The sequence below is a fragment of the Abrus precatorius genome, unplaced genomic scaffold, assembly GCF_003935025.1.
Source record: "Abrus precatorius isolate BTA unplaced genomic scaffold, Abrus_2018 Scaffold7, whole genome shotgun sequence".
NCBI lineage: Eukaryota > Viridiplantae > Streptophyta > Magnoliopsida > Fabales > Fabaceae > Abrus > Abrus precatorius.
The window spans coordinates 12,485,447-12,557,535 of record NW_020874417.1 but is presented as its reverse complement, the minus strand read 5'-3'; the positions used below and the strand labels follow the sequence as shown (position 1 = coordinate 12,557,535).

The 72,089-nt window shown below is 31.7% G+C and overlaps 4 protein-coding genes and 1 pseudogene across 4 annotated transcripts; 2 read left to right on the top strand and 3 right to left on the bottom strand.

Annotated features, from left to right (window-relative positions):
• Positions 1-22,468: 22,468 nt before the first annotated feature.
• On the bottom strand, positions 22,469-23,946 carry LOC113873389. Its single transcript, XM_027511488.1, has 3 exons — positions 23,899-23,946; positions 23,650-23,796; positions 22,469-22,737 (listed from the first exon to the last, which is right to left on the bottom strand). The coding sequence occupies exons 2-3, from the start codon at positions 23,776-23,778 to the stop codon at positions 22,636-22,638; spliced, it is 231 nt and encodes a 76-aa protein (XP_027367289.1). The 5' UTR covers positions 23,779-23,796; positions 23,899-23,946; the 3' UTR covers positions 22,469-22,635.
• Positions 23,947-36,884: 12,938 nt separating this feature from the next.
• Positions 36,885-38,518, top strand: LOC113872098 (CBL-interacting serine/threonine-protein kinase 4-like). Its single transcript, XM_027509364.1, has one exon. The coding sequence runs from the start codon at positions 36,910-36,912 to the stop codon at positions 38,194-38,196; it is 1,287 nt and encodes a 428-aa protein (XP_027365165.1). The 5' UTR covers positions 36,885-36,909; the 3' UTR covers positions 38,197-38,518.
• A 1,165-nt stretch (positions 38,519-39,683) lies between these two features.
• Positions 39,684-42,193, top strand: LOC113871486 (annotated as a pseudogene).
• Positions 42,194-44,028: 1,835 nt separating this feature from the next.
• Positions 44,029-62,084, bottom strand: LOC113871331 (neurochondrin). The gene is made up of 19 exons (XM_027508385.1): positions 61,915-62,084; positions 61,649-61,826; positions 61,428-61,575; positions 61,188-61,324; positions 60,537-60,640; positions 60,311-60,406; positions 59,377-59,470; positions 55,451-55,571; positions 55,167-55,366; positions 54,390-54,481; positions 54,066-54,121; positions 53,319-53,408; positions 53,122-53,221; positions 50,753-50,857; positions 50,594-50,666; positions 45,943-46,106; positions 44,905-44,947; positions 44,716-44,824; positions 44,029-44,594 (listed from the first exon to the last, which is right to left on the bottom strand). Exons 1-18 carry the CDS (start codon positions 61,969-61,971, stop codon positions 44,769-44,771), a joined length of 1,914 nt encoding a protein of 637 aa, XP_027364186.1. The 5' UTR covers positions 61,972-62,084; the 3' UTR covers positions 44,029-44,594; positions 44,716-44,768.
• A 2,095-nt stretch (positions 62,085-64,179) lies between these two features.
• LOC113871485 lies at positions 64,180-65,950 on the bottom strand. Its single transcript, XM_027508580.1, has 3 exons — positions 65,870-65,950; positions 64,464-64,612; positions 64,180-64,375 (listed from the first exon to the last, which is right to left on the bottom strand). Exons 1-3 carry the CDS (start codon positions 65,948-65,950, stop codon positions 64,180-64,182), a joined length of 426 nt encoding a protein of 141 aa, XP_027364381.1.
• Between the last annotated feature and the right edge of the window lie 6,139 nt (positions 65,951-72,089).

The window sequence follows — 72,089 nt, the reverse complement described above, 5'->3', positions numbered from 1 at the left end:
ATAATTTTTTTATGATTTTGTCAACCTTAAACCTTAAGATTGACTTTAAATATGTACCATAATAAGATTTTATTGAGATGTAAATTACTTATTCTACTTTTTATCCCTAATAAAATAAATATTTCTTACAAATATTACTACTTTTGAATGCTTAAATTGAAGCTCAAGGATTGAGATAAACAGATTGGTAATTTTTATACCTAAGATTAGTAAAGAAAAAAAAAACACTCATAATAGCACAAGAAAATTGACTTGATATATCTCCAATGAGTTTTGGCAATATGCCAATATAGGTAATAGAATATTATTACAAAGCTTGTATGAGAAGCTGGTAATGAAAAAAGGAGTTGTACCTGTAAAAGGGACACTCAAACATTCAAATTAATGTTTATACTAGAAGAATAATAGTAAGAAATATACCACATGCCTCAAAATGAAAATGTTACTAGTTTTATATGATTGAATGTGTATTTGTGACGTGTGAACATGGCATAACTGTCAAGATTTTTAATGTCTATATATTTTGAGTGTGATTCATGAATATTTTCATGTAATCATTGAAAATTTGATTGTCTTTATTATTATAGGCACTATGTGTAGCTATGATACTCTATGAGGAGCATATATAGAATACTATATATAGAAGAATTTTAAGAATTAACTCTTTAATACACTTCAAACTATTAGTTAAAATATATTAAAAATTATACTCTTTTTTACTTTTAAATTAATATTTTTCTCTCAAATTTTTATAATTTTTATCCAACAATTAAGAGTGGGTTGAGAACGTAGCATTTCTACTAATATAATACTTATTTATTATGCCATGAATTAAGAATAACTCAACATAATAGTGGGATAGCAAAACAATCTTAAGAAATAAGTACAAATAAATTGCCCTAACTCCAAATAGTTAATCAAGTCTTCACAAATTTAATACACAAAATAAGTAAAACTATAGAACGAATGTAACATATAGAGATATTTTTAGAAAATGAAATAAAATAATATTTTATTATTTAAAATAAAGATTTACGTTAAAGATATATATATAAAAAAAAAAATCAAGAATGAGATTGAGAACATCATCTTAACCAAAATATTAAAGGTGTATTATCCTGTAATAAAAGAGTATTGACAAGTGGGACTAATGAAGCTTGCCACATCCATTTGTTGACCTGTGGATTCATGAAGCACCCTATGTGCTGTATTGCAAATTAAACATATGTTTAATATGCTTGATTTAGTATTAAATAGAAAGGCATGATTGTAATGTGTGTGTATAAATATATATAATTTTAGTCTTTTAATATATTTTTTTTGCAACGATTAAGTCCGCCAATTTTTCTATTAAAAAGATCAAGTCCCATTTCCGATTAATTGTTCAATTACTAACAAATTATTGATAAAATCAACAATATGGGATGTCACTTTACCGAGTAAAGCATCTTAATGAATCTACTGATTATTTTATTATATTTAAATATATTGTTTTGTGTTTACCTTTTTTTTTGTTTTTGTAATGAGAGATTTAAACAGATTAGTCGCCAATACACACAAAATTAAAGGTTAATTAAATTTAGTTGATCAATTTTTAAAAATGTAACTTCTTAAATTATCATATAATTTTTATGTTTTATCTTGACCATTTATAATAAGACTTAATGATTGAGATTTATTTCTCTTCATTAACTTAATTTTTTTAATAAAAATTAAGAATTTAATTACTACAAAAAAAAGAGAGTAAAATGTGCAACCTTAAAATGGGTATACAATCCTAAATGTCAACATAAAAAAATATTTACTAATAATTTGACATTGGATCAACCTTCGTTAGTATAATTTTTAATGACAGTTAAATTATCAGTATAGAAGTTATGAATTTATGACAAATAATTCTCTTAGTGTTAAATATTTATAGTGTAATACATTATTTGTTAGTATAAACTTTGAAATTCTATATTAATATTTTAATTTTTATCAGATAAAAATTATGCTGATGAAAATTATTTTAATACTTGATAAGTTTTGTATAATCTGTGGAGGGGCTGCTAAGCATCACACCATGATAATTTGACACATCAAATGGACCCATCACATTACAAAGGCAGCTACATTACAAAACACTAACAGGCAACAGGAACGAGAGGGTCCAAAAGTCCACATATATAACACTACACGTTTGTATAACTCATTAACCCCACACCCATAATAATTTGAAAGATACAGGATCTTGCTGAATGCTCGTTACTGTTATTGACAATGGGGACACATAGCTTGCATGTCTACAACATGCTAGCTGTCTTGCTTCAAATCACGAGTTTTGGAGCTGTAATATGTTGTATCATTGACTGTCATACACAATTGTGGAACGTGAAATGTTGATCACATAGTGGGAGAGACCCTAATCAAGTTTAGGGCAGAAAACGTGATTCTGTAAAATATTGTTTTAACTTAAAATTGATTTTGCTCCCAAATCTACGGTTGATTACTCAATAATTGCTCCATCCAAGTATATATATTCAAATTTGCTTCTATTAACTGATATCAATAAATTTTATAATCAAATTTATAGAATAAACTTTTATATAAAATTTAGTATATAAGTGTTTGATTAAAAGGTTTGTCTAAACACACCCTAAATTTAGTTAGAAGTTTGTTTTCTAAAAGTTTTTTCAAGGATAAATCACTTTACCTTTAAAGTCAATGTTAGCCAAAATCACCTCTCCAAAATTGAAGTCATAAAAAGTCGAATTTGTAAATCTTCACCCAAAACCCATTAATATGTCACTCATCTCCTTACTGTTCCATCAAACTTTTATGCTACCATACATAAATGCTTCTAGTTGGTATCCTCTATGTAAATACCCTATTTCAGCTCCTCACTTGCCTCACAGGAGGGCCTTACTAAAGGGTCTTGTTGACTTTGTTATTGCCGGCTATTTTTACTATTATGTCTTTTCAAGTTCATGTGAACTGATATATTACATCACTTGTTTTCATTAGGCAAAGTCGCGCAGACCTTATCTATATTAAACATTAAATTTGGCTTTGGTGGTAAGCCTATAGTTTCTTCAATCCACCTTGCGGTAGAGACTCATGTTTTCATAAAAGTCACTCAAAAATCAATACCAAATCTAAGATTGAAAATTCTAATTACAAATTGTAAAACATTTTCTTTCAACCAAGTTCAGTTTATCCACTCCTGAATGAACATTATGGAAGTACCACGGAGTTTTAAACAACAAAAATAATGCCTATGAAGTGAGTGAACAAATAGAAGAAATATAGAAAATGATTTTGAACTTTAATAGGACTTGATATTGAAGACTTGGCCATTTGTTCAACATCCAAAGCATAGAAACTAAGTGAAATGTGGATAACTCGGTTAATTGGTTACTCAATAAATAAATAAAAAATGTTAACATAAGTTATTAAGGCTTATTTTAAGCGTAAAAAAGTATAACATTTTTATTGAGAAATAAAATATTTATTATAAATTTTTATTTTTGATATAATAAATACTTCCTTTCTCAATAATAAAGTTGTCATTTTTAGGTGCTTAAAATCAATCATAAGCTAATTTTAATGATAAATCATAAAGTATGAAAGTTATAAAAGATTTTTGAACAAATTTTGTTTTAACTCTTGACTAAGAACCTTATTTTAGAACTCTAGAAACTGTGAAGGGTGGTGATTTTGAATTGTGTTCAAGCAATGAAACTACCTGACATATAAATCTGTGCATGGATTATATTCAAATAAAACTAATCTAAATTCATTTTAAAGTTAATTATATGGAATGGATTTCAAATAAATCTATTTTTTAATTGGTTTAAAATTGATTTTAAAATTTGAATTCAGTTTAAAATGAGTTTTAAATCCATTTTTAATTTTTTATTATTTTAATTTTATAACATTTACATTAGTTTACATAAAATTTATTAATTAAAAAATGAGCATTTATAATACATTTAAATATCTCGATAAAAGGATGGCAAAATTGAAAGTATAACCATTATACATAGAACACTTTATTTATCAAAATATATAGTTTCATACTTTATTTCTTTCAGATTTAGATTCATTTATCTAACACGAGGTTTGTAACAATTGGTTAGAAAGATGAAAGTATAGATGGTTCATGGTTGTTACCGATACACAAACATTGAAGTATCCAATTAGAACAAGAAAAATGGGCTTCAAGTTCCCCGTATATGGACCTGGTCACATGAGGCTTCTTGTTTCATCCGATTTTGACAAATAAAATCTGATTTAGTTAAATAAGATCCAATATAAATCTAGATAAAATAAATAAATAAACCTAATTATCTAATTTTATTAAAAATCTAAATTTTAAAACAAGTTTGACTTTGTTTTGGACTGGGTCTTGCATTAAATTTTTTATCCAACTTTAACTTGACAACCTTTCTCTTTAGGTAGCTATCCCTATCTAATTAAACATAACTTTGAAGTTGTTCTGTAGTATTCAACCATTTATTGTTAGGAAAACACTTCCTCTGACAATCTTTAGAAGTCTCATTTCAATTGACTCATGGAAGATACAAATTTCATTTGAAAAAACTTCCAAAATTAGTTATGAGTAAGTATATCCATTAAAAAGTAATAAAAGATATTATCAAATTAAATACTCAAAATATCGATCTATATATATTGTTTTAAATTATCAAAAATATTGTAATTTAATTGTTTGATCTAAATAGTGCGTAAGAGAAATTTACAAAAGACTTAACTAAGAAGAGTAATTAAATGAAAAGAAAGTAATGCAACTTTTAACATAAAAATATTTGAGATAAACCTAAAGCTTGTGGTTTTACCTTTAAACTTTTTATGTTCACTTTTAGTTTAACCATATAATCGTGAATCACTTATACTAAAACTACTAACGCCTAATAGTCATGCAATATTAATATTATTTTTTCTAAACTATTACCCTCAATGGTCATATAAGGCAAAAAGAGAAAAAAAAACCTTAAAGAAATTACAAATTTATTAATTTAATAACTGATTAAAAGAGAAAAACTAAGTTTTTTTTATTTAATTCTTTGTTCTGTTTTACCTTATAGTTCCATTAACTACATATGGTACGGTCGCTTACAATACAATCAATTATGATATGTTAAAAGTGATTAATTCTAAATATATAAATATAAATACACTAAAGTAAAACCAATCTAAAAAAGAAAAAACTACAAGTTCACATAAAAAATTATGTAAATGATCCACCATAGTCCTAACTATGAATTTAGTTTCTCATAATGAAATAAGAAGGAAAAACAATTGTTAAGAAATTCATATTCATTTGAAAAAGAATGCAAACTAAAGGAATTCCAAGGAAAAAGAGATGAGAAGAGTTCTTGTATCCTAAAAGCTCTCTTAATCATTTGCTTAGATTCCAGAAAGGTATCATACGTCTTCACCAATTACCTTCACTCTAAAAAGTCATCAAAAGTCAGTTAAGAAAAGTGTGTTCAAGTCACAGAACCTAATTGTCTTTAAACAGGAATCTCCAACCCTTAAAAATCTCTCAATCAATTACACTAGGTAAGAACCATGATTGTGCATACCCTCCAGCACAATTGTGCATGGTCACAAAATACTCTTAGACTGACTGTTAAACAAGGGTGTGCTTCCTGCTATGTGTCGTCCTGTTTTCTATCAAAATTTTTCTAATTGTGACCAAAATGTTTCATCAATTCATTGATGGTTTTCTCATACTAAACTGCAACACATAATAGTAAAATCAATCCAAATCCCTCACCAAATACAGGCCAAGTATATGAAAATAAGCTATAACAACACTTCAAAAAATATGAACTTATCAAAAACTAATGTGGAAAGTGGTTGAATAGCTTCATAAGCAATTACATGAACCTCCGTGTGCAACAACTTTATAAAGCAAAGGAATTCATTTGCTTTCAACAAAATAAATATGACTATATACATTCTCATGTATTGAGCATAAAGGAGCATGTGATGATCTAAAACACCAACAACTAGTTGATTTGGTAATAATTGTAAGCTTTGGAGTACTCATGAAAAGATCACCAATGAATCTTGTTGCTTTTGCCTTTGTTGTCACTCAACCATTGTTTAATTTAATCACTTTGTGACTCAATTTTTTTAGGATCTATGACCACTGAAAGCATTTAATTTGTCCATTGTATCATTTTTTAAAATGCTTATGATTACATCAAGGCCACCCAAGTCAATTAACTTCATGGTGAGTTCTCATTCTGATTTTGAAAAGTTAGCTAGTAAATCATTAGCGACCATTTGCACATCCTTGTTGTCTTCATTTTCAAGAAATCCAACTAAAGCTTCCAGCCTTCTTGACTAGGAGGGGTACTAAACTACTACTTCTGATTCATGCTGAGAGTAAAGAAAGAGAAGATTCATGGTTGTTTTTCTAAGGAACAAGATCAGAGACACCCTATTTGCTAAAATTTCCCTCTTACTTAAACTTGTAAATGCCAAGAACTCTTATACAAATAAATTGCTTCCTTCAAAATTTTGAGAATCACTTCTTTAAGCAAGAAATAATGTGATGCCAACCTTGATATTCAACCACTTTATTGCAAAATATTCTAATTTCTCTTTCTTTTTTGTATTTAATTTGTTCCTTGTTTTTATAATTTGCATAATCAGGTATGATTATAGAATTAATTACCATAGTTGTATAAATAGGCACCATTATACATTGTAAAAATTATAAAAAAAAATATCCATTCAAATATATTGTTCATTACTTCTTATTTTTTACAAGTTGGTATTAGAGCTCCCAATCTTAGGGACTCTGCGTCCTAAATTTTTTAGCCGCCTTTATTGTAGCATCATTATTTGTACTAACTATCTTCATTATAGTCATTGCACCTTCATTATACTTGATCAAACTCTGTCAATATTTGTTGCCAAAGATACTATTCATTACAAGAGAGTGTTTCGATTATGCCGACAACCACATTAGGTTGCTACATTGTGATGACTAAAACAAAATCTCTGAAGGTCATCCAACAATCCAAACTTGCTAATTTTGTGTTGTTGACCTTTAATGATCTCCCAACATTACTTTTGGTTAACGAACTCAACGGTCAGAACTATCACATGTGGGCATATTTTATTTAGAGGACATTAAAAGTTTGAAAGAGGTTGAACCATATTAAAATAGATGCTTTTACTGCAAAGGTCCCATAATTTGAGACATGAGATGATGAGGACTCTCTCCTCATGACATGATTATGGTGTACTATGGTGTCAGAGATCAACTAGAATTAAGTGTTCTTTTCCATTACTCGGGAGATATGGGACAATCTTTGTCAGGCATACTCAATGAAGCAAGACTTCTCCACTAGACTTTTCAAGGGGAGATATGAGACTATTTTCATTATGAGTTGGAAAGTAGAATCTTTAGTCGTCGTGTCTATAATTCTATGGATGTCACTTTTCAAGGGGAGAATATATTGGAAGCTGAATCTAAATCTAAGTTTGAATCTGAGTGTCTTGAGTTTTTAAATGGTCATTCTATTATCTCTTTACCTTTGCAGGATTTGGCTCCTACACCAGACAACACTATTGAGACATTAGCATCTACTCCTATTGAGAAACCAACAGTAGCTCCAATATTGGTCTACTAGAGACGAAGGAAACCCAACCTAGTCTTATAGTAAGTCCAACCATCCAAACTTGAGGAAAGTATAGGTAATTCAATGATTTATACCTATTGCATTAAGAAAAAGAAAAAAAGGTCGTGTGCAAGTACCCTACTTCCCACTCTGTCCTAAACACCTTCCCATGCAGTACTTGAGTTTTCTTTTAGCTATTAACTCTATTCAAATCCCTAAATTAGTATAGGAAGTATTAAAAGACAAGAATTAGGTTTAAGCCATGAAATAAAGAATTGCATGCTTTGGAGAAAAATGGGACTTGACAAATTGTTGAAAGACCCAAAAATAAAAAAGCAATGAGGTGTAGATGGGTCTATACTATGAAATATAGATATGATAATTGTATTGAACGATACAAGGCAATACTTGTTGCAAAAGAATATACTCAAATGTATGGGGTTGCATACAAGGAGACTTGCTCTAGTAGCAAAGAAGAACACAGTCAAAGTCATCCTTTCATTGGTAGCTCACTTTGGGTGGGAGTTGCATTAATTTGATGTAAAGAACACCTTTTTACATGGAGATAGTGATCCTGAGTGTCGCTCTCGGATAAATTAATAAAAATCAAATTGCATAAAAATTATGTAGTAAGAGGTGCAATCTGAGTCGTTTCTCAACGATGATAACGTTATACGATTATAAAATTTTTTGAGGGGGTTTGATTTATAGAATAACTAATTAGAATCAAAAGTTAAAAATAATTAAAAACTCTAATCCAAGAATTTAGAACTACGACCACTCTATCACCGGATTCCAAGAAGATGCATCAAACAACAAATTAGTGATTAACATTAAATTCGAATGAAACCTCAATTCAAGTTAAGCATTCACACGAGAACCCTCATGTATTCAATTAACATACAATTTGCTCAAAGTTCAAAAACCTCTAGAATCTAATCGATTTGTGTTAATTTAATTCACCAATGTCATTAATCTTATATCTCAAACCTGAAAATCTAATTCACGTTCCTTAAAACTGAATTACATACATCAATCAAATAATACGTAATCAACCAGATGCATAATTATCAATCCAAATGAATAACTTCAATTCAAAAATATAATTAGCAAAAGGAGAAAATAAGGAAGAGATGAAACTGAATTTGTTATTGAATTTATGCCAATGTGAGACCAATCCTCAAGAGTGTCACGTCCTTTTTAATCCTTGAATTAGATGAAAATCTAAGCCTCCATTAATAGAGGAAAACAACAAGTCGTAAAGGTGAGAGGGGCTGAGAGAGAGAAGATAAGAGAAGAGAAGAGCCAAAAAATTAAATTCCAAATTCCAAATTCTGTTTGTCACTTTGTTCCATTTTTTCAGCTATGAAAACGGGCTGTTTTTGGTTCGTGGCCTGAAGAACAATTGTAGCCTTGGATGTCAGCTTCAAAACACCACTGGAATGGGCTTAATCGGATATCTGTGGACTGAGATATGACCCAAATTCTGCACCTTGCTCAGGATCCATGACTACAACGTTCTGACTTTTTCCAGGCCCAGTTTCAGCTTCTTATCATCATAATTGGTTTGACCTCTTCATAGGAATTGTGCACCTTTCTCTTAACTTTCCTACAAATCAAGAATCACAATGAAAGGAGTTCTACAACTCAAGATATGGTCCAGAAACCAAAACAGTATCAAAATTTGCTGAAAAAATTAAATAAAGCCCAAATAAAATTCAAACATCATAAAATGATCCAATTCAACCAATTAGGCACAAAAAAGGATTAATGAGCTAGGAGGAAATAATGTTATAAAAATCTAATTGATCAGATACCACCTAAATATGATTCCAAAGGAGACAATGTGTACATATTAAATAAGGTGTTATATGACTCAAACAATCTCCTCGTGCTTAGTTTGGAAAGTTCTCTTAAGCCATGATTTCCATGGGGTATATGCAAAGCCAAGGTGATCCTACCCTCTTCATAAAGCATTCACAAGGTGATAAACTAACACTATTTTTCGTCTGTGTAGATAATATGATTATTAAAGGTAATAATGATGCTGAAAAATAGATCTTAAAAGAAAGATTGGCAGCTCAATTTGAATTTAGAATATCTCAAAAGACTGAAATACTTATGAGGGATTGAAGTTATCTATTCAAAATTAGGCATTTTTATATCTCAAAGGAAATATGCTCTTGTGCTCCTAAAAAAAACAAGCAAGTTGGGATGCCAAGTCATTAGAACTCCTATTGAACCAAACTAAACAACAAATAATTTTTTTGAAAATGTTATGCTTATGAAGATATTTACCAAACACATTTCTTAAGCCCAAAGGTCCAAGGATTTATTTTCATACTTTAAATCATAATTGCAATCTTTAGCAAGAACAAAGATGTGAACAAAAAATGTTGTCTATACCTTGGTCCAACATGAGTAAAATTGTTATCCTCAATTTACAAGAAAAATGAAGATAGCTTACCTTGTTCAACCTTTGAAGTGATAAAGATCTTCATCTTAACATCTCTAGAATGAGTGTCCAAGGATAGAGACAATAATATTATTAAGGTCTCCTATAAAAATCCAATCCTTGTTAATGAATTCTTTCTTATGAAGCACAGGTACAACAATTTTCATAGAGTACCCATGCCAAGTACAGGTATGTCGCAAGTACGCCTGGGTACATGTCAAGTATGTAGCAGGTACGTATCCAAAAAATTAGGTATGGAAAGTGGATATACAGATACGACTTAGGTATGGGAAGTGATATTTTTAGACCAAAATTTTAAGATTTAGTTTTTTTTTTTTTTGCCAAAAAATCTAATATGATTATCTCTTTCTTCCCTCTAACTTTTACATCCTCGTAACCCCTCCAGGCACCACATACCCATAGGCTGCTACTTTTTTTCTCCCATCTTGAACCTCAATCATTAACCCTCACTAATGAGCAGCAACAACAGGCGATAGCAATGGCGAGTTTGGAAATTATCTCTGACAACGGTAAGCAACAAATATACTAAAATTTATGTGCTTTTATTTTATTTCATTTTATGTCTCTCTCTCTCTCTCTATATATATATATATATATTATTTTTAATTAACATATTCATTTTTATTTTTTTATTATTATAAAATTTCGTGTATCCCATACCATTATCATACTTGTATCCATGCAAGATTGATTCTTTCCTATGAGAGTATGCATTTGGCTCCGAGATTCTTGCACTGGTAAGTCATAATCGAATAATAGGTTTTCCTTAATATACCTTATTTTCAAAGTCGTAATTAACTTATCTCTACTCTTCTATAGATTATCTTAACCAAACATCTATTCAAGAACTTTTTTTGTTCTTGGGTAAATCCTGTTGCCATAAGCAAACCAAGCTTCAACAACAAATTGATTACATGCAGTACCCTTGCAAAGGCAATCTACCACAATAGCTCTAGTAATGCAACAAAGGAAAGAATTAAGTGGTGGGATATATTTTTCCTTTTAATCATATTGCTATATTACATGAACCCTTTAAAAGTATTGCTTCTTAACATCTTCATAATCCCTTTAGCATCAACTGATAGTAGCTCAATGATTTGCTCCAAAAAAAACAAATTTAGCTCTTTCTTTTCTGTTGACTGCTTCTTTCATTTCCAGCTTGCTAGATTTTCTAACATTAATTTTAATATTTATATTAATTTTTGAATTAGAATTATTAAATTATTATAATTATATTGTTATTAATTATGACATAAAATAAATGTGTATAATTATTATTAATTAGATAGATTTTGTGATTGAGCTCTTGTTGTGAATGGCTCGTGATGGCTTGGGTCATTCTATGTGCCCAATGAGAGGTTCCTGCTTTTATCTGATTAGGCTCATATGTAACTGTTACCCCATTAGACAATTACTAGTGTGGGATAATAGCAATCAGAAGAGATTAGTACACGCTCACTTTAAAATAAGGATTGCTATTACTTGTGTGTTCTCATCAGGTACGCGTTTAATACAATTATTCAATTATATATCTTTGGAATTATATTGAGATATTATGATGCGAGTTATATATGATCATTGGTATCTTTAATTTTATACGTATAATTTTATGTATGGATTTGGAAAATAATTTAGGACATTTTTGAAACTATGAATCCTAAAATTGTTTTCTTTCAAATTCTCTCAAATGGACAAAGTTTTTTTTTTTTTTTTAAATTGATTAAAGGCTTTTGTTAATAAATTGAACATGAACATTACCTAATAATTAATTCATTATTTCGTTCAATTTAGATTAAGAATTTGTTCTTTCTTTCCTTTTATGTTTGTCATTGCCCTATTTTTGTTTTGATTCAATTTCTTCACACGAAAACATTTTTCAACAAATAGCCATAAGGCCTTTGTTGTACACATCACAAAGAATGTAGTTGACCCTTACTCTTTGAAAGAAACTGGCTGAGTTGCTCGAATTCTCACTTCGAATCCTCTGTGACTGTGCGGGTTTTAGCCTTCAAAACTCTTTTTTTGTTCAAAATACACCCGTATGGCTGAACAATTGGAACAATTACTATGGCGCTTCTTCATAGCATTCATGAATGATCAAATCGTCTTCGAAACGGCATGAATTGGTGCTCTAGAATGCATAATTGAATCAGGTCGAGTTTCTGGATTTGTTGGACCTGTTCTGCAGTTGATGGGTTTTTTTGGGTGCATGAAGCCCACTCGCGAGACTGGGAGAGAGTGGCGCGTAAAGGATGCTCTAGGGACCCGTTTGGGCCCAAGTTTTTTTAATCCTTTTGAAATTAAATTTCTGATATTTTGGACAATTTTTATAATTTTTTTAGCACTGTAGATATTTTAATTAATTAATCTATGTCTAAATTAATTAAATAATTACTATATTGATGGAATTATGAACCCAAAATTTTTATACATAATTATACTATTATTTATACTTTTTTATACTATTCACTTTCTCTTTGAATGTTATATATGTTAAATTTTATTTTCTGGGTTTGATATCAATTATTTGTTATAATTATGATTTCATGCATAACATACATATTTAAATTTTATTTGCTCATGTCAATTTTGTACTAATAGCCTATCGATGTTAGAATTCTTGTGACATGAAGTTTTGTGCATCATATTTGTTTTTCTTATTTATTGGGATCTGGGACCCTTAGACGGGATCATAATAAGTAAGAAATTTTGTGATGGACATATTATTGTTGCACTTGAACTAATTGTGTATATTAAATTTTGTCGTTTCCATTATCCGTGTCTATGCTCACTTCAGTGAAAACTTTGAACAGGACTAATTATGAGGACTGAGTTGACTCTGCTAAATTGTTTCTTGCCATTTTTTAGTGTTAATGTTACTCTTACTGAGAATGAGCCTAAAGTTCTAACACATGAGTCCTCTGCTACCGTTATAGTAAAATATGATAAATGGGCTCATTCTAATAAAATATGTCTAGTAGTTATGAAGTTTATTATAGACAATGTTCTTGAGATGAATAGTATTAAGAAGTAAATTTAGTCACAAAATACATTGCAAATAGGTTAGTAATGAATTCTTTGACAAAAAATCTGTCACAAAATTGTGAAATTTTAATAGTGTCTCTAGGCAAAAAACTTAAAAATTTTGATAAGACAGAGAAGGTTTACTATCTTTCATTATTCATAAAATAATTAGCAGTTTCTTTGGAGGATATTGTGTAAGCTCCAAAGGTTCTAAATTTATTGTCCTACTTATATCTTTCATTGTTCACAAAATAATTAGTAGTTTCTTTGGAGGATATTGTGTAAGCTCCAAAGGTTCTAGATTTTATTGTTCTATTTATACCACTAGAATTGTTGAGTCACATGATATAGGTATCTTGTAATGTATGATATCACTACTCCTTCGAATATGATTTTATGTATTGTTAAGATGCTTATAGTTCGTGTTGGCTTATTTTGTCATCTTGTTATGGCCACATATTGTTGGTTAATCTAAAATAATATAATGGTTTGATTTATGTTATCCAAGTGGAAGAAAAATTGTTGGATATTTTATGCGTGGACTGACATAAATTAGCTTTTGTTATAACTTGAATTTAATTCTAGATTAATTAGATGCCAAAATATTAAATCATGTTGTTTAATCGTGTTGTCCATTTTGAAAATAATTTAGAAAATATTTTTTTTAATTTAATAATAATAATAATAAAATCCATTTATGGTTTAAAGTAAGCTTATTTGAAGTTTGACCAAGTGGTCACTTCTTTTGACTTTAAGAAAAATGCTTCAGATTAATGCATTTACTTGAAGATAAATGGGAGCAGTTTTATCATCCTTATCTTATATGTTAATGATATCCTTCTTGCTAGCAGCTGCATTAATATTTTGAATGAAACAAAGAATATGTTGAGTAACTATTTTGATATGAAAGACCTTGATAATGTTTCTATTGTTCTAGGCATCCAGATATGTCGTGATAGGTCTCATGGTACATTTAGATTGTCTCAAAAAGGTTGTATTGATAGGATCCTCAAGAGGTTTAATATGTATTCTTGCTCCCTATGTGTCGTGCCTGTTCAAAGGGATGAGAAACTATCTAATTCTCAGTGTCCTCATAATGGTAGAGAGTTGTTTAAAATGGAGAAAGTTTCATATGCTTCCACTGTTGGGAGATTGATGTATGCTCAAGTTTGCACTCGTCCCAATATTGCTTATGTTGTTAATACTTTGTGCAAATACTTGAGCAACCCAGGTTTAGGTCATTGGAAAGTTGTGAAGAAGGTCTTGAGATATTTGCAGGTAACCAAAGATTATATGTTGACCTATGCGAAGTATGATTAACTTCAAGTCATTGGATACTCTAATTTTACAAGTTGCCCTAACAATAGTAAGTCTACTTCAAGCTTTATTTTTATGATGGCGAGAGGAGTTGTATCTTGGAAGAGTGTCAAACAAACAGTTACAACTACTTATACTATAGAGGAAAAATATGTTGCTTGTTATGAGGCAACCCGCTAGGCTATGTGGTTGAAGAAGTTGATTTATGGCTTCCGCATTGTTGAGAGTATATTTAGGTCCCTAGTGATTAGTTGCAATAATATTATTGTTGTACTTCTCTCTCAGAATAATAAGAATTCTACCTGTTCAAGTACTTTGATATAAAGTATTTGTTTGTTAGAAAGAAAGTACTTGGGTTTCAGACTTAAATTGAGTACAGTGCTATAGAGAGCATGTTAGTAGATCCACTAACTAAAGGCTCGACCGTTGGAACCTTTTAGAATCATATAGATCATATGGTCTAGTCAAGTCTTTTGATGTTTTGAATTAGTAGGAGTTTAATTTTGTATCTGCTTATTGACATTATTGTCTAGTTTTTTTATGAGATATATGTTTTGTTGACATCACTTTTATTCACATGTCTTTTATGACTTTTTTTTATGCTTGGACTTGTTAGTGGTTCCACGTTTTCATATTTCTGTTGCATTAGTTTCAAGTCCACCTCAGTTTTAGGAAGTAGTGCGTTTTATGCGCATAAGTAGTTTATTTGGCAGTTTTCATTTCTCTTATGTACGGCTATAAAATAGCCAAACTTATTCTTCAATAAACATAGTGCAGTTTGCTTATTCTGCATTTTCATATCTCTACGTACGGTTACAACATTCTGGTATCAGAGCTCCATTTCGGGGCCTGATCACCACAGTAGGAGTTGCAGTCTTCTAACTATCACACGCAATGGCATCAGAAAACTCATTTGTGCAGCCCGCAATACCAAAATTTGATGGGCATTACGACCACTGGGCTATGCTAATAGAGAACTTCCTGAGATCTAAGGAGTACTGAGGGCTGGTGCAAGATGGCATCCCAGTATCTACAGCAGACACACCTCTTACCGAAGTACAGAGGAAACATGTTGAAGATCAGAAATTAAAGGATTTGAAGGCAAAGAATTACCTATTTCAGGCGCTGGATCGTTCAGTTCTGGAAACAATCCTCAATAAGGATACTGCAAAGGATATATGGGACTCATTGAAGCAGAAGTACCATGGAACATCAAGGGTCAAGAGAGCACAATTACAAGCTCTCCGAAGAGAATTTGAAATTCTCCACATGAAGCAGGGAGAATCTGTTAATGATTACTTTGCCCGAACACTCACCATTGCAAACAAGATGAAGGCTAATGGTGAAAACAAAGGTGATGTTGCAGTTGTTGAGAAAATTCCAAGATCCATGACTCCCAAATTCGATTATGTTGTGTGTTCCATTGAGGAATCTAAGAATACCGAGACGATGACTGTTGACGAACTACAAAGCAGTCTCCTTTTACATGAGCTTCGGATGTCATCTCATGTGGAAGAAGAACAGGCCCTACAAGTTTCCCATACAGGTCACCATGCAGCCCAAGGCCGCGGACAAGGAGGGCGTGGAGGAAGTTTTGGCAGACGCGGAAGACGACGAGGCCGTGGGCGAGGTTGACAAAGTTTTGACAAATCCTCGGTGGAATGCTACACATGCCATCAACTTGGACATTTTAGTTGGGAATGTCCAACCCAACGAAGAGAAGCCAACTATGTCGAGAATGATGAAGAAATGTTGCTGATAGCTCACACAGAGACAACCAAGACAAACAAAAATACCGTGTGGTTCCTTGATTCTGGATGTAGTAATCACATGTGTGGGAGGAAGGAATACTTCTTTGATTTTGATGAACATTACAAAGACACAGTCAAACTAGGCAATAACTCTAGTATGGCTGTCACGGGCAAAGGCAATGTTCGACTCCAAATGCATGGCAACACCTATACGGTTACTGGTGTCTTCTTCGTGCCAGACTTAAGAAACAACTTACTCAGTCTTGGGCAATTACAAGAAAAGGGCCTTAGCATTCTCTTCCAACACGACAAGTGCAAAGTGTATCATCCAGAAAATGGTTTACTCATGGAAACCCACATGTCTTCCAATCGAATGTTCCTACTGCATGCTATACCTTCCCCTACCAAAACCACTTGCTTCCACACAGCTGCAGAGGACAACATGCATCTTTGGCATTGTCGATATGGTCATTTAAATTTTCGGGGCCTAAACACACTTTATCAGCAGAACATGGTACATGGGTTACCACCAATCAAGGCATCCACCAAACCGTGCAAGAACTATTTAATTGGGAAGCAGTCACGTGACTCATTTCCAGGAAAAAGTACTTGGCGGGCTACATAGATTCTGCAATTAATTCATGCAAATATTTATGGACCAATTACTCCTATCTCTAATAGCAAAAGGAGGTATTTGCTCACCTTCATTGACGACTTTAGCAAGAAAACTTGGATCTACTTCTTGACTGAAAAGTCAGAAGCCTTTTTTGTCTTCAAGAACTTTAAAGTTCATGTTGAAAAAGAAGCTGACTCCTCCATCAAAGGACTGCGCACTGATCGTGGGGGAGAATTCACCTCTCAAGACTTCACCAAATTCTGTTCTGACAATGGTATTCGTAGACAACTGACAACTGCATACACTCCACAACAAAATGGGATCGCAGAACGCAAGAATCGGACCATTATGAACATGGTTCGAAGCATGCTCTCAGAGAAGAAGATGCCCAAATCTTTTTGGGCTGAAGCTGCCGCTTGGTCTGTACACATCTTAAATCGAAGTCCCACATTAGCAGTGAAGAATCAAACGCCTGAAGAAGCTTGGAGTGGAGTCAAACCTTCAGTCAAGTATTTTCGCATCTTTGGCTGCCTTTCACATGTTCATGTACCAGATGCTACGCGTACCAAGTTAGATGATAAAAGTCAAAGTTGTGTTTTGTTGGGAGTCAGTGAAGTCTCAAAGGCTTACAAATTGTATAATCCGATTTCAAAGAAAATCATTATCAGCCGAGACGTTGTCTTTTATGAAGATAAAAGTTGGGATTGGGATACACAATATGTTGCAGCCATCTCATGTGATTTAGAATGGGGAGATAAAGAAGATGTTGTCGAAAATGAAGAACACGAGGATGAGGTTGAAGACACAACGCCAGATGCAGCACAACAGGTACATCATGATTTGGTTAATGAATATAATAATTCCTCTGATTCTATGACAGCAGAAGATACTCCCATGTTGCAACGATCTCGGAGACCACCTTTCTGGATGGCAGACTACGAAACTGGTGCAGAATTCTTTGAAGACAGTCTAGAAGCGAATATGGCTCTATCTGCAGCCGGTGACAATGATCCCACACACTTTGATGCTGCCGTACAGATTTCAAAATGGAGGAAAGCCATGGATGAAGGGATGGAAGCAATAAACAGAAATGACACATGGGAATTAGTGGACTTACCTGACAGTGCCAAAAAGGTTGGTGTGAAGTGGATTTATAAAACCAAATTCAAAGAGAATGGTGAGGTGGATAAATATAAAGCCAGACTTGTAGTAAAGAGGTATGCACAAGAGTATGGGGTAGACTACACTGAAGTATTTGCACCAGTAGCCCGCATGGAGACCATTCGCTTAGTAGTAGCAATTGCACCTCAAAAGGGATGGACACTCTATCAGCTAGATGTGAAGTCTGCATTCTTACATGGAGAACTAGATGAAACCATGTATGTAGACCAACCTTGTGGTTATGAACAAAAAGGGGCTGAGCATAAAGTGTACAAGCTGAAGAAAGCTCTTTACGGACTTAAGCAAGCACCTCGTGCTTGGTATAGCCGCATAGAAGCATATTTTTTGAATGAAGGATTTGAGAAGTGCGACTATGAGTATACTCTCTTTGTGAAGAAAGCAAAAGAAGGTACAATATTAGTTGTTAGTCTTGTTGATGACCTTATCTTTACTGGTAATGATGAGTTGATGTTTGCAAATTTCAAAAGCTCCATGGAACATGAATTTGCCATGACAGATCTTGGTAAAATGAGATATTTTTTGGGTCTTGAAGTTATGCAACGAACAAATGGCATTTTCTTATGTCAAAAGAAATATGCATTAGCAATACTACAGCGGTTTGGAATGGATAAAAGCAATCCAGTTCAAAACCCAATTGTTCCTGGTGCTAAACTCTCAAAGGACAATATTGGTGTTAAGGTGGATAAGACTTACTACAAACAAATTGTGGGAAGTCTTATGTATCTAACCTCCACTCGGCCTGATATGATGTTTGTGATAAGCTTAATTAGCAGGTTCATGGAGAATCCTACTGAGCTACATTTACTGGCAGCTAAAAGAGTCCTGAGATATTTAAGAGGAACAACTGAATTTGGCATTTTCTACAAAAAGGGAGGAAACAGTGAACTTCTTGCTTATACGGACAGTGATTATGCAGGGGATTTGGATGACAGGAAAAGCACTTTGGGTTATGTGTTCTTATTATGTTCAGCTGCCATTTCGTGGTCATCAAAGAAACAACCAATTGTGAGTCTATCAACTACTGAGGCAGAATTTATAGGTGCAGCATCATGTGCTTGTCAAGCTATTTGGCTGAAAAGGGTGTTGGAAAATTGTGTAGAGTGCAAAGCCAAACTACTGTAATTCATTGTGATAGTAGTTCTGCTATTAAGCTATCAAGGAATCCAGTAATGCATGGGCGTTGTAAACATATTGACGTCCGATTTCATTTCCTTCGAAACCTTGTAAAAACTGGAACTATTAAAATGATACATTGTGGGACACAAGAACAAGTGGCTGATATGATGACCAAACCTCTCAAATTGGATACCTTTTTAACACTAAGAAGGTCACTAGGAGTATGTGCTGAATCTGATATAAACTGATTGCTAACATTCAGTTTAAGGGAGGATTTGTTAGTGGTTCCACGTTTTCATATTTCTGTTGCATTAGTTTCAAGTCCACCTCAGTTTTAGGAAGTAGTGCGTTTTATGCGCATAAGTAGTTTATTTGGCAGTTTTCATTTCTCTTATGTACGGCTATAAAATAGCCAAACTTATTCTTCAATAAACATAATGCAGTTTGTTTATTCTGCATTTTCATATCTCTACGTACGGTTACAACAGGACCTTTGTGGAAATGATATTTATGTTTCCTTTATCTATATTGTGATTGAAATATAAGTTATTTGTAGTGTGTGATGTATATTCTTATCGGATATAATTGTATACTATTGAGAGCTTATTATTTCTTTGATGATAATTAATAACTTGTTACGATGACATAGTTTGCAGATTTAGTAATTTAATGATGTTATTCAAGTGGGAGAATGTTAGATTTTCTAACATTAATATTAATATTTATATTAATTTGTAGATTAGCATTATTAAATTATTATAGTTATATTGTTATTAATTATGACATAAAATAAATATGTATAATTATTATTAATTATATAGATTTTGCAATTTGGCTCTTAGTGTGAGTGGCCCGTAATGAGTTGAGTCATTCTATATATTCAGCTCTCATCTGATTAGGTTTATATATAACAGTTGTTCCATTAGATAGCAACTAGTGTAGGATAATAGTAACCAGAGAAGAAAGTAATATATGTTCACTTTAAAACAAGGATTGTTTGTGACTCGTGATTCTCAATAGGTACACATTTAAAGCAATTATTCAATTATATATCGTTGGAATTATATTGAGATATCATGATGGTGTGTTATGTATAATCATTGGTATTTATAATTTTATTTGGAAAATTCTGCATAATGTTGGTGAGTTCTTTCTTGTGCAAAAGCCTGATCTAGTTTTTACTCCCTAATTGTTTGGTTCATCTTGTATACTATTTGGAGCTGAGATTGCAAAGCCTCAAACCCTACCTTTTGCATCTCACTCTTCAGTCTATTGACCTGATCAGAAATTCTTGATAGGACTTCTTTGTTTACAATGGACAGTGCAGCCAGAGACCTTCCAATATCCCTTGTGACTTGTTCAACCTGTTTGACTATGTATCTGCACTTCACCAGTTTGTTAAAACGGCCACGGTTCCTGTATTTTTCAACCAAATTATTTGCCGTTTTGTCATCTGATTGAAGAGACTCCTGAGCAACCCTTGCAGTGGGAGACTTGTTCAATTCCTGAAGTTGTAATTCCTTGAGGAATGATGCAATATCATGCAGGTGTTTTGAAAAGACCTTGAAACTAGTTTATCAATAACAGCATAAATTTCTGTATTAGTTGTTTTCACTACCTAGCTGGTTAGAACAGCCAAAATTATACCTATGGGTATGAGTTCAATCCAACCATGGTACAACGTCTGTACTGAATTTGTACTCAAACCAAGTGACTATTGCCCATATGTTTTGAAGCTAGAACACCAGAGAATTGCTTTTGCTGTTCCTTGCAATCAAACTCCTCTCAATCAATCTTCTTATAGAGCATAAAAGACTGTATATCAGCCCATTAATTAAGACCAGTTAAACTAACAGATACCACATGGGGAATATTTTTGATACCCGTAATATTGAGGTTTTAATAGTAATACTTATTGTAGCAAGCAGCTTGAAAAATCCAGAATCAACTGTATCATTCAATTTAAACTATTGAAAATAGCAATTCCCACGTACAATAACATTAGCAGGAATTCTTGTCTCATCTGATGAAAAATGCAAAATGTAAATCGCAAGTGTAGCTTAAGGACCATGAAATTCATAACAGTGGGCATCAATTTTCTATAAAGGTTTCTACCTTTTCAAACACTATATATTTCTATTTCACTTTCCGGGTGCTTGACACGGTAAGCAGTATAACAGAAATAAGCTGAAGCTGAGAATCAATCCCCAACAGAAACAAACAAAAAATTATAGCTACGATCCAACCATTACAATTCTAACATGCAGAGGACAATGGTGTTCAAATGCCAAGGTAGTACATAGTAAATTGCAAAGAGATAAAGAGAGAGAGCGAAAATAACTTGGAACCTATCAATAAAGATCCAAATTTTCGAGACATAAACAACGCGCTACAACAAATTTTGTCTTTTCCGAGTAATCCAAATCTCAAGACTTTCCTCGCTCCCTTCAAGAGTGAACGAAACACAAAACTCTTACCACTGATTCCTGGGCATTCCTTACTATTATTTATATTAGGAGAGTTAAAAAACAAAAGCGTAGCAACGTACGATCATTTTCAACATAGTATCATTCTCATTCAATTCAATTCAAAATCTACAACCATTTTCCAGTAGAACGATGGGGACAAGGAAGAACCAAAACAAGTGGAGTGTGATGAAGGTACTTAGAGTGTAGTGACGACTTTAAGCAAATCAATGTTTCCAAAGAAAGTTTCGTTTTTATTTCAAGAATTCTATCTTTCAAAAGACAACGCAGTTTCAAAAAATTTCGTTGGGAAAAACAAATAGTGAAGTTCCAGGGAAGTTAATTGCAGTTGAACATGTTAACCTGCTACACTGAACACATTTTCTTATGCAGTGCGTTTTACTAAAGTATCTGTCGTTCATGACTCCCTGCAAACAGACAATTGATTTGTCGTGTGATGACGAAATTATTAATGTTGACTCGTTTGCTTTACACCATACTCGTTTCTCAAGAGGAAGTTTCATCAGAAAAAGACCAAAAACACTAAAAGATACCAACACATGTCCGCTGCACCTTATCAATCACAGGCTCGAATAATTTTCAGATTAGTACCGAATATGGACATTATATTTTACATCACTTTTTCGGCTAGTCCTATTTTATTTTTTCGCACCGCTTTCAAATTTGAATACTTAGAAGAATGTTTAGTACGTTCCTAAATTCAAATTCTAAAAATGATGTAAAAAGAATGACTAGAACAACAAGGGAACCATAACTAGAACATCACATTCTTGTTTTAAGTGTAGTCGAGCTGGTTTCATACCCTTGATTGTGTACAAAAATAACATCAACCACTCAACAAGAAAATATGAATAAAAGCTATAAGATCGCCACAAGCATTTCTTTTTCTTCTTTAGAGTAGTTTGAAAAAACATATTTATTTTGATTTAGAGTAGTTTAGAATTCATTATTTTATTACACATAACAATAAACATATTTACTGTATAACCAGTGATACTAGTACACAACCACACCACAGGGAGCATCAGGCATTGTTCCTTTTCCGAGCCAGCTCCCGTGCCCTCTCCCTTAGTTCCTCCGGTGATGGCGGCCTCGGTGCCTCCGGCGGATATTCAACGTACGACCTCTGTAAAACGATAAGAAGAAAATGTAATTTAGAAGACAGTAACAGATCATAGATAATAACAATTTCAAAATGACTGCATTCACGATCAGAAAGACAAGGAATTCGAAGCCATTAAGTAAACAAAATTTAGCTATATATCAGAAAATTAGGACTTCATTCATAAAAATTTAGCAATCAAAATTTAACTCCAACAACTAATCAACTGTATGTAACTTACTGAATTCTAGCAGTACAATTCAATAACATCTCTAGTTATTATACTTTACTCGCTTAGGAGTACTGAGGAAAAAACTAAAACATTCTTCCTAATACACATTCACTTGTTGGTTAAAATTTATTAAAAATTACAATAATATAAGTAAGAATCATTAAATTAAGGGCAGAACCCACACAGTTTTTTTAATTTTTAAATAAATTTTAAGAAACAATAAGAAATTTGTTTGAGAGAATGTGGTAAAAATGTACTACTAACATTGGATAACTGTCTCTAGACTCAAGCAAAGAGATAAACTTATCAATATATACTTAAAAGTATAAAAATTATGTAATAAAATGAATTAAAGTTCTTCCATGAGTTGATTTTAATTTACCTCAAGAAATTCTATTCCCTTTTCCATGGTGACAAAATTTTATTCATTTTTCATATTAATTTATTTTTGGGCAAAATTGATGGGAAAATGGTTCCATTTGACTTTCTTAGCATAGCATCCAAAGGGATCTATTAGATGAGCAATGATTTTGAAGGTTGTAAAAAAATATCAAAGTGAAAAGATAGGAAGTCCTGAATGAACAGAAATTGTGAAGATTGGAAGCAAAAGAGAGGAAGGCAAGCAATTAAAAAAGGGAATGGATTTAGAAATGAAATGAAATAAATTGAATATCTGAATCTGAATGAAATAAGGGGAGAAATACGTTTCCCATGAACTTGCGGAGGTTGTGGGTGTTGTTGGCGAAAGCGTACATAAGAACGATGGGAACGGTGACGTAAACCCCAAACTTGGCGATCTCTAGAATCCCTTTCGAAGTTCCCAGAGATGACATCTTTCCTTTCCTATTATCCTATCAGCATTCACAAGAGTTAGTTTACTTCAGCAAGCACCGTATTCATATGAGTAAAGAGAGTTTATCTAAATTCTTCACCTTTGCTATCACAAATTCTACCTGAATCAAAAGATCACACAACAGGAGCAGCAGTGGCGGTGCATGGAATGAAAGTTACAGCTAAATGGATTGGGCTTATGCATTTCCATTTGTTGGGTTGGATCCTCTTATTTCAATAATATCCAATAAGTATAATATGCTTTTTATGATTTATTTTAATTTATTAATATTTGTATATTACACAGAGAATTCAATAATTTTATTTAAAATCAATGTACATTTTGAGGTTCACAACATATTGTATTGATTTTGTTCCTTTTTAGAAGAAATATAGTGCACTCAGCTCAACAAATAATTGAATAAGCTATATAAGACCTTGGGAAGAAACTATCCACATTCAAATAGGTAATCCATGAAAGAAAACCAAGATTTTCTTTTCTTCTCAGTTAAAGGTTATTTAACAATAAACTGAATTTTTCATTAATGTTGAGTAGCCATTTGCATGTGTTCCTTGTTTTGTTGGCAAATGTAAAAGCATCGGTTTAATTATTCTGCTAAAAGAACACCTTATTCTAACCAATGAGTTAAATAAGTATGCATTGTTTTAAAGGATGATAACTTCAATCTACAAGGTAGGTTTAAAAAGTCACTTTTAACGTGATATGGTCAAGCAAGTTATTGAAATTAATAAAACTATTAGCGAGTTTCTTACTTACAGTTTTGTCAAGTCTAATAGTAGATGTTTCTAAACATCCCATGGCATAATATGAAATGAGTTTGAGTAGAATTTATATGATTAATGATGTTGGTCGTCATTTAAATTATGTTATCATAGTGATAAATAATTAAACCATGAAGTGGAAAAATAAAACCATGATATTTGCTTTCTACAGAGAAATAATATGTATATGCGCATGAGAAAAAATAGAATCCAAGGATTTTCTACTAATTAAAAAGACAAAATAAGAAAAAAGTAACAAAACAAAGAGGCATCTATTGGTGGGAGGATCAAAATTAAATAACACAATAATATGAATTGCTTTAAAAAGTTTATTGTTAGCAAGTGACTATACATTTTAGACTTGAGTTATGCAAGAGTCTTTGAATCTGAATACTAAATATTTTGTATTGTATTATACATATTTATATATACAAACATATATATATACACAAATACAAAGATAATATACTTACTTCCTAAAGTTTGAGAATTAGAATCAACCAACTAAAAAGAAAAAAAATGCTAAGGAAGAAAAATAATAATTTTCTTAAATTCAAATTTAATTGATTAGATCCAACTCATATCCAATTTTTTTTGGTTTTGTAGATTAAATATCTGGTCTTTCAAAAATCTGGATTTGTAAAATCAATTGGGCTTCAGTTACAGTTTGGGCTTTCAAAATTGAATTTTTTGAACTGAAACTTATTAAAACTTATAAAATTTTAGGAGTCTCATTTTTAATTTAATAAGTTTCACTTTTAATTTTGTAATTTTTAATAAATTTTAACAAATAAAAGAAAGTGCATTACTCACAAAAAAAAAAAAAAAGAATTAAAGTAAAGGCAACTTGTTGTTATACATATCCAACCATCCCAACCATGGCAAGATATGATGAAATGCCAAACCCATCTCAGGCTTAATGTAGGCAACCTTGCATTTTTAATAGGTTGATTTCTTTTGACTTGCTAATCACATAATACAAACTCTAACTATTGTCAAGGCTTTAATTCTAAGGAAATAATAAAGGAATACAACAAAATTGAATTTAAACAACATCTCAGTAGCAAGTAGTTCAGGCTAATTATGCAATTAGTTGAATAATTAATTTTCATATTTTTACCTTTTTAAATCTAATATAAGATGGAGTTGATAGACTTTAAAATTATCTATAAGTAACGAAACTCACATGTTAAAGGTGAGTTTGTGTTTGTTTTTTCAATATTTACAAGTAAAACTTGGATCAAGATTTTTTATGTCAAAGCCCCCCGCCTACATCTTATTGAACGATCAAAATAACATAAAACTGAAATATGATAAAAAAAATTAAAATATTAAGAAAAACAAAGTTCAGTAAATAATATAAGAAATAAATTAAATGAATCCCAACAAATTAAGACATATTTCATTTTTTTTAGAGCGGTTAGGATTTGCATAAGCCATGAGAACTAACATAGCATCAGATTTTACAGTCTCAACAACATGCATCCATGAAATATTGAAAACACATATTTCTTTTAATCCTTTTTATAAGAAATAATTCTCATTCCTTTTTTTATATATAAATATAAGAAATTAGTACACATTTTTAGGTGTATTAATTGTTCAATTCTTTTTATACTTTTATTTATTGTGAGATTTGTGTTAATAAGACTTACATATTTTTTATATAAATTAATATATTTATTCATTTAATATATGAGTTATTAATTTGACCATTTATTCTATGGATATTTTTTGGAATAAACTATAAATTTTTTTATATGTGACTTTTTTTTGTCTTAATGAGTTAATTATTTATTTATTATAAATAATATTAGTGGAAGTGTCATGAACATTCATCCCTTGAATTTATCCTTTAATTATTGAAGATAGACAAATAAGTAATTAAGTTCAACCATCATTGAATCTCCCTACTAAAACTGCATAAAAATAAAGAAAAATTGTGTAACAAATCATGTGTAATATAAATTAAACATTTTACCCAGACAAAATGTCAATATAGGTTTAAGATCACAGAACACGAAATATTTAACTCAAATGTTAGTATGTATCAAGCAAACTTTTTCAATATTGTACTTGTAACATAGAAAAATCTAACAAATAAACGTATTTTGATTCAATGGATAAAAATAAAGAATGTGTGCATTTCTCTTAAATTTTATTTATTCTAAAAAAGAAAATTGTGAACAAAATACTCTTATTATTGGTTAAAATTTATTGAAAATCATAAATTGATGTAGATTTCACTTCTAGTTTAATGTGTCTTGCGTATAATTTTTATTTTTAATAAATTTTAATCAATAATTAAGGCTTCGAGTTAATTTTTGGAGAGAATAAGAAGAAAGGAGAAGACTTATGTAATTATTATCATTATTTTGGAGTTTTTAGATAAGAGTGGAGAGTTTATAATCGTTACAAAACTTTCCTAATTATGTGTTTTATGTTCTCCCAATTTGGTAAATTAACCTTCTTTTGTACATAATTGAATTGATTTGGATCACTTTTGCTATTTGAGTTTTGGAAGCCTTAATTCAATTATCTCAACATAACACATATTTTGACATTATTTAGTATTTGGGTTATAACTTGAGTTTTAAACTTTGTTTTAATGTGATTTTTGCTTTGAAAGAAAGCTAAGAGATAGACTTACAATTCTCATGAAGAAATTAGAGGCTAAATCTTAACATTTAAAGTTAAAATTTAGCCTAGATCATAAGTGAAAGGAGACAAACACAGATTATGACAAAAACATACAATGTTCAAGCCAAATATTGGTCCATAAATATCCAATTGGACTCATTCTAGTAGCATTTGAAAACTAACATTCAGAGTCTTAATCCACCTTCAAGCTACAAAGTCAGATGAACACAAATTCTAGGTCAAAATGAAGGAGTAAGTTATGCATTCATTTTAAGAAATGTGATTATCATTTACGATATCTCTTTCTTTTACTTAGAGTATCTTTTTAATTCCCAAATTCTATGCAATTTGATTTTCTGGATTTGTGTTAGGATTACTTATTATTAGGATTAGGTTAGGATTTTATTAGTTTGATTACTTTCCATTTTTTAAGTTTTAAAAATTCAAAACCTATGAAAGGGGAAAAAGAAGAAGGATAATAGGAGTTTCTTTTTTCTTTGTGTCTTCTTTCAAGTTCCTTAACTTTGGATTTTCGTGCTCTTTCATCTATGAAAGAATAATTTTTGTTATCTAATTTAAAAATCAAGAAAATACAACATACTTGAGAATTAATTTGCAATGTAACACCCCCCATTTTTTATATTTATTAATTTTATTTTATATAATAATTGTTAATGTATGTTGTTTAAAATTAGGAGAGCTGTAAGTGTGTGAGTTGCAGGATCTCTTGTTGTAGCAAGATGTGTCTCACTATAACAAAAAATGAGCGTCACAATTAGGCTTTCTGACACTCTCTTGCTGGAGCGAGAATGTTCTTATTGTAGCTAGAATGACAGACAGCAAAAAAAAATTTTATTTGACTTTTTGCTACAGTGAGAGAAAGACTCACTGTAGCGAGAATGACGCGAGTTGAGGAGTATTTAAGGGTTTTTAAATTGAGAAAGTTGGATTATAATTCAAGTTATAACCTTTCTTCTTTTTTTCCTGTGGCCTCTCTCCTTTTTTTCTTAGAAAATTCTTGAAAAGCTCTAATCTTTCCTTTGATCCAAGCTTGGGAGTTCACTTTTCTTACTCTTTGGTAAGTTCTTGAAGCTTGATTCTCTATTCCTTGGTTATTTTCTTGTTTTTTCTCCTCTAAATAAGATCTCTTATGATATTTAGGAAGAACTCAACCTTTTGAGCAAGATCTTCTCAAAATTCTTCACTAAACTTCCATTTCAAGGTAAAAAGAGCTCTATATTGTTACTAAGAACGTAGTATATTCGTGTTCATGAAAATGTTATGATGTAATGCATGATTGTGAATATATATATGTAATTGAAGCATGTTTTTATAGTGTTTGATGATGTGCATGGTCTTTTTTTTTAGTATATATGTATAATCTAACCTAATAAATTAAAAGATATATATATATATATATATATATATATAAGAGAAGTAATCATATAATCATAATGTAAAACATTAATGTCAAGAAAAACTTAAATACAGCTTATAATTCGCATTTTATTTTATTCTTACAATTTGACATAATATATAGTTTTTGATTGAAAAGTTAATGATCCATTATTTGAATTGCGATTAGATAACTTTCATTACACTATTGATTCAAAATTAGGAAGAAAATAAAAATTAAACACAGTAAGAGAAATGAAATACGAATCAACCCCATCCCTTGCTTATTGAAATCAGCCAGGAATTTGAAGAAAAGAAAATAGCCACTCATGTTCCTCGAATCAGACTATGGGCTTTTTTTATTTGTTTTTGGTCAAAAGATTATGGGCTTAGGAGCAAACTTATTTATGGGTTCACTGACTTAAAGCCTAATATGGGCCTAGACAAGGTCAAAATTTCAATTCAACAATCTGAGACAAGTTGACCAAAAAACAAAAATGTTATACCCTCGGCGGTAGAAAGAATTTCTAAATTATATTTAATCAATAAATTATAAATTTAATTAAAATTTATTGATAGGATAAAATATTTTTTTTACATTGTAATTTAATCATAGATTTTATAATAGTTATTTTAAAGTTTGTATCTGTTATATATTTTAATTAATTAATATTGTAAAAAATTACATTAATAATACATAAGAAAATATACTTATAAATTATTTGATATATAATTCTTAAAATATTAATTTTATAACATAAAAATGCATTAACTATATATGAAATAGATATTATTTAAAATATTCAGAAAATTATATTTTCTAGCATAAAAAATTAAATAAAAATAATTTATATTATATTTAATAATCATGGTTAGCAAACTAGTGTAATTGATATACGGCTTTAGCTGAATCAAAGGGGCAAGTACCTTGGGGGTCTCCTTTTCTTTTTTGGTATTTGCCGTATGCGATACAGTTTATGCGACCTCTCACTGAAAAACAGAGAACTTTGTTTTGCATCGAATGACTCATCAACATTAAGTGGCTCGTCTTCTTGTCCATAACTAATGGAATGAGATGGACATAATATCTAATGCGCTCTTCTTATTGAGCCAACTCTGCAAACGCCTCTCATCAAATCAATCCAAGCAACATCAAACACTACCTTTGCACAAGTTGCACTTTCTTTACTGCAGATATTTTTACTCTGATGTTGAGATGTGCCTAAAAATAGACTTCCCAACTGCAGCTTGTTGCAATAATATTAATGTTAATCGAATTTGATATTTCAATTAACCTGCCTAGTTTGTCAGCAATCGGAAATAATGAATAGAGCAGTGGATATGGTAAAACAATGTTTTCCAAAATTAGATATTCACTTAATTGTATGATTTAATTAGTTTATAAGGTCATGATGATATCTCACATCTTATAAGCATGATTTTTAAAATACATAACACCTTTTACGATCACTGTTCTCCTTAAAAAAGTGGTCTCAAATAATGGTATAAATTAGTAAAAATCATATCTCTTGGTTATCCTCGTCAACACATCATTATGGCATTATTTGAATTATATTTTACTTGAGCACCTTCATGGTTATATATTATTGTAAATTATAATTTTTAGTATGATATATGCATTTATTTTAACAAACGCCATAAATTGTCAAATTTTTTAAATATGATTATAGTTAAAATAAAATATATTACAGATATTTATATTAATATTATTTATCAAATACTTCATCACAAAGTACTTTTTTAACACCGACTGCATATTTTTATCAAGTTCAATAATGATAACCTTTAACAATGTAATATATAATTACTTTGTCAATGTCCTTTGAATTCTGTATTATTTTTGTATCCTTCATTATGTTAATGTAATTATTAATCTCATAAACTATATCATCTGTAATGAAACGGTCAAATTATTATTCCTCTTAGATATTTTTTAATTTATAGAAAAAAAATTACATATAAGTTGTAATTAACTTGTTTGACTAAATAATTCATTAAGTGAATATCGACTCTATTTGTATCCAATTAATTCAATGAGTAGTTATTTATATTTTTCCATTGTCAACATATAAAAGTCATCTGTTAAAATTACTTTTCAAATAATTTTCTTCGTTTAAATAGATATTAATCATTGTCGATCTTATTTTGATACTTACAATTAGAATTATCATTTTTTTTAATTTGAAACTAATAATTCTTTGAATAATTTTTTAAAATAGAGCCGATAAAATGAGTTTTAATTAGACTAACTTCTACTCATCTAATAAAATGTAGGGCTTAAACTTTACATTTTGAATTTAAACTAAATTTAAACATTTTTAGTTTGATTTAATTAAGTCAGATGCAAGTTAAACCTACAAAAATTAAAAAAAGAAAGGACTTAAAGCAAAACGGTCATGTTCTCATTTAAGTAAATTATGCATGCCTAAACTTTTATTGAGTTCAAGTTCACTCAAACAAAAATAAAATTTAACAATTTTATTTTTATTTAAATTAAAAAGGATATAAATTTCACATTTTATTTAACTTTATAACGAGTAACATGAATCTTCTTTACATTTATTTCTCTTTTATAATTTTAATTTATGTGTCTACTTTGTAATGAAAAATACTAATCTTGTTCAATTTTTTTTCTCTTCTAGAATTTCAATTTAGATTTGGTACACTACTTAGTGTTCTTTGTTAAATTGTATTGTTTCATCTGTCTATCATTGTACAACTTATAAAATATTACAGACTAAATTAAAAATAAAATATATTTTATTTTATTATTTTAGAAGAGTCAAATCTTAATTTTATAAGGTTTTTTAACATAAATAAAATAAAAAAGATATTATGTATATGCATTGATCAAAATATATTTACAAAATTATTTTAATTTTATATATAATAAAAGTTGATTTAAATCGACTTTATTTAATTTTTTTAATTTTTAAATAAAATTAATTATAATTAAATTTTTTATTCATGCATTATGACATTAATTTTGTAGAAGTCAATTAAAGTAAATTTTTATTGCAATACATGTAAGTCGATTATAATAAATTTTTATTACTATTACTAAAGATTTTTTAGCATTACACAAGAACTTGATTTCAAAATTTTATTTAAGTAAAATCGAGCTGTTTGTCACTCATATCAATCTCCATTAATAAAATATATCACTTTTAACAATGTAATATATAGTTAATTGTATATAATAAAAGAATATCGCTTTGTTAATATCCTTTGAATTCTGTATTATTTTTTATCCTTCGTTATGTCATAAATTATATCATCTATAATGGAGTGGTCATCAATTATTATTCCTCTTAGATATATTTTAATTTATAGGAAAAAATTTACATATAAACTGTAATTAATTTGTTTGACTAAATAATCAATTGAGTGAAATTGAGTCAATATTTTTATTTAACTAATTTCATGAATAATTATTTTTTTTTCCTTTTAGTTGTTGATATTTTGTCGTTGTCAACGTATTGTCATCTTTTAAAATTACGTTTTAAATAATTTACTTTACTTAAAAAAGTATTAATTATTGTCGATCTTGTTTAGATGTTTACAATTAGTATTATCATCTCTTTTAGTTTGAAACTAATAATTTTTTAATGTGTTTATAGTTAATTTTAGCAAGTAAATAAATTCAAAAGTAATACAAGATTGAATTTTATGTCCTTTTATTGGGTTCTATAGTACGTTTTTAATGTAATTGTTTAATAATATTGTAACAAGAGCAAAAAGTAAAAATATAATAGTAAGAAGGAGAATTGTAAAACAAAATAAGGATAAAGCAACATAAAGTGTGAAAGAAAGGTGATTGCATTACAGAAATAAATTGCGAAAATACGAATGTAAACATATAACTTTCATTGATAATCAGCGTATGATTATTGATCTTACAGTTGATTCTAACTAGTTCGTAAAACTTTGGTACTGAGAGATTTTGAGTGAGTGTTTCTGTAAAACTTATAACCCCTAATGAAATGAAATTATATTTATAATTATAACACAATAACTTCCTAAAACATGTTATCCAATATAATTGTTTAAAATGTATCTTCGTAACTGCCCTTGCATGTTATTCACAATTTTTGTCACATGTTTTGATTTTCAATTATTAGTAATCATTGACAACTGTTGAAACAGCTGATGATCACTCTTGATACTTTAAATCTTCAATTTTCTTTACAGCCTTCATACTTGAGATTTTTCATATAGAAATAGCTTGACTCAATTTTGATGAGGTAACTTTTTCCACTTACTTTTGACATTTATGTACTTTGATAATTCTATTTAATTTGTCAAAACTTGTCAAAATGTCACTTATTGACTAAAATTATTTTTTTAAGTCACAACTTTCTTATGAAAACTAATAAAAAATATCTCTTTATTTTGACTAAAACGACATATTTTTCTTTGGCCATAGTTTACTTAAAAACTTGTCGAAGAACATCATTTCCTTTTATGACTAAAAATCAATGCTCTTTTAGCCACCATCTTTTCATAAAACTTCTGAAAAAAAAATCATCTCATTTTTCAAGTAAAAATTAATTTCCTTTTGGCCTTCTCCCCTTTTTACAAAAAAAATTGTCAAAAAGTAAAAATACTTAATAATCATATTATACCAATTTTTAGTTGAAATGTGTACTTAGAATATATAAGAATCCTAACTTTTTAAGAAGTATTGAACCTTTTCTCCAATTTTTTTGAGTAAAATAGCTCAAATATTAACCATACAAAAACCCTTTAGCTCAAACAAAGTATCATTATAACTTAGAAAATTTCATTATTCTCAATAGAATGATTTCTCAAAATAGTACAAATAAAATGAGTTTGTTCAATTAGACTCATCTGAACTCATCTAATAAAATGTAAGGCTTAAACTTTACATTTTGAATCTAAATTAAATTCAAATATTTTTAGTCTGATTTAATTAAGTCAATGCAAGTTAAACCAACAAAAAGTTTAAAAAAAAAAAAGACTTAAACTAAGTAAACTATCTCTATCCAAACTTCCGTTGTGTTCGAAATTCACTTAAAAAAAATATGAAAACTTGATTTAGGTGTCCACTTTGTAACGAGTAAAACTAATCTTGTTTACATTTATTTTTCTGTTCTAAAATTTTGTTAAACTTTATTTTTTCACTTGTCTCTTATTCCACAACTTATAAAATATTATAGAATAAATTAAAAGAAATATATTTTATTTTATTATTTTAGAAGAGTCAATTCTTAATTTTATAATGAGAATATTTCAAATTATTATTAAATTTGTGACAAACAATATTAATTATTATTTGATCAGAAAAATCTCATTATCGAAAAGTCAGCATTGACACAATACTACATCTTTTTATTGTAAATTGCTGAATTAAGAGGATTAAATTAATGATAAAATAAAAGAAAATTAGAGAAGCTAATCACTAATTTTGCCAAAATTATAATGCCACAACTGTAATTTTTTTTATCAAATGAGTTTTTAAAGATTTTAAACTATTATTAAATTAATTATCATTTTACATTATCACTTTAATCTTTTTGAAACAAATTTAGTGGGAATGTTACACTTTCATAAAATTGATGTGACATAATAGAATTTAAATGACTAATTTAATAATACTTGATTTCTCACACACTAATTTGGTAACAATAATTTAAAAAATAATAATGTAATGATATCAGATACGCACAAGATTCAAATTAAATTACTAACAACCAAGTTTTGCGCTGGTCCAATGAGAATCCAGGCAAGGCAGAATCAAGAACGAGAATAATTGTTATTAAATATAATCGATTAATAGAAAACAGAACAAATGTTTATGAGCAACACAAGTATGCGCGCGCCATTGACCTTGATTTCTTGTGTCGCTCCTTAATTCAGAGTGAGGGTTCTGCTCTAGAAAGTTGGTCACTTACATTTTCGTCACGTGGCATTTCTTGGGCCGTGAAATGCAAAAACAAAATCACACATGATTCGTTTTTGTAACGTAGCAATAGCTCTCCTTGGTACGTACTCAATTATAGTTAATACCAGGCAATTATAACACACACTTGTGGGACCATGTACCCCTAAACCTACCCATTTTTTGACACCTCGGCACACCTACCATTCTCTTGCACAGATTCCACACCCCTTGTTTGTGGAGTTGTGCAATTCCATTGCTATCACTTGTTTCTATCCTATGCATGCTATTGATTTTGGCCCCACGAGACTTGTTGTGATTGTGAAACTACCCCAGAGACCCTTGCCCTTTCCTCCAAGGACTTGCAGACTGCTACTCTTCTTGAGTTTGACCACCCAACCATAATATTCAGAGTACAAAAACAATAAGAAAAGAAACACCTCAAAAACCTTCTTCACCCCCACACAGACATTCACATTCTCTGAATCATTGATGGCTGTTTTTGTCGAATTAAATATACCCTTATTCCATGTGTATCAAATCAAACATTGGCACATTTAGTTATTTAATTATTACAATTAAATGTTAAAAATTGTGTACAACATGTCTAAACTAGGTATTGAATAGAATATAATTGAGTGTGTTACATGTTAGTTGTATATCTGAATGAATCTGTGAATGTTCCCGGAAATTGAAGTGAAAGCAAATTAATCAATACAGGTAGCAGAATTCATTGACCGGTGCATCTAAATAGTCCACTTGTGGAGCGATAAAGGGTTTGGTTCATTGTTTGCTTGTGTATGTGATGAGATCAGAGTGAGAAGTAAAGTAATTAATAGTGAAAGCCACTTAACCATGATGCTTTGCATATTCTAATTCCAGATTGTCACACGTTTTTAGGAAACTGGTGACATCGTTCGGAGACACTTGTTCCTCCCCAACAGAATTCAAACACCCATTAGTCATAGAAAACACGGCTCTATCAGTAAGAGGAAAAGAAATTGGCAGGTCGTAGGAAACAAATGGGTGAGATATTCGTCGTTGTTTATGTTTTCTTTGTTGTCGGCATGCGAATCGTGATTGTTATAGATATACAACTTATATAAGTCACTCTCGCTGATCAATATCTACCTTTTTTTTCATTTGGTTGAAAAAGTTTAGGTAACAACAAGCTTTGCAATTGAAAGGGGATTTGACTTTATACAGGGGTTGATTAGTTGTACACAGATTTTTCTTGGGTCGGCCGTCATATTTTCTCCTATAAATATTTTTAAAATTAATAAACTTCTTTTTTAAAATTCTAATTTCCAACTCAACTTTATATACAAGGACAAACCTAGTTCAAAGTGAAGCGAGTATCCACCGCCAAATTTGAATTTTCTAACTTTGTGGTGAAAAAATAAAGTTATTGAGTGAATTTGAGCCATCGATTTTAAATTTGATAGACAAAATTTACAATTAATGGGCAAGATTTTTCCTGTGCAAGAGTTTTCTTTATTGCCCATTGATGATGAAATCCTACCAATGTTATGGTATATTCAGTTAAAAAATTCGAATTTAAATGAATTAAAAAATTTCTTCTGATTTAAACTAACAACTTTAACTTAGTTTCCTTGGATATTTCTATCTGAGTTAAAATTACGATATATTTTAAATCCAATTAAAGATAAATTTAGTCATTTAAATTTTAACCAGCCTTGTATCATAATGAAACAAGCATGTGTTTGATTTAGCGTTAAAAAATAAATTAACGACAATTTAAATTACTTTTGAAGTTCAGGCACGAAATCACGTGCGCTAAATAAGATTTGCTTAGAAATAATTTAAGCCTCACTCGCTTGTGGACTCATCGTATTAGTCGTTTCAGTAATGTTTTAGAGGTAAGTTTTACCGTGATTCTGTATTTCATTGCTTCTATACAATAATCATCACTGTTAATATTATATTAAATATATATAATAAATAATAAAAATTAGTAATCTATTTTAAAAAATTAAATATTTTTAAATTTTTAAAATATTTAAATAATTGTCATTAATTTAAAAAATATATAAAATGTTCTTTAAAGTTATAAACGCAAGTATTATTTTTCTATTACTTCATAAAATATATATTAAATAAATTTTTATATATTTTTAAAATATAAAATATATTTAATATTTAAAAATTTATAAAAATAAAAGAGAAAAACATTAAAATTATTAAATAAAAGCCATAATCATCATGTAAAATTTTGAAGCAGTGACAGAGTGAAAGGGATTAATGCATAAACCAAAAAAAGAGAAGGGCAGAATAGGAATTGCGAGGAGCAAAACAAATTTTGAAGCGCTATATAAACCACGTTGCGCAGCCATATACTCCGTTGGTTGCTGTTGTTGTTACTCCCACAACAATGGAACCTCGCCAACCGCCGTCACCCCCGCCACGCACCATCCTCGGGAAGTACCAACTCACGCGCTTCTTAGGGCGCGGAAACTTCGCGAAGGTGTACCAGGCTCGTTCCCTGGTCGACGGTGCCACCGTGGCCGTTAAGGTCATCGACAAATCCAAAACTGTGGACGCAGCCATGGAGCCCCGCATCGTGCGCGAAATCGATGCCATGCGCCGCCTCCACCACCACCCTAATATCCTCAAAATCCACGAGGTCATGGCCACCAAAACCAAGATCTACCTCATCGTCGACTACGCAGGCGGCGGCGAGCTCTTCTCCAAGCTCTCCCGCCGTGGAAGGTTGGCGGAATCCCTGGCGCGGCGCTACTTCCAACAACTCGTCTCAGCGCTATGCTTCTGCCATCGCAACGGCGTGGCACACCGCGACCTCAAGCCGCAGAACCTCCTCCTCGACGCCGATGGCAACCTCAAGGTCTCCGACTTCGGCCTCTCGGCACTGCCGGAGCAGCTCAAGAACGGCCTCCTCCACACCGCGTGCGGCACGCCGGCGTACACAGCACCGGAGATCCTTCGCCGCTGCGGCTACGATGGTTCTAAGGCCGACGCGTGGTCCTGCGGCGTCATCCTCTACGTGCTCCTAGCCGGTCACCTTCCGTTCGACGACTCGAACATTCCGGCGATGTGCAAGAGGATTTCCCGGCGGGAATACCAGTTTCCGGCGTGGATCTCGAAAGCGGCGCGAACCCTAATTTACCAATTACTTGACCCGAACCCTAATAGGCGAATGAGATTGGAGAGTGTGGTGGAAAACGCGTGGTTTAAGAAATCGCTGAGGGAGAAGGCAGAAGAGAGCGTTTTGGAGAGTGATTTGTATAATAAGTGTTGTGACGGTTATAAATTGGGAATGAACGCGTTTGATATAATATCGATGTCGTCGGGGTTGGATTTGAGAGGGTTGTTCGAAACGACGTCAGACAAGGGGAGGAGGAGGGAGAAGAGGTTTACTTCCGATAAGAAGGTGGATGTGGTTGAGGCTAAGGTCAAAGAGGTTGGCTTGAGTTTGGGGTTTAGGGTTGAGGTTGGAAAGAATGGTGTGATTGGGTTGGGGAAAGGGAAGGTGGCTCTTGTTGTTGAGGTGTTTGAGATTGTGTCTCACTTGTTGTTGGTGGCTGTTAAAGTCGTTGATGGTGGGTTGGAGTTTGAGGAGCTTCACTGGGATCATTGGAAACTTGGCCTTCAAGATCTTGTTCTCTCTTGGCATAATAATAATGAATCATCAATCCTGTGACTCTGCTTTGATCCCCAATTTTCATTTCATTTTAGGTGTTGTGCTCATCATGGATCAGTTAGTTATGTTGGTTTGTAATGTTTATTTAGGATACAATGTGATGTTCACTTTTTGTACAGAACAAAGTTGAATCCTGGCTAATGTTATCCTTTTGGAATCAATAATTTTCGTCTCCTCTTGTTGTTGATCTACTCCTTGGCGAAAAGGGTGTTTGATTATGCAAAAAACTTTTATATCTAATTACTGTTAGAATAACTTGTTTAATATAAAAAAGCTTAAAACACCCCTTATGCAAAGAAGGTACAGGGATGTTTGGGGAGTTTTTCACAAGTACGAATTCATGTTACTGGAGAAGTATATTATGATTTTTCCATTATTTGTTAATTTTGCGTCAAGGAATATTTGATGGTAGTCATTGCTTTTTGCAATTATTGCAGACAACACAAATGAAAAGGGACAGAGCATACTTGGTGAAGGTGGGAGATGATGTCAATTATATTTGGGTCACACTGCAGTGCTTTCTTTTTTTGTTTTATACCGCCCTTCGGAAGCTTAACCCTGAATATCACTTTCGGAATTAAATTTTAAAAATATTTAATATATTTTAAAATTTTATTTTCACAAGGTTCAAAAGAAACAATTGTGTATTTAAAGAAATGAAAAAAGTAATTACCCAAAACTTATGAGACTTTAGAATGTATGGTTAAAATAAAAAAGAATTACTAGTAAAAAGTGTAGGAAATAAAACATTGCCCTTGATTTGGAATCAGATGTTAATGATATGCTCCATATTAATAAAACAAAAAAATAAGATAAAATCAAATGTTAAAATTAACTTTCTAAATAACTTGAAAGATTGGTGAAGTAGTATAATACTATGTTGCGTTCATATGTATGAGATTAATCTTTTAATTAGGAGATCCTATGTTTGAACTTTACTGTGTGAAAATTTTCTCGGATTAAAACAATCACAAATTGTGAGCGAGATTTAATTTTTTAAACTTAGAGACATCTCATGATCTTTGATTTTAAGGTAAAAAAATATATTCCAAATATAATTAAAAGGCTTTTCTATTTCTTTTCTTTATTTTTTTAATTCATTCTTACCATCATTCTTTCTTTCTCTCTTGTATTGTGTGCACACAAATTTATTTAATTTTTCTATTATTGAATCTTTTTCCTCTTAGCACCATTTTGACGCTCTAGAGAAACTCCATTATCTTACTTATTTTCTTCTTATCACAAATTACAGTAGAAACTCTTTAAATTAATAATATCAGGACCAGAGAAATTTATTAATTTAGAGAGTTATTAATTTATCGATAAATTAATAATTATTAATTTAAAGAGTTTGTAAGTAATTATACTGTACATACCAAACAAAAAGGTAAATTAATCTATGCCTCTTAGAATTACGTTACAGCGAACCTTGGGACTCAACGTATAGTAAATTAGTAACTACACTACATATGCATTGGAAATCAATAATGACTTTTGAAGTACAGTAAATGTAAACAAGAAGAACAAATGTGTTCAATGTATTTTTAAGCAAGTTTGGCATATATAAATTACATGAATGTATTAGAGTATTCAAACCATATCTCACAAGATGGCTTCTCATCTAAAAGGTGTTGCAAAATCAACTATGTCAGATCAAATACGTAAGGAGTTGTGTGAGTATAAGAGAGATAATCCTGCAAGCACACAAAAAGACTTGTAGAGATGACTTGAGGGAAAATTTCAGTTGAAAGTTAGTCAAGGAATAATATCAAACACACTTAGGTGGTCAGATGACTATCTCTCTGCTAAAATAGAAAAGGGAAGAGCAGAGATCAAAAGATACAAACCAGCAAAATATCCTAACATGGAGAAGGTTGTTTATGAGTGGTTTCTCCAGCATCAAGAACGTGTGAATATCACAGGAGAATTAATTTTGCAGAAGGCAAGAGATACAATGAAACTCGTGTATCCTCATGATGATTCAGATTTTAACTTCTCTATAGGATGGCTTGGGAAATTCAAGCACCGACATGGCATAAAGTCATTTCGTCGTTTTGGCGAGAGTGGGTCTATTGATCTACAAGACATGGAGCAGAAATTGGTATCGATTCAGGAGAAAATTGATCAGTTCCCTATGAAAGATGTTTTCAATATGGATGAAACTGGGTTGTTTTATAGGCTACAAGCTGATCATTTACTGGCAGCAAAACAACTTGAAGGAAGAAAATAAGATAAAGAAAGGCTGACGGTAGTTATTTGTTGCAATGAAGATGGCTCTGAAAAAATCCCTCTATGGATTATTGGGAAATATGCAAAGCCTCGTTGCTTCAAGAATGTCAACATGAATAGCTTGAATTGTCAGTATCGAGCTAACAAAAAAGCATGGATGACTAGTGTATTTTTTTATGAATATGTTCGTTCATTTGACCAAATGATGCATGGTAGAAGAGTTCTACTTGTGGTGGATAATTGTCCAGCACATCCAAGAAATATTGAAGGGCTAAGAAACGTTGAGTTGTTCTTCTTGCCACTCAACATGACATCAAAGATTCAACCTTGCGATGCTGGGATAATAAGAGCTTTCAAGATGCATTACCGGAGAAGGTTTTACCGCAAAATATTGGAAGGTTATGAGGTGGGACAATCTGATCCAGGGAAGATAAATGTCCTTGATGCTATCAATTTGGCAATCCTAGCTTGGACGATAGATGTTCGAAAAGAAACAATAGCGAATTGCTTCCGACACTGTAAAATTCGTTCAGATAGTGATGTTGTAAGAAATTTGGATGAATCCACTTTTGATGAAGAAACTCAAGACCTCGAGACTATGATCAATCAATGTGGCTATCGTAATAAGATGGATATCGACAATCTAATGAACTACCCAGGTGAAAATGAAGCATGTTCGGAGGTTCAGAGTTTAGAAGATATTGTGGGTACTATCATTGAGAACAATGTAGAGGATGACGACGAAGATGATACAGTGTCTTTGGAGCCTGTTACACGAAAGGAAGCACTTATGGCGTCGAACACTCTTCACAACTTTATGATAGAATACAAAAATACAACACCTGAGCTATTGGATACAATAAGAAAAGTTAGAGATGAGCTCTTTTTCAGTTTCTATGAATTATTAATTTATGATTTTTTTGGGACCGAAAATTATAAAGGGATCTCCCGAAAAATTATTATCTTATTATTTTATCAGGTTTTTCAATTTTTTATATTGACCCAAGTCGAGACCGGATAAATTTATTATTTTAGAGAGTTTATTAATTTGTCAAGTATTAATTTAAAGAGTTTCTACTGTACTTCAGAAATTTTTTATTATAATTTTTAGAATTAAAAATAGTGCCTTAAGACCTACAACTTAAAAAAGTATCCTTTGATAAAAAAAAAATTATTTAAATATAGATTTAAGGATTTTACGGGTAACCATTGTTAGTAATTTATGTAAACTTCTAAATTATGTAAATTTCTTCAAATTTAGATATACTAGCTACGACCCGAATCACTTTTGTTGGGGTGGTTGAAAATGATTTAGTTGGTTTGTCATAGTTGTAAGTGAATGATGATAATTGTTGTATGCTTTTATTATTATTATTATTATTATTATTATTATTATTATTATTATTATTATTTATCTTGTTATACTATATTTTTTATTTAATTAAATTTAAAAAAACATAGTTTTAAACTTAATTTTATCATTTTAGAATTTCATCAAAGTTGTTAATTTTATTTATCTGAGTTTAATAATATTTATAAACGGAAAATAAGCATTTACACAATCAATGTTGAGAAACATGAGATTGGTAATTTTAATCATAAAAAAATTGAAAACAGTATTTATAGATGGTTTTTTGGGGATTAATGTTGTGAGGAAGAATATGATTTAATTGCACTTAGTTATATACTCTCAGAGAAGATGATATCCAAGCAAGCTGGGAAGGCTAATAAATGCAAGATTCATTATCCTTCTTTTGATGATGATTGAATTATTGATAGTGATAGAAATGCTGAAAACTTAATGCTTTATCTAGATGAAGGCATAAAATAAGGAGAAAAGGAATAAAGAAAAAAGAAATAGAATGGTGGAGAAATAGCACGAAAAAAAATGTTTTATTTAAATGAGTATGAGTTAAAGAAGTGATTTTTTAAAAAATTTATTTGGATGAGTGAAAAAGAGAGAAAAATTAGTAAATTGTACAATAAATATTTTTATAATAATAATGAATAATTCAATTGAATAAAAAAATTAAAAATTTAGCAAAATTTTCAGCAAACAAGAGAAAGCTATACTTTTATCTCTAAAATCCATCGTTTCAATTTTTTGTAAATCATTTCTTCCAAACAGGACCTTAGTTAAAGTTTGAGAGGATGCTAAGAGAAAATGTTAGTGTTCCTTGGGATGACTTGGAGAATCCTAATTTTCAATTTTAAGTTGATTGAAAGGAGTGCCACAAAATCGGGTTATGAACATATCTAAACTACACTAAAATCAACAAATTAGGCTTGAATGTAAAGTTTTACTATATGTTTGGATGAAGAATTTCAAGGAGGTAATGTCTTCTTTACAAAGATTTAAAATGATTTTGTATCAAATATTTTGTTTAGATATTAAACAAAGGAATGAGTATTTTTCATAGTTAATAGGAGTGAATTTGAAATTTTACCATTAGAGAGGAGATTTTTAAAATTATCCCAAATTCACAAAGTTGAATAATACAATAGGTAAAAAATCTATTGTACCCTCTATAATTGAGAGGGTTATCAAGATATAAATAACAAACAATCAATTTTATAAAAACAATATTTAGAATGTGTGAATTCAATTTTTTGTTATTTTAAATTTCCTGAAATTTGAAAAATATCCATCCAAACACACTATTAAATTTATAAAACCGATCACTTTCAGGTCAAACACCGGATCAGGCTTTTTGTAACTCAATAAACTCAAATTTAACCTGATTACATAATAAAAAACTTTTAAAAGTAAAATATTATATAATAATTGTATTTTAATGTATGCTTTTAAATGTAATTTTTTGTAAATAATTTATAATTTGAGTATAAATTGATATTTTTTTATATAAATATTGATATATTTTCTTAATTTATTTTAATAATTATTAAAAATTTATAAATCACAAAGATTTTAAATAATCTTTTTAAGTGTAGATATGATTACCCAACGCAACTCACTATAATTTAATTAGGCCGGGTGATATTTTTCATCAAGCCCAGCCTTTAAACAACTCTAATATGCTAACTTGTGATGTTTTAGTTTTATCTATCAGAAAAAACTTGGGTCTTTTATATTCAGAGTTGCTTCGGTTTTAGTTTGGTTATCCTTGAGTTGTAAAATTATAAGTTGTTCATTCTTAACCTTGGATTTCTTCTGACTCCTAATTTCATCTGTTTCTCTCGTATTGAATTTTATCACTAGGTCTTGCATCTCATCTACTAAAACACAATTTAATTATAATGCAAATCTAAAGTTGCATCTTTCTTCCTCTATAACACATCTATAAATTTACTACGTTTACAATATATCAAAATTGATTTATTTGCCTCATTTTTATTGTATTCTAATTTTTACTGGCTTCAATAAGTTTATCCTTCAAATTGTATTTAACCTCTAAACATTACACGATTTTCATTTAATTATTCTAAAATGACACTAAACAAAATTTATTATATTTAAAAAAGGATTAAATATAAAATTCAAGATTTCATAATATTTAAAATGATAAAAGAAAAAGAATACAGTTAACAAAAATATTAATAAAGAATTGACAGAGACTAAATGATAAAGAAAAGTATTTTATGAATAGCTTCCTTGAAATAATTAAAAATCATGGACCAACTATGAAAATTGCAAATCTTTTTAAGAAACTAAACTAAACCCATCTTTTGAGTAAATTTCTTCTCCTTGGGTCTTTGGGCGATTCAAACTAAAGAAAAATATTTAGGTGAGACTTGTTTTAAAATATTAAAAATAAAAGTCAAATATAAAATGCATTAGAAATTTAGAAACGGTTCTTTTTTCCACTAAATTTCTAGCCAACCTAATAGGCAAATACTATATGGAGTAAAATGTTATCTAAACCCACATCTCCGAACATAAAATAATGGAACAAAGAGTTCGGACATACAGACAATCATATAACGTTGATCCGGACTGCTAAAACGAACCAAAAAAATGACCATGATTTCCTATCCCATAAGGAAAAGTCCGTCCCATCTTAGGTGGTTGTGGGCAAGGTGAGATTCCAACTATGGACGCTGGTTTGTAACCATGAGCTTTTAATCCTCTGTATAAAGATCCTATCCCATCTCCACCGGTAGCCTTTTCACAATTCCATGTACAGCATTAGTTGAGTTTAACGCGATACCTGGTTAACTCGTAATTAGACAATAATGTAAAAGATTTTTACACTTAACGATGAATTAAATCTAAGCTCATTATAAACCATGCTAAATGACATTTTGACGAAAATAATTTAGTAATGCTACCTTGGAAGCTGAAAGCATCGACATACAACTAATTCACTTCAAGAAGATCAAAATCAGTTCTCGACTGCCTCTCTGATGTGGGGGTATCGATGCGCCCATCGAGAGAAACCTGCACAACAATGCGAGTTACAACATGCAACTATCTCAGAAAAGCCTTTAGCAATTAACTAGCATCCAGTAAACATTCACCAGAAGAGATTATCTCAGAAAGATCCATATCGTCCTTGGTATCCTGCAATATATTACAATAAACAGCCAAGTCATAAGTACTTCTGAAATTAAAATAAAATATCTAGTTTACCGCGGTTAAGAAAATATTGCGTGTGTAGACCTCAAGAAGTGATTAAAATGGCCGGATTTTGGTGCAAGAAGGAAAGCAATAAGCTCTCTAGAAACCCATTGTTGGTTTTAGAAATGAAGAGTAAATGTAACACAAAAAAATGCAGACCAGAAGGAAATACTATCAAAACCGATGTATGTATGTGAAGTTCACATTAACATTTTTTAAAACGTTATTTTACAAATAATATAGTTTCAGTAGATGAGATGCAATATCTAGAAATCAAATTCAACAAAGGAACAACAGTTAAAATTAACAGTCAGAAGAAATCTGAGCCCATGAATGAGCAATTTGATGTCTTGAATCCAAGATGGAACCCGATGATGGATATTTTGTCTTAATTAGTAACTTCACATCATATGTAAATACTTCAGAATTATGTACAAGTTGTGTAAAATCTTTCATCACTTTGAAGCACAAAGTAATAATATGGCTGCATCTAAGTCGACAGGAAAAAGGTTTACGTAGTGACATTTGAGCTCATGCAGACATGCCAACAATCTGTACAGTTCTTTAGAAAACATTAAATCACACTAAGTGCATGTGATGTGATGAAACGAGAAAAAGAGAGACCAAAGGAGTTTCAAAGTTAAAGGATCATATCACCAAATATTGCTACACAAACTGTTGAGCAATTTGGAGTGAATAGTCGCACTATAAAATCATCGAAGACAAAGATGAACATGGCAAAAAAGTTGATGTTGGGATAGACAGGAGATGACAAATAAAGATCAGTTTAAGAAAGATTACTTTCAGACAAAATAAACGCCGTGATACTCTAGAAGCAAAATCATTTATTGCTGATTCCTACAAATATTCAGAATCAACAACACAGCTTGGACCAAATTTATTTTACAAATTATAATGAAAGGGAATTCACAATTTACCTGTTCTGATGCAGTCAGACATCTTGCGATGAGCCGATAAAGACTGCTAAGAGTACTATAGTTGAAATCAGGACAGTTTAAAAGTGCTGCTTCTGATGTATAGTCAAATACCAGGGCACAAATACTTGAAGCCATCATCATACTTGACATTTCATTAGTATTTTCTACAAACCAAATTTCAGAAATAAAGTTAAGATACATGCTTTATACCATACTTTCAATTAAATAAATAAAAGTAACGAGCAAATAAACAGTAGAATAAAAGTTGATGGTATTTACAGAGTTAAAATAACAGTATAAGGAACAGCCAGTAACATCCATAAAATCTTCATGGTTAAATGTTTCTAACCATTGGAGAAGCATTTAATTCCATTCCCAGCCACTAGGATTTTTCCAATTTCAAAAATCATATTTTCTCATGGGGCCAGATCACACATGATAAACACTGGACCAAGCATAGCCACATGAAATACCAAAATTTTCCAAATGCCAATCTTCAAGAATTCGCTTATCTTTTGAGATTTGATTATAGTATCCTTAGAATGTTTGAACAATTCCCTGCCATTGGTACGTTTTCACTTTTCAAGACTCAAATTTTGCATTTTTCTTCATGAGATTTAATTATCCAAAAATTATCTTCACTCTCACTCATTGATGAAACAATACTAGTTTTGACAGAGTTTAACTCATTCTTCGTTCCATATCACCCAAAAGGAAACAAAGATAAATATTAAACAGTACAAGATTAACTCCATGATGATTATCATACTAATCAATAGCAAATTTGCACTTAGCTTATGTTAGCCGTAAACAAGTTCAGACATGATCAATCAGATCCCAAGTGTGCAAAAATGTGGTTTGGATTGGTTCGTTAGTTCAACCCAATTTATGAAAATAAAATGCACCAAATCAGTTCATGAAATTATAAGCACCGGTAAATTTAGTCCCTAAAATTGTCACCATTAGTCAATTTGATCCTTGACATTACAAAACCAATCAATTTAGTCCTTGAATTTGACAATCATCATTAATTTGGTCCCTAAATTTGACAATCATAATTGGTTTGTTCCTTGGTGTTGGGGACCAAATTGACTAATTCACAACAAAGTTCAGCACTATATTGACTGGTTTGCGCCAAAGTGAGGGGCCAAAATGAACAATAGTTATCAAAGTAATGGATCAAATTGACAAATCCTCAATATTAGGGAATAAATTCTTTATAGTTGCTAATTTTAAGGACTGTTATTTGAAAGCTAAGCATAACTCAATCCCAAAAGCTAGTTTATGGGAAGATATTTGCTCAAGCCTTATAAAAAGTATTCTAATTCTATTCTTAACTGATGTATGATATCTTAACAGTTAACACACCCCTCTCATACCTAAGACTAGACATTTGATGTGTAAAGTTTGCATTACTACACATCTGTAGGTGACACAACAGGATTGAACATCTATAGGCAGCCTAATATTCAAATTGGATAGGCTTTGATAACATTATAGAAAACTAGATCTAACTCTCTCCCAAAAACTAGCTTATAGGAAGAGGTTTGCTCAAGTTTTATAAGGAATATTTTGCCTCTATTCCTAGTCAATATGGAACATCTTAACAAACTATAATGTCTATTAATAATTTCAAGCATTCAAGAGACTGATAATTATAAATTCAAGAACTAATTTAATGCTTTATTTAGAAAGTGTCAAACTTGATCTATGTCAAGTCTAGGCTTAAGTTAGAAAACTTTGAACCAGTCCCAACCTTATATATATCCTTTCAATTTCAAATACTTATATTAGTTTGATTTTTAAATATCCTTTTTATTTTTACAATAGAAGTTATATATACCTTCTAAAAAGAGTTAATAGAAAAGTACCAATGCAAAGAAAAAGATGCATAAGATTATTACTATCTTAGAAAAAGCATATGATTATGTGCCACGAGAAATATTCCAAATGACTTTGAAAAAGAAAAGTGTTTGAGTGACTAATTTTTGAGTTATACAAAACATGTATGATGGTGTAACCAATGTTGTCAAGATCGGGATCTTACCTAGGATCGGAAGAGAGGTAAAAATTCGTAAATCGTGGGATCGTAATATAGATCGTAAGATCCTTCAAAAAGTGTAAAATTATACTTAAAACATATATATATAAACTGAGAAAATTACATAGATAAAAAGTTAATGTCTAAATTACCTAATTTAGTTAAATATAAACTTAAAAATCCTATATTTAAGATTCAATATAACACATAATTAGTTAAACTATCCATGCTAAGGTGAGAGAACACATAATAGAAAATAAATAGAAGAATATTTTTTTAAAAATTAAAAAGATCAACAAGTTATCCAACTTATAATACTTTGGAATAAATAATATTAAAGTATTAGCTCTAGTTAACAGTGTTTAGATTCATAGTTAAATACGTGAAACTTAGATGCTTATAATGTTTAATAGGTTTTCTATAAAATATGATATTCATTAATTTTTAAAAAAATATTAGAAAAAATAATTTTATACCATTTTACATATAAGTTGATGTCTTATTACACTATTTTATTTTAATATATAATATATTATTAATAAATTTGAAAATTAATTTTAATAAAATTATTTTTAGGTAGTAACACTATTAAAATGTTTATTTAAATTAACCTCACTCACAGGTTTATATTGAAAGGTGTATTTATTACAAGACATAAAAATTCATCTCTACTGGAAAACAAAACTGAAACAGTAGCTCACGGTATATCTAGAGAATAGAAAACACCCAGAAAACGTGAACCACCAATTGAAACAGGCAAACAGCAGCTCAAGAAACACCAAAAAAGAAAACGCGAACCACCCACGTAGAGAATGGAAGGATGGGTGTCGCGGAAGAGAGAGAAAATGGAAGGATGTCGAGGAAGAGAGAATGGGCGTTGCGGAAGAGAGAATGGGAAAGAATTTGGGGAAAAATAACCTAAATAGGTTTTTTAAAACCAGGTTAGAAAAACCCGACCTGGAAACCCAACCCCCCAGAAGCCCAACCCAGAACCGACCCAAAAAACCTGCCCCTGTGATCGAATCGAATCGGAGATCCTACGATCCTGACAGAAAAGATCGGGATCTCATCCGTTCTTCCATATAAGCGATCCCAAGTCCGATTAAGATTGTCTAAGGGGTATAAGATTGTAAAATCGTACGATCCCACGATTTTAATCGCGATTTTAACAACAATGGGTGTAACTACTAATTACAAGTATGAGAACTCCAAGAGACATGACCAAGGACTTTCCTATAAGGATAGACTTATACCAAAGCTCAGGCTTGCATCTTCATTTATTTAAAACCTATTCTTTGATATGTTTGTCAAAAACATACAAAAAATTATCTCCAAATATAAGTTTTTGGCAGATAACATAACATTAATTGAGGATTCAAGAAAAAAGATTAACTCAAAATTTTTGCTTTGGAGACATTGGAATCAAAGGATTTCCACTTAAGTAGAAGCTATATAAAGTATATGCATTGCAATTTTAACAAGAAATGAAATGAAAATGATTTAAGTCAAAATTGAAGATAATATCATTCCACAAATTTGTAATATAGATGTTACACACAAAATGCAAGCTTAGTGACTAAAATAGAGAAAAACATAAGTTATGTGTAACTGCAAAATATCTATCAAGGTTAAAAGAAAGTTTTATTAAATTGCAATACTACCTACTATCCTCTATAATTATAACTATTGGGCTTTAAGGAATAAATCAAGAAAAAAATAGGGGTATCAAAAATGAAAGTGTTAAGATAGATGGTTAACTCCATGAGAAAAGATAAGAAATAATTGTATATTAGAAGAGATTGGAATATCACCTATTGAGAAAAGGATGATAAAATCAGTTAAGGTGGTTTGAACATGTAAGAAAGCTACTAGAGGTACCACCACTGAGGGGAGTTGATTGTGTGATTTTTCACCCTGTGAAAAACTAAATAATATTTACACTGGTGAATAATCTGACAATTTGATTTTTAACCAAACCTAGGGACATCATATAATCTATGTAACCAACTTCACTAAGTGAAATAAGGCTTTGTCATTGTTTTACATTTTAGTTAATTTTTTTTTAAAATAGTCAAATATAGTACCATCCCTTGACCAGACCCAAACCAACCAAATTTCATTGGGTTAATTCAGTTTTAGTTGGCCCCCAAAAACTCACCAAACCCAAACTGACCGAAACCAAGTCTGTTTTAATGGATTTGAATTCATTTGTCCCTGAAACTGACCCAACCCAACCTGATTACATCCTAAGCTAATGTCATCTTAAAAGAAAAACTTTGCTTGGCTTTGTCTTATCAACAAAGAACAACTAAAATACTGTTCCTTGTACTGTACTCCTAACAAACTTCACATCATCTCACAAATCAGTTTAAATTCTCATGGATGATGTTCATCTGCTCTCTGTGCACAATTCTGACTCTAACTGAAATCTAGCAGTAAGCTACGAGGTAGTGCAACATGACAAACAGAAACCACTTGCTTTTATAGATACACATGCTAGTCCATTTTAAATATGCATGGCAAACAGATAGATGAACAAAATGGGAATATGGTTATGTAGTAGTAGAGCACAATGAAAACACTCATTTTAGTGGCAGCTACGTATGGTACCTGACCAATATGTCAATGCTTTAAGAAGATCAACAATAACTGATTCATCCAACACCATCTGAACTTTGTCTTTCTACAGTAGAGAAAGTGCAACTTATGTGAAGATTTTGCACAACCAATATAGGGTTATAAGCCTGGTTATTATGATAAGAACATCACCTTCAATAGAAGGTTCGTTATTGTGTCACATGCCAAAATGATGCAACCATTATCCTCAGCCATAAAAGCATTTGACCGAACTAATTTATTGAGGCAATCTACAACCTGCAGATAGATATTTAGCCAAAGTAGAAATGTTATTGAATGATGCCATGCAATAGTTAAGAAGTTTAGAGGAAAAATCACAAGAACACAAGTAGGGTGTATATTTACATACAACAATAATAACTAAGTCTTATCCCACTAAGTAGAGTTAGTTACATGGATCACACGTCATTGAGCTCAACCACCAAACTTGTATTCTGAGTAATATTTTCATTAATTTACTCATTATTCTATATAATCAATCTCAAGTACCTAAATCTAGAAACTTATGGTATAATATCATCTCTCATTTTAACTTTCAATGCGTGATCTTTATCTTACTTTTTGCTAAACTTACAATGCATATACTCTGTTTTACTTCTACTCAAGCGAAAATATTTAGATTCTAAAGTCTCCCTCTATAATTCAAGTTTAGCATTAATATCTTCTTTTGAATTTTCAACCAACACACTGTCATCCACAAAGAAGTATACAATTAGAGATAATCTTTTGTATTTCACTTGCACACGTTTAAGACTAGAATAAATAAGTAAAGGCTCAAAGATGAGTCTTGATGTAAACCTATCTCTATTGGAATGTCCTTAGATACGCTTCTAGAAGTTCTATTACACGTAGTTACCCCCTTCATACATGTCTTATGTGGCTCGAATATATGTAACAACTAACACGGACCCTTTTTTTTTTTCTAAAGTCTTTTATAACACTTTTCTTGATACCCGATCAATGCATTTTCCTAGTCAATAAAAATCATATATAAGTCATTTTCTTTGTAGCCATACTTTTTCATCATCTTCCATAAAAATATATAACTTATGTTGTAAGCCTTCCTCACATAAAATCAAATTGAATTTCTGCAATATATGTTTCCTTCTACAGTCTATGTTCAATTACGTTTTCTCACAACTTCATAGTGTAACTCGAGTTTAATCCCTCTATAGTTTGCAAAATTTTGGATATCACCCTTGTTCTTGTATGTAGGAACCAAAATGACATATTCTTAAATCTCAAAATCTCATTAAAGAGTTTAGTAAGTCATTCAAATCCAAGGTATATATTTACATACACTAACAATTTAATTACAACTAATTTCCTCGGACAGCACCTTATGACTCGTCAAAATTTTATCATGAATAGTGGCATATTCTTCGATCTCAAAATCCCATCCCATTAAAGAACTTAATGAGCCACTCAAGTCCAAGGTATATATTTACATACACTCAACTTCGAAGAATATTTTTAACTCCTCAACCATTGATTCGGCCATAGAGACATAAGACATCATATCATGATCAGTTCGCTTTTGAGGGAGGCTATTTTTTTTTGTACAGAATCACACAGCTTTTGAACATCATTAGCAAAGACATCTTGAAAGTTATGAAATTTGTCAAAATAGCTGGTGTAGGTAATCAAGTTTTTTCCGCTTATTCCTACTTTCTTGTGGTATTTTCTCAGAAGTTTTCTGCAAATGATCAAGGGATCCTTGAACAAGGATGAAAGAGAACAAGGGTCCCACTACTTGTCATCAGGGATGAGTAGAAAAACCCCTCAAGCCAAACAACCAGATTGGATTTGGAATTCTTGTGACTAGAGATCAGTGCATGGATTTCTGGACTGAGCTTGCACAAAATAAAGCTGCTTACAAGAGTCTCACCGAATTTGAGCAGAAGGCTCAGATACCAAGTTAAGAAGTTTAAGAGAAAAGAATTTTGAAAGAAATATTAGTGAATTGCTTGAGTGAGAACACTAAGCAGAGTGTATGTTTATATACACTATCCCCACCCCCCCTCCCCCACATTTGTCTTAAAGTTAGAAAATCAATTCTCACACTCTCCAATGTAAACCACACATTCCAATATAAATACATGATTTAGAATAATTTATACACACATCTCAATCAGACTTGATGGTTCAAAATTAATTCCATCGAAACCCAAACCAAACAAGCATTAAGAATTAAATACAACATAAATTTGCCAGGCAAATGATAAAAATCCTATTCCCTAAGTACATGAAGGATACACCCAATATTAATCAACTATATCCTACTAACAACAATAAGTACTCATTTTTATCATTATTTTTAACGCAACAAATTTAAATGTCTTCTAGAATGTTAAATTATCTAGCAATCATTAGAATCTTGTTGATTTACATGTAAAGATCCACCTTTAAGACAAATGCAGTATTAAACCAACATAAAATGAGGAAGGAAATGAAGAATATAAAATTAAAAATATAAGAATTGTAACCAGAAAATAACTTACAGCCTCAAGTCCTTTACACAAAGCCAAAGCTTTGCATCCTTCTATCTTCATCGTAATTTGAGACAACATAGGTAGCAGAAAACAAACCGAGTAGAAGGGCCTGGAACATTAAATTAAATTAAGCAAAAGCCATTCATACTTCAAATTAGTCCCCCTCACACACAAAAAAAATTACAGTTAAATCTATTTAAATATACCTTTGTTCATCTTCACCTTCAACAGAAAGCATATACCCTAAAAGATCTTGAACCTTCTCATTGCATGCTAGGGGTGCTTCTGCAAGATAGCTGAAACAAATATATGAAATAAAGATCATAATTTTTCCTCTCTAAATTTGAACTTGGAAATTTTAGAAAGTAGTCATGCCAAAAAAAAAAAAAAATTCAACTAAGTTCCAACCCTCATACCATATTCTATGCATCAAATATAACGAATGCTGTCACAAAATAATAGTTGTTCAAAGTAATAATGATATAAATCCTTTTATAACTCATGAGTCTCCAATCATTGATGTGCTACCAAGGTGTACACTTCAAGCACCTACTTCTAGAATATGTGGTCCTAGAACAGAAGTACCTCTTCTTAGGAGGATGAGAATGAAATTGACCAAACAACTATCTAGATTAACTGATGATGTTCTACACAATTTAAAATTAGCCTTTAGAAAATAAGTTTTTGTGCTTCCTTTCCTCAGACGAATTTTCAACTGTATAACACAAGTTTAGTCAAAGCATGAATAATATACATGTGAAAATGGTCTATCATTGTTAAGTCTTCCAAACAACTGCAAATGCCACTAAATAAATGAAAAATGTGTTCCACATATGATTAGAAATAAATCATTCAATGAAATGATTAAATGTCAACATAGCACCTAGCACTAATACATCAAGTGCCAAAACAAGTACAAATAATGTGAATGAAGAAACAGTAAAACACCAAACCTCCCAATAATTCGCACTGAAGCAAGTAAATCATCCCCTTTCTTTTGTCCATGTTCCTGCACAATTTCACCATTATACCTGGTTACCATATGTTTGTAAACAGAGTAAAGAGAGCAGGAGGGAATCACACAGCAATGGGATGAACTGTAGTGTTTACCACAGCCTCCCTGTGTATATATATTACTAGGTTAAAGAGTGCAGTAGAAAGTACTACGAACCAGCCCATATAATCTCAATAACCTAATGCTAACTCTTGATACCAACAATGACCCTTAACAATAGTAAATGTTGAAATTACACTAAGAAATTAATCATCAGCAATACCTTTGCATCTTCTAAATACTCTAGTACAACAACAATTGTCTCATTAAGTTGGAGAATCAGCTTTGTCAATGTCCCTTCATCAAGGAGATTTCCTATAAAGGAAAGACAATGATGAACTTGCATTATACAAAATTCTCAAGAACTTGTCCACAAAGACAAGTTTCCAACAACAGTGTCAACACCAGTATCAAAATTGCAATAGAAATAAAATCCCAAATTCCAGGTAGAATCCACACAGGTTGACACTGGTAATTCGGTATACAGGAGAATAGACAACCAAACCAGCATAATTAAAAACTGCAGAAATCCCATTGTATCACTTGAAAAATAATTAAAAGCCATGTATTCATATTCTCAATCTCACCCATACATTTTCCATAACAGCTACTGAAAACATTGGGCAACCTAAAACCAATGATATTAATCATCACCCAGATAATAGATAAAAGAACTGAACACAACCCTCAGCCCAAATTTATCTTTCTTTTAAAAATATATTCAAATAGCTGTTTGTGGCTCCGCAAAATATGAAACAGCATACAGCATGTATTAAAATATCTAGAAAATATTTCATAATATCATATCACATAAATATAGTCTCTTTTATCTTTCTTTTCTTCCTTCCCTAAATCCCTATAATTTCAAAAGTATAATCACAATTATAGGCCAAGTTGATTGAATTTGAGCAGAGGATCCATATTCAACATTATTACTTTTTACATAAAATTAGAATAACAGAATTTAAAGGCCAGGAAAATTGAGTTTCTTTGCATATACCATCATTTCCATCAACAGTTGATATTAATTTTATTATCTTCTCAACCAAAGAGTAGGCAACAGCCACATTACGTCGCTTAGAAAAAATTGCCTCAGCAGTAGCTGAAGTATCCTGAGGTGCTTCATATTTTAAATAGGCCAACTCATTTAGAAGAACAGCAATTTCAACCCTCGACTGCTCCAAGACAAGCAATAGACACCTGAAATGGGAAGAGGTGAGCAAATGAGGCAATGAATGTACAGTGCAGATGACTTAAGGTTAACATTACAGAAGCACAGCTTACATGTCAGCTGGAGCTGGATTTTGGGCATCATTTGTGCTTAAATGGCTAACCAACCAATCTTCTCCATACATGGAAACCATAGACTCAGCTAAAATGAGAGCCTGCAGCCTTTCAGCAGGAGCTGCAAATGAATAAAAATTATGCAGTAGATTAAGATAAGGACACTTGTTAGTTCCAAAAAAAGTTAAAACTTCATATTATCTGTGTGAAAGTGCAAGGAAGTGCCCTTTCATTCACAACCTTTCCCTGAAACAAACCACCTTGAAACTAACTTTCCAGACTTGAGAACAGGAGTGAGTCCATAATGTTGTGTGCAGTGTCATTGTCAGGGAAGAACAAAACAACTAGTTATTGTCATAAAATATCAAAATTATACTCAGTTTGTATGACTTATTTCATATAGCTATTGAAGTCAAAATCGCATGCTGATGCGTAGAATCATACAATTCTATGATCCTCAACCCTGTCACCGTGCTAGCTCAAAATGGAATCGGAAAATGGTGAATTCATGTGGGATCACCATGCTGAATCGTAGGATCGGAAGGCACAGTTGATCCCACCATGTTTAAAAACCCAATTTTTTACCCACTGACCCACGAGCTGTTTTCTGACCTGGTTTGATAAAAATGTATTGAAACCCTAAAATTGACCTATCTTGTTCAGAAACTTGTTTTGCTTTTGTTTTCCACTGAGATTTCATTCAATTCTGGCCACACACGACAACCTTGTTCTGCTCCGGCAACCTATTCTGCATCAAAAATCACTCATTTTCCCTCTATATTGCACTATGATTTCGTTCGGGTCCCTCTATTCTGCTGCAAGCCTGCGAGTGTTTTGCTGTTGCTGCTGAGTGTCTCAGGTTTCTGTTCTTTCTGTTCCTGTACTCATTTTTGTTCATCTTCTGCTACTTTGTGGGTGTGCCTGTCCTGCACACTCTGTTCTGCTTCGGTACTTGCTGCTGTTGTGCTTGTGAGAGTTGTTTGGCTGCTGTTGTATTGTTTCTTCCAAGAAAATGGCTTCAACTTCAAAGGAAATTGAAGTTGGTGGTTTTAGTCAAGTCCCTTCTATGCCATTACCAAAAAATGCACCAACAAACAAAAGTGATGTAGCATCTAGCATGGCAACATGGGATTGCAATTGAGGGTCTAAGAATCCAATGCAAATATTGTCAAAAGATAGTGAGCAGAGGTGCATATTGGTTGAAGCATCACTTGGCACAAACAGCCAAAGATGTGGGAGCTTTTTCTATTCCTAAGAAGGTGAGGGAGGAAATGTGAGAGTTAGTTGTTAGTATGCAAGAAAAATTAAAAAAACCAAACTCTAGTACTGCTGTCCAGGAGATTGAGGGAGGGGATTTTGATACTAGTAGTGGAAATAAAAGAAAGGAAGAACAAAAAACTGAATGAAATAGTATTAGATGCGTGGACGAACTTCTTGATAAATAGTCCTAAAGAAACAGTATTTTTTAAGTCTATTGATCCATCTTATATAGAAAAAACAGCTGATAAAATCTTTAAGATGTTTGATGATGTTGTTCAAGAGATTGATGAGAAAAATGTGGTTCAAGTTGTGACTGATAAGGCAGAAAATTAAGGAAATTACAAAGCTGCATGAGAAATGCTGCTGCAGAAAAACACTTGTATTGGATCCCTTGTGCAGCATATTGCATTGATTCAATGTTGAATGACTTTAAGAAGGACTATACATGAGGAGACAATTCCAAAAGGTAGAAAACTTATAACCTATATTTATTCAAGAACTGCTCTTATTTCATTATTGTAACATTTTACGAAAGATGAAGATTTGGTGAAGCCAGGAATTACTCACTTTGTCATCTCTTACTTGACTATAGGGTGCCTTCCAGATAATAGAGCTACTTTGATACAAATGTTCACACCTAATAAATGGAAGTCCACCAAGTTTTCTAGGACAAAAGATGGGAGAACAATAAAAGAATTGGTTTTGAATAAGGAGTTTTAGAAGGATATTATAACTTGTTCAAAGATTGCATTGCCTCTTATCAAAGTTCTTCGAATAGTTGATGAAATGAGGACTTGAGGAGACTATGAGCTTTATTTGAGGCAATGGATCAAGTTAAAGATAATATTCAAACCACTTTCAATGGTCTTAACAAAAGGTAACTATCAAGTCAATATTAAATTATTTAAAATTCTGTGGTCTAATTCATATAGATAATTAATTTAATTTATTTTCTTCTTTTCTTTTTGTGAGCTATGTACCTATATGAAATATCATAGATGAAAGATAAGATGAGAAATAGCTTCATAGGCCTTTGTATGCTACAAGCTATTTTCTTAACCCTAAGATGCACTATAATCCTACATTCAAGGCTGATCTTGAAGTTAAATATGGATCATATGATTGTTTGACAAGGATGATGTCTAATGAAGATGAACAACGTAAAATTTATGTCCAACTTGATTCATTCGGAAAATTAAATGGTCATTTTGGTAGTCACTTGGCTAGAAAGACAATTGATATGCATCTACCATCAAATTGGTGGGTGTCTTATGGAGATGATTTTCCAGAGCTTCAAAAATTAGCTATTCGAATATTAATCTTAATATGCAGCCTCTGAATGTGAACGTAATTGAAGTTCTTTTGGGATGGTAAGTAGAGATCCCTTTTCCAAAATTACATGCTAGCCAACTATTTTTATCTGAATTATAATTCAATAGTATTTGTATTTATTCATGTGAGACACTAAAAGAAGGAATTGTTTGAAGCAAAATACAATGAATTATGTTATATTTATAATGGCTAATTCGAAATTGGCCAAAATGAACAAAGCTAGAAAAATGGGGGATCTTGAAATAAATGTAGATGACATTTCATCTAACAATGAGTGGATTGTTGAAAATAATGATGGCAAAAACAATAAAAGTTTGGTCGGAGACAATTTAGAGGATAAGGATCCTCTAAATGAAAATGAAGATGAAGAAAATGATGAACCAAATGAAGATAAAATTGATTATGACTTCTTTTTTTCTCTATCGAAGTATTTTAGATATCTAAATTTTAGACTCATGTTTGAGTGTTAGAAATATTGAATATTTTGTACTTGGTTTGAAGTTCATTTAAGTTGTTTCATGTTTTATGAGTTATGTATGACTTTATTGAATATGGATTATGATTTTATGTTTAAGTTTCTTTAATGTCTCTTTTTTTTTTCCTTCTTATTTATACTATTTTATATGCATATACAATTTTGTAAGATCTTACAATCCGTGTTACAATCCTACGAGTTACGATCTTTGACCCCCTTTTCAATCCTACATACAATCTTGATTTCAACTACCTTGCTTATAGCTACTTCATCCAATACTAGCATGACCAGCTATGATACTCATTAAAATCATTATCTTTTCCTAAACCAAACAAAAAAGCAATTTAACAGTTTCCTCCCTCAGTCCATTCCTTCCAAAAATGCAAAGCCTATTGTTCACTCTTGCACCATCTTTAGGTTTAAACTACATGACTACATATCTTCACCTTTGTTTATCTCAACACCACCTCATCTAAATTCTCAAAATTTTCTTCAACAACTGTGCTTGCTTATAGAATGTTAGAATTTATCTGAATAGTATTAACCTCCTTTCCCTAAACACCAGTTTATCCTTTTCTTCTCTCTCTCTATATCAGCCCTCCGACAATAACCCCAAGTTTCTTTTTTATATGCTAAGAAAACATATTTTGAATTACCACCACAGTCTTGCTTATAAAACACTGCTGATTACCTGACTTAAACCTTTCTGTATGCAAGATCAAACAAGTATATAATTTCATCAGCTAATTAGAAAATGCTAAAACTACAGCTTTAAAGAACCTAACCAAGGGACAGAGAAAACTGAAATAAAAAGTAAAATAGCATAGTGCAAATCATTAAGCAAATTGTCTCAACATACCAACACGATTCTGCAAAATGGCCACTATACCAGTGCGGATATTGTGTGACCAGTTATCTCGAGGAAGCAATCGGATGACATCATGAAGTTGGGACTGAAAATGTCAAGAACTTGAAGTCAATTGCCAGGCAAACGAATCAATGTGTACATATATGAAAATAGATATGTCAAAGGTATCAAGACTTGAAGCCATGAAGGTCATGAAAGAAATTCCAAATAAATCAGTTCAATTTATGCAACTTTATGGGTTATTCACATAGTAGGTTAGACACATTGATCTCACAAGGAATTTGAACCATCAAACCAAAATAGACAAATCATATGAAAATTTTCACATTATGAGCAGAACATTTTAATGGGCAAATGCCAGACTTACACTGAAAAGAGATGACTCAAATATGTAGAACAACTTTTATTTTCTTATCCAGTGGGAACTGGATATATATATATATATATATCAGGGAACAGACAACCCTAAAATTACCAAAGTTGTGCCACAGATTAATTTCATCACCAAGCATTTTAGAATATCCATACATCTTAGAGACCGTTACTGAAAGAAACTGTTGGACTCAAAGAACAAATTGTTGAATTCTGAGGAAATTATAGAAATAATCTGGTGTTTAGGCCACATTTGAGTACAAACATCAACAAACACATCATTTCCTCCTAACAAGCAGTTTCCTCCTTCTAAACAAGAGAATATCAATCAGACACCTTAATTGCCTTCTACAAGTCTGTCACAAACTATATATCATTAATACTGTCACATCATAACAAAGAACAGCCTAATTCAAAATTAATATAAAAATAACTGCTTTATAATTTCCTAATACAGGATTAGAATTTAGAAATATAACTTGCTAATAAAAAATTAGAACAGCCTAATTCACAACTTAGCCAATCAGAAACAGAGTAAGACAATATTGCATACCAAATCTTTTGAGGAAAGAATGACATTAAGTAGGTGGAGAGCCTCAAATTTCAAGGAATTGTGCAAGACAGCAAACTGCCTTGCTATTGCTGCCACCTAAAGAGAGACATGTCAAAGATATTGCTTCATGAAAGACATTATAGATGTCTATCTAGCATGATGCAAGATTACCAAACCAAAATGAGAACAAATTAACTCTTACAAAAATATTAAAAAGTACACTTACAATAACTGAGATGTCTGATACGTCATCATTCTGGATTATGTTCAACGACACCCTACTCAGAATCAATTGCCAAAGTTTAAAAGACATTTCCATCAAATGCGAACCTGCATGATGTTCAACTATTGTGAATTGTGATGCATCAACAAGAATTAAGAGCAGAATTTCACAATTCCAATGTTTGTAGACAAATATTTGAATCCAGGTGGAAGACAGAAAGAAGAATGACAATAGCAGTTCCAGAGCTCATATAGTTTTACAGTAGGTACAGGAAAAATTATAGATGAAATTAAACAAGAAAATGTATTGTATTATCTGTAACAGACCTGAATCAAACGATCACAGGTCCTGGGTATGGAAACAAAGTGCAAAAACTGAAAAAGATGAAAATGTCTTAGGCAATTCTAGAGGCCTAGACCCTCCAAAGGTTCCAATACAAAATTCCAGCCTACCTCAACCTCGCATTCTTGTCAACTAGGCTGTTAGTCATGCCATCCTCTCTCCTAAATCTGATAAGGTGAGTTGCATCACACTCACATTTATTGCTCCTCAGATAATATCAAAATTTACTAACTGAATGACAACAGTTTCACTGAGCCTGTAATTTTGCAGAATGTCGCACGCAACCATTACCAACAGAAAACAACATCTTACCATCTTGAAGAGAAGACATTTGAGAAGCTAGTATCCTGATGCCTCCTGATTCACAAAATCTCCGGATTCCACGTTCAGAAGCAGTTAATACCAAGTATAAATACTCATAGCATTCCTCTAGAACGGATGAACCAAACCTAAACAAGAGGTTTAACAAGAATTGTAATTATAGTGAAAAAAAGCATTGCACTCCCTTAAAACAAAAAGAATGAAATAAATTTAATAAGAACGGGTCATTACTGTGTGGACATTACTTCCAATATAAGTGGGATATTGGAAACCATGTCTTCCGAAGAAGCAATCTCTGGAACGCGACAAAATGCAGCAAGAACTGTGATGGATAGGCTTAAATATGCATCGTGATGATCGTTGGTGCCGCTTCCCATACCTGATTGGTAAAAGAAAGATAAGGTAAGGAAAACAAATAGAAGAGGGAAGGGGAAGGGGAAGTGAGTACCAACCAGTTCTGAGTAACCGATAAAGAAAGTTAGGGCCAACAGCATCATAAACCCTACGAAGTGAAAAGTGATCGTTGGCTTTGCAGAACTTGGTGACCAGAAGAAGCCCAGCGAGACGCTGTTCGTCTCGCTCTCCTTTCAGCAGTTTCAAACACTCTTCCAGATTCAGGTTTTGTGCTTCCTTCATGAAAATGACAGAAACCTATCATCACTTGGAAACACAAGTTGAATCATATTGATGAAACTTGCAGAGGTAGTAAGAATAGTACCTCTTCAGTGGAAAGCTTGTAGGTTGGAAGAAGTTGGTTCTCTTGCTTCTCACTCATCTTGCAGGGGAGGAGAACTGAGGGACCAGAGAAGTGAGTTTATGAGAACCAAGGTTTTCCAGAACCTGAGCCCGTTGTGCAGTGGAAACAAAATAGATAAAAATTTGAAAAAACAACTAATTTCCTTGGAAGATAGTTGAAATACACTAATTGAAATGGGAAAGAAATATAATGCAAATCATGTATTGTTTGGATAAATAAAAATTAACATGAAAGAAGTGAAAAAAATACATGTAGAAACATATTTTCATAATAATTTAAAAAAAAATTGTCATTACACCTGTGTGATACTAAACTCGTGTTTTTTCTTTTTATAACTATTTTTCTTGTTCATTTATCTTCGATTTGATGAAAAAGACACGTTGGTGAATTTCAAATTCACATTTGAGGAGCTTAGGAGGTCCTCGAAAGCAGGATATTTAAGACTTGTATAATATTGATCGTGGCTTGCTTCTTATTATTGGGAATTAGATATGAGTGTAATTTTATTTTATTTTTTGTTTGACAAGACAAATGAGGGAATATATCATTAGTTACTGGTAATTGTTTAAATTTTTTTATTTAAAGTTAATTTCAAAATTTTATTTTAAAGAAAAATCATAATATACTTTTTATCCATTTAGAAATAAATTAATTTAAATTAAACAGTATATAATTTAGTAATTTTAAAATTTTAAAAACTATATTTTATAATTATTTGATAGTTTAATAAAATTATGAGTCAAGATAAATATTAGAAATAAATAATATATTAAGTTATTTATTAAATATGTTGTGTGAGTTTGTTTATATATTTTTATAGAAATATTTTTTAAAATAATTAAAAATTATATGATTTATAAAATAATAATAATATATTTTTTATTGATTTAAAAATAAATTATTTTATAAAAACTATCATAAATAATAAATTTATAATAATAAAATATAAATTATTTTTTCATTTTATTTATTGATCAATAAAAAAATTTAAAATGTTAGATTAAAAAGGAATTGTAAGTTAATTTAAAAGAGTTGAAAGAAAAAAAGAAAAGTTGGATATAAGAAAAGGAGGAGGATGATTGAATATGGAAGTTAGAGAAGGAAAATTAAACATGTAGAAAGAGGAGAGAGAAAAAAAATTAGATGCCACAAAATTAGCTAAAAAATTTTACTTAAGCCAATTTAGATAAAAAAAAATTGTTATTTTCTCGTTTAGGCGAGTACTGAAACTGGACTGCCAGTCTCATTACATCGAGAGAGAATCCTTCATATGCATTGCCACAGCCATAAAAGAGCACGAGAGCACTAAAAATGTAATAATCTTATAAAATATATTAATTATAACTATCTCTAAATAATAACTATAAACTTTTAAGGACCAATACATTTATAACAATACTGCAGCAAGAGATTGACAGAAATTAAAAAAGAAAAATTCTAAGAGACCAAAAAGGAAGAAATTTTGATAATCGTCTTCCAACAACCAATGTCCTTTTCCATCTGCCTTTTAACTAGTTCTAGTTTAAGCACTGCAGCCCTACATTTGACAATAGCCATGAATAATATACTATCGCAGGATTTCAAAGTGAGACCTAGAAGACATTAGGTATTTCAACAAGGAGGGAAGGTATTATTATGGATACAGTAATTGGTATGGTTCTGATCATTTTCCCCAGTTTTAACTTCATAGAATGGTTGTCTTCCCCGAGGACTCATGACCCACAATTGGAATCCTCCACTCACTTTTGCAAGAACCTCTTTGCTCAGTTGACACAAACAATAACAGTTCCTCCCCCAAACATGCACATATATTCTGTGTCGATTTTTGTTAGGTGAGTGATGCATTATGCCGATTGCAAACTCTTCACAAGATCAAGTGAAATTCCTCCTTAGTTCACAATTAATGCAATTAGGACAACATTTCACAAAAATAAAGATTGGCCTGATAAAGGCAACAGGGAAAGGTGGGGCCACACAATGATTTAAGGAGTCATTACTTTTAACTTCCTGGCTTTAATGCCAATTCTTTTCAGCAAAACAAATAATACAAGAAAAAATGATAAAATTATATCTCAAAAGATGAAATCAGTGAGCTTCAGAATTTACATCAAACACTGCCAGCCTAAATACATTGATCCGTTGAGGTTGAATGGAAGATAAAAAATGTTCAACAAAATTATGGAAAGAATGAAAAACGCATATGATTACAGCGACCATACAAAGACACTACATTTCCATAGACTGTTGTCCAGTTGAGGCCTTCGATTTCTTCTTCTTGGATCCATTTTTGTTCACTTTTTTCTTGGGTTGTTCCTCAACAATCAGCTGTGTGTTTTGTAGGCATTGATAAATGGCAGACAGGGGATCTGCTTGAAAGTTAAGATCCTTAAGAACAGCAAACAATTGATCTCCTTCCTTCATTCTGATGAACATGGACAAAGGTTACAAATAGAATGTAACACAACAAAAAGTTGGCAATGCAATAACGAATAATGATGGGAAGCACTCACACTAGCTTTTGCCTAGATTTACAATTCAATTTGAAGTCATCGTTGCGACCTGGTTTCCGCGATGCCTTCAACTCAGGAAGGGACTCTAAAAGTGAAGATAAGTTATATGCTTTCAATTTGTTCTGCCGCCTCTGTTGTTTGCTCTTCTTCTAATAGAAGACATCTTCAGAAAACCAATAACACTCATGTTGTATGCATAAAATTACGCGGGCATCTATCCCTTGAAATTGGTCAGTACAACAATGCAGCAATCATCAATAAAGATATGTCTACAAATATTTACGTATTCAATAAATATATTAAAAATAAAGCTCACACAAGATAATTCACAAGTTCAATACAACCTTGGAACCTGAAACTTTTGTTTTCTTTCAAAGAGGAAAAAATATATAACATCTTATCATATGCTATTTTAAAACTTCAGTTAGTATTGATTCCACCAAGAGTCTAGCAACTCAACAATACACAGGATCCCAAACTATCTTATACTAATGCATCAACTGTATGAACAACATTTTATCAACAATTACTCTACAAAGCACATACATGCTATTTAAAATGAAACAAAAAAACTACTTGGAATATTTCTGCTAGCAAAAAATTACATAAGTGTCCAGGTATGACCATCAGGGGTTAGGGCATGCATGAATATTCAGTGAGACAGAATGCTTGTCCTGTTTGAAAAGTTGTCAGGGACTGTAGCAAAAGTTGTTGGGTTGGACTCCCAACTATGTGTCCAAAATGTCTAAATTTTCAAGCTCATTTTCTACACTTAATTGAGGGGAGTGAGAAGTAAGAAGAGTGGGTGAGAGAAGTCTAGATTGGAGTATTTTTTTCGCAGCCTAGTGTGTGTATTTTTGCAGAGAGACATCAAAAAGAAAAAAGGGGAAGTGAGAGAAGAAAGAAGCTCCTGACCAGCTACTTCATTCCTTCGATATCTGATTCGATCACCGTTGGATCAGGCTGAAACTTTTACAGCAGGTTCGTAACATTGTGCTCTTTGTTGTGACCGTTCGGATTGTCTATTGGAGGTCTGAAGTTGGAGATATTGTCTTCGGACAGAAGCCTTATTTTTGGCGACTCTGCACAGACCAGTCGTAGAGAAATCGTTATTTCTCCTTATTCAACTGTTGGATTGAGCTGAAACTTTGACAGAAGTTCCCAGACTATAGTTCTTCGTTCTGACCACTGGGATCGTCGATTGGAAGTTTTGGCTGAGAGAAATCATGTCTGAACAGCAGCCCTATTTTGTGAGATTTTCTCTCTTTGGTTAGGCTTTATTGCTTGGTTGTATTAGCTGATTGTTTGCACAAATTTGTGCAGTATTTTGAGACTCTCTTGTAACCTCATTTGATTATAGTGGAGCTTGATTGACTGGCTTCAGCCCGTGGATTTTTACTTCTCACATTGAGAAAGTTTTCCCACGTAAATAATTCTCTGTGTCCTTGTGTTTGATGCTGCCATTTGTTATTGTTGTTGCTCCTCATAGGTTCTTGCAAGTTTGGGGAATTGTTTCCGTTGCTTACTTTAGAAAATTGTGTTCTTGTGTTTGGTTTTCCCCAAAAGAGTGGTATCAGATCTCTTTGTGCTCTGGTTTTGGGATTATTTGACTTGCTTGAATGATGGAGGAAAATACAAAAATGGTAGCTTTGAATGGTACTAATTATCATTTGTGGAAGGGCAAGATGAAAGACTTGTTATTTGTGAAGAAATTACATCTTCTAGTTTTTACTACTCAGAAGCCGAAAAATATGTCTGATGAAGAATGGACTTTTGAACATCAACAGGTATATGGTTTTATTCGACAATTTGTAGAAGACAATGTATATAATCACATTGCTAATGAGACACATGCTAGAACTTTGTGGGAGAAGATTGAGTCCTTGTATGCTTCTAAGTCAGGGAACAATAAATTGTATTTGTTAAATTGTCTGATGAATTTGAGGTACAGGGAAAGTTCTTCCATTTCAGATCACTTGAATGAATTTCAAGGGCTTCTAAATCAATTGTCTGGAATGGGTATCAACTTTGATGATGAGGTTTTGGGACTTTGGCTATTGAATACTCTACCTGAGTCTTGGGAGACATTTCGGGTTTCAATTACAAAATCAGCTCCTAATGGTGTTGTTTCTTTGCAAATGGCAAAGAGTGGTGCTCTTAATGAAGAGATGAGAAGGAAGACACATGGTTCTTCATCTCAGTCCGAGGTGTTTTTCACAGAAAATAGGGGGAGAAGCAAGAAAAAGGAACTGAAGGGTGGTAGAGAAAAGAGCAAGAGTAAGTCCAAGTCAAGATATAAGAATGTGTAGTGCTATTACTGTCACAAAACAGGGCACATCCAAAGAACTGTTTTCTTTGGAAAAAGGAGAACAAAGGCAAGAAGGGCAAGCAGAAAGAGAAGGATCATGATGATGATGATCGTGTCACTACTACTAGAGGTGATGATCTTGTTCTTCTTCGTGACTATGAGTCTGTTAATCTTGTATCTGATGAGAGCATGTGGATAGTTGATAGTAGTGCTACACTGCATGTTACACCAAGGAAGGAGTTCTTCACATCTTACACTTCTGGTGATTTTGGAGTGTTAAAATGAGTAATGATGGTGTGTCTAAGGTGATTGGTGTTGGTGATGTTTGCTTGCAAACCAACATGGGAGTGCGGTTATTACTTAGAGGAGTCAAACATGCTCCTAATGTTCGTTTTAATCTGATATCTGTGCCTTTGCTTGATGATTGTGGTTATGACAGTCACTTTGGTTCTGGAAAGTGGAAACTCACCAAAGGTAACTTGATTGTGGCCAGAGGGGAGAAACATTCTAAACTATATTAGACTAAAGCTTTGAGAGGATGAACAGGACTTTGGTTGAAAGAGTTAGGTGTATGCTTTCTGAAGTAAAGTTGCCTAATCATTTATGGGGTGAGGCTTTGCTTACGGCAGTGCATGTTATTAATCTTAATCCTGCAGTTGCTTTGAAGACTGAGGTGCCAGACAAAATTTGGTTTGACAAGAATATGAGCTATGATCATTTGCGTGTCTTCGGTTGCAAGGCCTATGTTCATGTTCCAAAGGATGAAAGATCCAAGTTGGATGAGAAGACAAGGCAATGTATCTTTATTGGTTATTGTCAGGATGAATTTGACTACAAGGTATATGATCCTATTGAGAAGAAGATTGTTAGAAGCCGTGATGTACAGTTCATGGAAGATCAAACCATTGAAGATATTGACAAAGTGGAAAAGAATACACCTAAGAAAGATAGTAATATGACTGATGGTAATCCAATATGGTTGCCTGTTCACAATCTAGATCATGCTGAGACTAATTCTCAAAATGAAGAGCAACATGGTGATGTTGATGACCAGCAGGTTCGAGATGGATTAGAAGTTCTGATTGATGGTGATCAAGGGGAACATGATGATGATCTTGATGATGCACCAGAACAACCACTAGTTCCACCCAGAAGGTCTAACAGGCCGAAACAACCATCTAAAAGGTATGATCTTAAAGATTATGTGTTGTTGACTGATGATGGAGAACTTGAGTGTTTTGAAGAGGCTATTGAGAGTGAAGAAAAGAAAAAGTGGCTGGATGCAATGCAGGATAAGATGAAATCCTTGCATGATAATCACACTTATGACTTGGTGAAGTTGCCTAAAGACAAGAGGGCCTTAAAGAACAAGTGGATTTTCAAGGTGAAACAAGACAGTAATTCTACATCTCCAAGGTACAAAGCCAGATTAGTAGTGAAAGGTTTCAGACAGAGAAAGAGTGTTGATTTTAATGAGATTTTCTCGCCTGTGGTGAAGATGTCATCCATCAGAACAGTGCTAAGTTTAGCTGCTACTTTTGATTTGGAGGTTGAACAAATGGATATGAAGACAGCTTTCCTTTATGGTAATTTGGAGGAAGAGATCTATATAAAGCAACCTGATGGTTTTCTTATTAAAGACAAGGAAGATTATGTGTGCAGGTTGAGAAAGAGTTTATATGGTTTAAAGCAAGCTCCGAGACAATGGTACAAGAAGTTTGAGTCCTTTATGCTTGATCAAGGTTACAAGAAGACTACTTCTGACCATTGTGTCTTTGTTCAGAAGTTTCTTGATGATGACTTCATTATCCTGTTATTGTATGTTGATGACATGCTTATTATTGGAAAAAATGTTTCTAGGATTGACAGGTTAAAAAAGAAACTAGGCGAGTCATTTGCTATGAAAGACATGGGAGCTGCTAAAAAATTCTTGGTATAAGAATCACTCGTGATAGGAAAGAAAAGAAACTTTGGCTATCACAGGAGCACTACATTGAGAAGGTGTTACAGAGATTCCAAATGAAAAATGCTAAAGCTGTGAGCACTCCTCTTGCGGCTCATTTTAAGCTGAGTGTTAAACAAAGTCCTTCAAATGAAGCTGAGAAAATAGACATGAGCAGAGTTCCTTATGCATCTGCAGTGGGTAGTCTGATGTATGCAATGGTATGTACAAGACCAGATATTACATATGCTGTTGGTACAGTCAGTAGATTTCTGTTAAATCCAGGTAGAGAGCATTGGAATGCTGTGAAATGGATTTTGAGGTATCTTCGTGGTACTAGTGGTTTGAGGTTTTGTTTTGGAGGTGATAAACCTACTTTGGTAGGTTACTCAGACTCAGATATGGCTGGAGACATTGATTCCAGGAGGTCTACTTCAGGCTATATGATTAAATTTGCAGGGGGAGTTATAGCTTGGCAGTTAAGGCTGCAAAAGTGTGTAGCATTGTCTACCACATAGGTAGAATTCATTGCATTTACTGAAGCGTGCAAAGAGTTGCTATGGGCGAAGAAATTCTTGCAAGAGCTTGGTTTTGTGCAGGACAAATACTTGTTGCTCTGTGACAATTAAAGTGCTATCCATCTTGTTAAGAATCCAACTTTCCATTCTAGATCCAAACATATTGATGTAAGGTATCATTGGATATGTGATGTTTTGGATGCTAAGCTGTTGGAGTTGGCTAAAGTTCATACTAATGATAATGGTGCTGATATGATGACTAAGGCACTACCAAGAAGGAAGTTTAAGTACTGTTGTAAGATCGCCGGATTGGCGGTCACCTCCACATAGTTGTGAAAGGGGAGAACTCTTTTGGGGAAAACTAAACACAAGAACACAATTATCTAAAGTAAACAGCGGAAACAATTTCCCAAACTTGCAAAAACCTGTGAGGAGCAACAACAATAACAAATGGCAGCATCAAACACAAGGACACAGAGAATTATTTATGTGGAAAAACCTTCTCAATGTGAGAAGTAAAAACCCACGGGCTCAAGCCAGTCAATCAAGCTTCACTATAATCAAATGAGGTTACAAGAGAGTCTCAAAATACTGCACAAATTCGTGCAAACAACCAGCTAATACAGCCAAGCAATAAAGCCTAACCAAAGAGAGAAGATCTCACAAAATAGGGCTGCTGTTCAGACACGATTTTTCTCAGCCAAAACCTCCAATCTATGATCCCAGCAGTCAGAACGAAGAATTATATGTCTGGGAACTTTTGTCAAAGTTTCAGCTCAATCCAACGGTTGAATAAGAAGAAATAACGATTTCTCTGCGGCTAGTCTGTGCAGAGTCACCAAAAACAAGGCTTCTGTGCGAAGAAAATATCTCCAACTTTAGACCTCCAATCGACAATCCAAACGGGCAGAACGAAGAGCACCGTGTTACGAACCTGCTGTAGAAGTTTCAGCCTGATCCAACGGTGATCGAATCAAATATTGAAGGAATGAAGTAACTGGTCAGGAGCTTCTTTCTTCTCTCACTTCCCCTTCTTTCTTTTTGATGTCTCTCTGCGAAAATACACACACTAGGCTGCAAAAAAATACTCCAATTTAGACTTCTCTCACCCACTCTTTTGACTTCTCACTTCCCTCAATTAAATGTAGAAAATGAGCTTGAAAATTTGGACTTTTTGGACACATAGTTGGGAATCCAACCCAACAAAAGTGACGATGAAGAAAGTAGCTTAGAAGTCTTCATCATGTTCATGAAAAACATAACAGTTTAAATCAACAATTTATAATACTCAACATAATCAAGTTAATTAGCCATTAGTTTAAACCTAATATAGGCCTACTAAAATGGTTCGATAGTTCAACCAATCCATCTTAAGAACAATACTGTTGAATTAACATTCTCACCTTAGCAATAGACTTTTGGGCACTCAAGGAAGAAACAACATCTTTCACATCTGCAATAACAGAGAGGATTGCAAAAAGTTAAAATTACAGATTGATATGTAACTTATACCAATCCACCAATTACAGTAAAAACTTCATAATCATACACACCCAAATAAAACAGACACAAGTCCTGACATAAACCTAGCACCTCAGTTAAGACCTTCTATTTTCTCAAAGTATTTCTTCAATTGTTTTGCTTTGTATAAAAAAAAATAAGAAAAGAAATTACTTGAAATTATAATACTCAGACAACAGAAATTAATCCTCAAACTCAATTGAATAAAATTGGATCTTCTTTTCAAACTTGTGGCTGGACTTTGAATCTGATCTGCACTCGCAAAAATTAATTAGAAAGTTGAGTTTGAATAGCAGAAACAACAATGTTGAAGTGCAAAAACCTTGTATTTGTCTTGCCCATTGCAATGTTGAAGTGCAAAAGAAGTTGTATGTGTATTCAGTTGCAAAAGCAAGAAATCAAAGCAGAAAGCAAAATTAGGATTCAAGAGGAAAACCTTCATCTAGAAATCTAGCTTGAGATCTCTCTGTTCGCAACAAAGCGGCTGAGAGAAAAGAACAGAAAAATTTGGCTTTTTGAATTACCCGCGTGGCCGTGACTTTGCTTTCTCAGTTGAATATTTGGGCCCAATCCGCCTATGACCCGAACTCCAATATTTTTGGGATTTTTTAATACGGGTCTGGGTTTTGTTGTGAAGTTTCCTTAACTCACGTGTTGAGAAATACAAATAAAAATTATTTTTAAAATAATTTATTTAAATTTAAAATGTTTAATTACTATATTTGGAAGTGAATAAATTATCCTTCAATATTTTTACTTTATATTAAAATAGAAAATTTATTTTTAAAATTGTATAAGATACTTAATTTTTTAAAAATTATTAATATGTATATATTATTTAAAACACATGATAATTTCCAATCCGGTCTCATTGTTTTAGAAAAATATAAATTTTTCTTTCCTTTTATCTCAAAATGATACCAATTGAAAGGAATTTTTTTTTCTAAATCTAAATAAATAATTAAAGGAATATAATGCTTGTTAAATAATGGCTATAAATTATACATATACATGCAGATGTGTATATATAACTGCATATTAAAAAATTTAAAGATCCTTGATTTTGTCCTGAAAAACTTATTTCTAAATAAAAAAAGTTGAAAGTTGACTTAAATGTTGTTTAAGTAATTTTTTAATTCCTTTAAATAATTTTATTTTAGTTTATATTTTTATAATTATAATTTTATTATTGGTTTAATATACTAAAAAATTGTCAAATGTTATTTTTTAGTTTAATCACATCAATGAGAGTAACTAAAAATTATAGTTTTTTAAAATAAAAATTAAACAATATTTAAAGAGATTAAACTAAAAATTATTAAAATGTAGAAATAAAA

What these genes read in the sequence shown, in the direction of transcription:
- LOC113872098 (XM_027509364.1), top strand. Translation starts at nt 36,910, where the DNA reads ATGGAACCTCGCCAACCGCCGTCACCCCCGCCACGCACCATCCTCGGG.
- LOC113873389 (XM_027511488.1), bottom strand. Translation starts at nt 23,778, where the DNA reads ATGTCATCTCTGGGAACTTCGAAAGGGATTCTAGAGATCGCCAAGTTT. An exon ending in TCCGCAAGTTCATGGGAAAC is followed by an intron (nt 22,738 to 23,649) that starts GTATTTCTCCCC and finishes ATCGTTTTACAG; the next exon opens with AGGTCGTACGTTGAATATCC.
- LOC113871485 (XM_027508580.1), bottom strand. Translation starts at nt 65,950, where the DNA reads ATGAGGAGCAACAACAATAACAAATGGCAGCATCAAACACAAGGACAC. An exon ending in CGTGGGAAAACTTTCTCAAT is followed by an intron (nt 64,613 to 65,869) that starts GTGAGAAGTAAA and finishes GTCTTCTATTAG; the next exon opens with AAGAAGAGCAAACAACAGAG. An exon ending in AAATCTAGGCAAAAGCTAGT is followed by an intron (nt 64,376 to 64,463) that starts GTGAGTGCTTCC and finishes CATGTTCATCAG; the next exon opens with AATGAAGGAAGGAGATCAAT.
- LOC113871331 (XM_027508385.1), bottom strand. Translation starts at nt 61,971, where the DNA reads ATGAGTGAGAAGCAAGAGAACCAACTTCTTCCAACCTACAAGCTTTCC. An exon ending in AATCCAGCTCCAGCTGACAT is followed by an intron (nt 55,367 to 55,450) that starts GTAAGCTGTGCT and finishes TTCCCATTTCAG; the next exon opens with GTGTCTATTGCTTGTCTTGG. An exon ending in AGTATTTAGAAGATGCAAAG is followed by an intron (nt 54,122 to 54,389) that starts GTATTGCTGATG and finishes GAAATTGTGCAG; the next exon opens with GAACATGGACAAAAGAAAGG.